The sequence below is a fragment of the Sorghum bicolor genome, chromosome 8 (assembly GCF_000003195.3).
Source record: "Sorghum bicolor cultivar BTx623 chromosome 8, Sorghum_bicolor_NCBIv3, whole genome shotgun sequence".
NCBI classification, from domain to species: domain Eukaryota; kingdom Viridiplantae; phylum Streptophyta; class Magnoliopsida; order Poales; family Poaceae; genus Sorghum; species Sorghum bicolor.
In genome coordinates, this window is record NC_012877.2 from 45,056,244 (window position 1) to 45,128,332 (window position 72,089).

At 40.1% G+C, this 72,089-nt stretch overlaps 1 long non-coding RNA gene across 1 annotated transcript; it reads left to right on the forward strand.

Moving 5' to 3' along the window:
* LOC110429567 lies at nt 37,318-41,493 on the forward strand. The gene is made up of 2 exons (XR_002446653.1): nt 37,318-37,547; nt 39,566-41,493. It is a non-coding gene; the product is annotated as an uncharacterized LOC110429567 (long non-coding RNA).

The window sequence follows — 72,089 nt, forward strand, 5'->3', positions numbered from 1 at the left end:
TAGAGCTGTTCCGGAGCTGAAGCACCAAAAAACAGTTTACTAATGAAGTGGAGCCGTGCCAAACGGGGCCTTAAGTTGTGGACTGCTTATGCAAAAATTTGTAGGCCAGAAACTGATTTCAAAATTAAGTCTATTGGTATATTGGTATTTTCTCATGAAGCTGACTTACCACCTGGCCGTCGCCTCTTATTCAACACTGCCCCGCCAGCCTTCTCTTGGCCATTGGTGAGCAACCCCGCACGATCTCTGACTTCTCTCTCTTTCCTCCACGCCTTCATCTCAACCATTTTGTGCCAAATCGCAACATCTGCCTCTGCTCTCTCACGCTATAGAAATGTGCCTAACTAGTGGCCTACCGACAACTAGTAAACTAGTGCTCTCAATTGGAGATGCTTAAGGTAGGGTCCACAAGATGGTGTCGAGAACAACATGAAACATTTGTGGAGATGCTGATGATGTAGGAGTGAGATCGGTGACTATAGGGCAAGGAAACACAACTTTGGTTTATGGCCACTTTTGATATTTCTTATGATTATTAGAGTTTTTTTTTTCAGGTGCATAGAAAATATTGATGTAGCATTTTTAATGGAACTATTTCGAGCGGGGTCATTATTTGTGATAATAACAACGAACTTACTCTAATTAGAAGTTGAATACTGAGCAAGCTCCAGGGCTAGTTAAGGCTGGATAACGAGCAGGGCTGGCTTGGCTCGGCTCGACTCATTCTGGCTCGTTAGGATAACAAGACAGCTTGACTCGGCTAATTATATTAATGACCCAGAAAGCTAGCTCGGCTCGACTCGTTAAGCTTGCGAGCCAGGTATAAAAAGTATACAAAATATATTATTTTTACTTATCTAAAGCTTAAATATACTAATAATACAAAATAATATATCTAATAGTCTTAAGTCGAGCAAAATATTCATATGAGCTAACATATCAATCATTTGTAAACTGTAAGACATAAAGTAATACAAAACTAATATAAATTATAATGACTTTTTTTCTGAAATTATAGCTCGTTTGGCTCGCGAGCGGCTCCTGAGCTAGCTCGAGTTGGCTCATTATAGCTAACGAGCTAAAATCTTGTGGCTAGCTAGACGAAAAATAGTGAGCCGAGCTGAGCCGAGCCAGTCACGAGCAAAGCGAGCTAACGAGCTTCAAGTTTTTTTGTCTAGCCTTAGGTATAGTGGAACTTGATCCCATAGGTACAAGCCGAAGAGGAGCCACTGGCAGGCTGGAGCTTCCCCAAACTCTTCCCCAACACTCTATCTCTCTATTTCTAAATTAGACTAGTCCTAATCTCTTGTGGACTACAAAACTAATCTTTTCTCAATGCTTCTCTTGATTCTCTCTAGGAACTCTTAATGTAGAAGCGGAATTAGGGTTTCAACCTAGAGGAGAATGCTCTGATCTGAGGGGGCCTCGATAGTTATAGCCCTATGGAATAAACGTGGACACTTGGATCAAACCGACTTTAACAATGGTGGAGATTAAGCCTTGAGGTTTGGGGGAACAATGTGAGAGGAGGCTGCTACCAGGTGGGGCCACGCTAGGATGGTCGCCCTAGCCCCTAGGTCAGTCGACCTGTCTCAACGCTAGGTGGGCCCCACCTTGCACGGTCTCGCTTTTGGTGTTCTCTAGAATCTTTTTCTTTTATAGTTGCGTTGGAATATGTTTTTTACACCAACATCCACCATGTCTTCTCCTATGTTCCTGTTTAATCCCTAAAATCATAGATATACCAAAACTCCTGGAGCTCTATCAGTTTAGCCCCTATCCTATGCATATATTTCATTATGAGCATCTATTTATGTTCAGTTGACGGTTAAAAGTGACACTTAGCAACTGTCAACACGCTCCCTAAAGCTTAAACTTTGTTAGTCCCTTAGCAAAGCTAATCTTAGCAATGGATCAGGAGTTGCTACAATGCTTTCACACCTCAAAAGTACACATGTGTTCAAACAAAAAATCTTCTCCACATTAGAATAGACTATTCTGACTTTCAAACTTACCCATATTACCTTCAACCATGGGGCTTGTAGCTGCCACTTGGGTCTTGAGCAATTGAAAGACAGAACAATCAAGTCAAACACTATGCCTTAAGCTCTTAGCTCAACCATATTCTGGAGTTTTTGTAAGTTTTCTAAATAAAACTTAGACATTCCTTTGTATGACTCTCTAAAGTCTCTCAATATATGGTATTTATGGATCCTTACCAATGCAATAATGATGTTATGCCTTCTCTCTCGCTCATCCTACAACTAATAAAGCTTATGTAGAGTTCATAGGAGGGGAGACAGCACATACATACTTGCAAAGCATATTTTATGAAGTCAAACAATGGATCTAGAGAAACAAGTCATACAATGAAGTCAAGATATGCATGTGTGTGGAATATATGTGGAGTGGTGTATGTGGTGGATAAGGCTATGAATGGTGTAAATGGTGGCAAGAGTGAAAGCATGGTGCGAACCTAATTCTACTTTGCTCCTTGAAAACATATCTATCTCTTTTGGAATTTGAAAACACTTGCTAGAGAATAGGGCTATCTTATTTATTTTTCTTTGTCTCTTGGACATTTGTCCATTCTCCAATACTACTTTTTAAACAACTTTTGCATAGCCTATGCCTCTTTTGCAACAAAACTTTGAGAGATAGCAACAAGAACATGGAGCATTTATTTGGTGGCTTTGGGGTGATTGGGTGGATGGAAATCTATCAAGCATATTTTTTGTGTTCACTCCTAGTGTAGGAGTAGAACATTTTTAGGTGGATCTAAATGGATGGCTTGTTGTTGCATACTTCCAGTGTAGAAACAACATATTTGGGTGGAGTGTACGTGGTCTTGAAAAAGCATGACAAGTTTTTAAGGGTCAACAAAGCTTGACAATACTCAATGCAAAACAAGCATTAAAATATGTAAGTGGTTTTCTTAACCTAGCATGTAGTGTTTGTGGTAGGGATTCAAGATCTATCATACAAGGAACTCATCATGTATCATTTTTATGTTTTCAAAAAGTAAATCTCTAGAACTGTAGTGTTACTTAGAATAAGATAAATAGCAGCTCAAACCTTCTCATATCATATCCATCAATTACCTAGACTTAGATCAAGCATTCGCTACCCACAAGTTTCAAGTTTAGTGTAAATTCCTATATCAAAACAATCTTATCCAAAACTCGAGAGAATTCAAGACTACAAACTAGGTACTTGAAAGGATTATGACAAAACAACTATTCATCATTTCCATTAAAAGATTAGTCTGAATCATTTTTATTGACAACTTCTTAATGACAAAGTCAAGCAAACTAAATACTCGTTATTTCATTATTTAGGATCACACCACCACTACAAGAAATCTAGGCTTCTATGATGACTGCCAGATGACAGAGCACATATCTGTCATAAACAGTGGTTGTTTGTGACGATTGTCCACAAAATGACAATTGTTTATGACCAAGCTATGTCTTTGTCATAACATCGTCATAGTATACTCTATATGGGATTTGTGATGATAAATCAATGACAATAGTTGCTCATCATAAAGTATAGAACTATTATAATTTTTAAACCCATAAGCTTGTATGTTAGGTGACCATGAACATTTGTGAAAAATAAAATGAAAAAAGAACTAAGAAGACAACTCGTCTATGTCTTACCATAGCGTGCTGCAGCTTGGGCTTTGATATCACACCATGGCCCAACATAGACAAACATCCATTGGAGGATAGGGACAAGGTCACGCGGCCAACACACAACGTTTGAATTTGTCCCACCCCATGAAGCTAAAGCAAGCGCACTTACATCAAGCTTTATATAAAGGAAGGCTACACCGAGAAGACTGTCCACTTCTAATCCATCTGCTCGCTCCTCGCATATCTAAGGTTAGTAGAAATGAAAAAAAAAATTAGCAAACTAAATTTTTGAAGTTAGCTAAATAATGAAAGATAATGAATATTTATAATTAATTTTAATTAGTGTAACTAAATGTAATTTAAATATATTTCATAATTTCATATTCACATTTATACACTCTAGGTTTGCGTATATTGGTATTAGACATGTTCAAATTATGTTATATTTGATTAAACATATTCAATTATTAATTGAGAGTGTCCTAAAAAAGGAAAAGGAGTGGAGTCCAAGGATGAGCAATTGAACCCAAGACCCACCGTCCAACAATTAAGTTTATAATAAACCACTAGGAAACATGTCTATATAGGCAATAACAATGTTCTATCTTCTTTGTAATTTTCGAGAGAACAATGTTTTATTTTTTTTCAAATAACACACTTAGATACTCATATCGCGCGTACACCTGCCCTGAAGAATGCACGCACATAAACCCTACATCTATGAGTGCCTCTGAAGGACTGACTCGACATATCTCAAAATTCATAAAGTCACCACAGGCGTCTCAGTGTCAATGGATACGTCGTCTGCCACTAAAAGCATAATGCCATTAAATCTTATAATAAATGTAGAAAAATACTAGCACCCGTACCAAGTCGAGGACTTGAGTCTAGTGAGCATGTTCTACCATAAGCAACCCAACCAATTGTTCTATGATCAGTTCGCATAATGTTTTATAACTACTCCTTCCATATTCATAAAAAAGTCATTTTGGACAAGGTTTGAGTCAAACATTATGAATATAAATCATAAATAACTTTTAAGTTGTTGAATTTAGAAATGTGAAAACCATATAAATAGATTTGTCTTAAAAAAAACTTTCATAAAAGTATACATATACCACTTTTTGAAATAAGGAGTCAAAGTTAGGCTTTGGAGACTGTGCCGTTATCCTAAAAGATTTTCTTGTTCATTTGCAACAGCTCTATGCAGAGAGAATTATAACTTGGATTACATTTTGTTGACAGATGATAGTGTTTTGTTCTGCCTCTAAAATAATCTTATGTTTGTTGCCTTGCTGCTTCAGATGTGTGGTCGGGTTGTCTAGGATGAGAAGTTGCAGATGTTAACATTCATATGCACATATTGGACGTTGCAGATGTACATGGGACGTATTAGCTCTCAGCTGAGATAATTATAACTTGTATTTCCCTGAGTTATAATTGTTGAATGATATATATTGGCTGTTGTAACCCGTGAATTCTTTGCCTGCTGTAATCAATGTTTCAACTACTTGTGGGCCAATTAAAAAACACATGAACCAAATAAAAAAATGGATGAAATAAAAAATAGTACGTCAAATAAAAAAAATGACAACGTATACTAACCTGAAAATGAAATGTGGACCAATCAAAATGAGCCACGTATACCAACCCTAGAACGACACGTGGAGTGGACCAATCAGAAAATGTTTGCTATGTGGCATTGTTGTGTCATCTGCCATGTCATCATACATGTATTATTTTGTTTAATTTGTTATGACGATTTAGTCTTGTCATTGCATCAATGATAGGAGAACTATTGTCACAAAATCAATGACGAAGCCCTCTGGTGGTCACATAAGCTATTTAGTGACCCACCTTCTGTGACGATAGTCACTTTGTCATAGTAGGCGAGCAATGACAGGAAACAAGTTGTTATCGTCATAATCTAATCGTCACAGAAGCCTTGAATTCTTGTATGTAACACCCTAAAATTTTCAAGTATTTAAAATAGGAGAATTTAATTTAATTTTGTATTTTTGTGCTCATGAAACATAGAAAAATAATATTTTTCATTAAGATAAAAATTTATCATAGGATTAGTAATATGGTTGTGCATTCATGCTGGCAAATTCATTTTATTGTGATGAGTTATTTGACCAAAGATCAAAAACATTTCAAACATATTTTAAAACGGATTTGAAATAGGTTTTGAAATAAAAGAAGAAGAAAAAAAAAGGAAAGAAGACCTCACCTCCCTCCTGAATCTCGGCCCAAGCTAGGCCGGTCCTCTCCCCTCGCCGCGGCCCAGCTTCCCCCTTCTTCATCTATGTGCAGCACCAGCCCGCCAACTCGATGCCCACCTTGCTGGGCCGAGTCAACTCGCGGCCCGCAGACGCATAGGCCAGTTGGGCAGCCGGCCCGCGCCCTCCCCCTTTCCCTTTCCCTACCTCTCATTGACATCCCTGGCCCGCACGTCGGTGGCAAGTACTCTTCTTCTACCTTGAGACGTGAACGAGCCGGCTCAGGACGACGCCGCCATCAAGATTTCCCGAGATTTCCTTCTCGGCACGTCAATCGAGCCCCTATAAAGCCCCAGGCCCTCTTCACGCCCTCGTTTTTCCCATCTTCGTGCCTTCGCTTGAGCCCTAGCCCCTTGTCTACAGCGTCTCGGATCTCGCCGACATGCCTCAATAGCCGCCGCCGAGGTTTTCGCTCTGGGTGCCCGATTCTCGCCCGCAACCGCGTGCCAACCTTCGCAACGTGGTGCCGAAGCTGCAGAGCCCTTCTCCTTGCTTTCTAGCGGCCTCTTCGGAGTTCCAGTCACCGCCGAAGTGGAACAGGAGTTCCATCGCCGTGGTTCTTGCTGTTGGGTCGTCCGCGAGCTTTCCCCGACCCTAAAAACCCCCTAGGTAAAATCCCCTTGAGCTCCTCTTTCTTCCCATTTTTTTATTTTTCGATTTGTGCACTAAATCGCGGGAACCGCCAACTCCGGCGAGCCTTCTCTTTTTCCGGCCATGGAGCCGCCGTGGATTCCCACTGCTCCGGCCGGCGCCCACTCTCTTCCCTTCCCGATCTAATCTACGCCATCCGTTTTGAAGGATCGAGATGGCCGACTAGAGGGGGGGTGAATAGTGGTTTCTAAAAAATTAAGAGCAAGCGCAAAAACAATTTAAATACGGAAGAGAATAAGCGTTCTAGCTACAACTTCACCCCTCTATCTAGAAAGCAAGCAACCTTAATATGAAGAGCTAAAGCAAGAACAAGATACTTTTCACAAAAAGAATTACTGAAAACACAAAGTATCAACTAAGCATACTAGTGATTATGAAGTAGACAAAGAGCTCAAGCATAAACAACACAAGCACAAAGTATACATATCAAGAAGATAAGCTTGTGTTGAGATAGGCAAACCACAATGAAGAGGATGACACACGATGTTTTTCCGTGGTTCGGTGACTTGCCGGTCACTTAGTCCACGTTGAGGCGAGTTATAGGATTGCCGCTCCTCTTGTTAGTTCCAAGCCCGCAAGCTTCGGACTACCTCACTAGGTAGGCTCCATGTGAGCTCTAAACTTGAGTCGGACGAATCAACTAGACACCCACACAAGCCTCGATTTTACTAGAGATGCTCTTCGCCTTCCTCTGGCGGGGATGAGCTCGATAGCCCCTCACAAAGCCAACTTCGGAGCACCGCACAAAGCTTCTTGCGTGCTTCACAAAGACAATCACCAAGCCGTCTAGGAGCCGGCAAACTCCAAGAGTAATAAGCAACCACACTTGCATGACGACCACCTAGTGCCACGAGTAATCTCTCACGCAAAGATCCGCACTAGTGAGCACACTCAACTCTCCAAATGTTGCACTAAGCAAAGGGTGTGAGAGGAGGTGCTAGAGAGGAGCTCTCCCAATGAGTATGCTGTAAAAATGGCCAAGAGAGCCCTCACCAACCGGGCATCCAACTATATATAGAGGAGCCCCTCAAAACTAGCCGTTATGCTCTGATTCGCGACACGCGGACAGTCCGCAGTAGAAACCACGGACAGTCCGCAGTTAACTTCAACTAGCCGTTGGATTCAAACTGCTGAACCACAGACAGTCCGCCCTACAGGGCGCGGACAGTCCGCCGCTGAAAACAAACCCCTGGACAGGAAGTCCAGCAACTCTGCTCGCCGAGGAAAATGACCCGCGGACTGTCCGCCCGCGCGGACTGTCCGCGGTCACGCAGTCAGCCCCGAGCAGATTGAAAACAATCTGTTTGGTTCCACGAAAAAATACCTGCGGACTGTCTGCCCTTACAGGCGCGGACAGTCCGCCGTCTACGCGAAAGTCAGCTGCAGAACCACCAAAAACTTTCTGGTTTCCTGGGATTGGCCCGCGGACAGTCCGCGCCCATAACAGCCAGACAGTCCGCCCTTGCCCAGAAACCACTTCCACAAGCGCATCTTCTCCAATACTTTGAGCAAGCACCCCATACCAATGGAGTGTGTCAAAGCATAAAACGGTTAGATAAAAGCGCTTCTCAAAAGAACCTTTTATCACGGAAAGCCAACACCAATAAACGATTTCTCAAAAGAGAAAACCGTTCAACTCGCCACCGGTTAGCTTTTAGACAAATCATTTTTCATAAAGGTTTTGTAAAACCGCCACTTCAACACTGATCGTAACTCAACGTTAGAACTCACAAGTGGCACTAGATAACCGCAATGCAAAGCATATTTGCCCCTCTTAATAGTACAACTATCTATCCTAAATTCGGCCATTTGAAACTTCTCTAAAACACCTTATGGTCAGTGAAATGAAACAACCTATGTTTCATACCTTTGCCTTGCACAAGCCGACATGTTGACAAAGCCACTTGATATGATCAATTTGTCTTTGGCTTGGTCCTCAAATATGATGTGGATCACTCAAACCATCACAAAGCATCCAAGTCCATCAACCTTAGTCTTACTTGCTCTTCACCGTTGCTTCGGTCCTTCGGAGCCAAGCTCACTAGCTTGCCCTTCACCTTCGCCTAAGTCCATCGGCGCCAAGCCCATTAGCTTGCCCTTCACCATTGCGTCACAACCGGTCCATCGAAGCCAAGTCTTGCTTTGGTCTTCACTTGTTTGCCATGTTGATTTGAGCATTCCAACATGCTATCAATCAAATGATGTCGATGTCCATCTTCCCTTGTGAACTAAACCAACTTTTCCTTCACACACTTAAGTTGAAAGGTTAGTCCACAAGAGTTGTCATTAATTACCAAAACCCAAATACGGGCCTAGATATTTCACGTTTCGCGATCAACGGCCCAGATTCAACCATACCCCTTCGGCCGACATCTTTCTAAAGAGCCCCTGGCAGTTTTAAATATAGAACCCGCAGTCCTTAGGCATAACCCGGGAATACGTTTTCACCATCTGAAAAAGTAAAGGCTGCCGGTTTAGTTCAATAATACGTTTTCATTATTTACAAAATTGCCATTGATTTTTTTTGCTTATAAAATATTTATTTTAACTCCGATTTGACCCATTCACATTGCGTTGGATTCGTATTAATGAGCTCTACATGTTAGTAAAATTATGTACTCAGTTTGAAACTTTTTAATTTCGTGACTCTATTTAAATAATTATTTATCTATAGAAAATCTTAGAAAATCCATATCTTCTTTGTTTTAACTCCGATTTTCATGATCTTTACGTTCGTGTGATCGTAGTGATGCGTAGAATCATTTTATAAACTTTTCATACTATTTTATATGATTGGTGTACTGTTCTAATTGTAGCCTTGTTTGCTTCGTGTATGTTTTCTTCGATTGTTTGTGTTGATGATCCATGATCGAGTTTAGACGGAGAGCAGTTTTTGGTGATCAAGATCAGAGCTTGGACAACAAGTAAAGACTAGCAGAACCAGCAGGATAAGCAAGAGCAATTGGATTAAGGCAAGTATAGCATTTGGGTTTTAATTCTGTGACCATGATCCTGTGACTAGATTAATGTTAAGTAATAAATAATAAAAATGACTTTTTAGCAACTTGATGATTTGTCTGTACGTGATCACCCGGAACAACAGTGCAACCATGAGGGCTATAATGGCTCTGGCTTTAGCTCAGTATGAAGACCTTTTCTAGCTTGTTAGAGGTTACCCGAAAGGGCGATAGAGGGGCTGAACCGATACGGGTATAGTGCGAGCCCCTGTCCTTATGTGTATAGGTTGCGCGTCATTGTGCCATTTGGAAGGGGCGTATCTATATCTGCTCGCCAATGAAACCTTGTGGCCCTAACATGTTAGACGAACTTTTGAAAGGCTTCATAGTGATCCCTGCCAACCTTTCTTGGAAGTGGGTTAAGAGGCTGATCACCTCGGGCGAAAGGGTAAATCATGACTCATGGGTAAAGATGTACAACCTCTGCAGAGTGTTAAAAACTAGTATACTAGCCGAGCTCACGGTCAGGGGCGGCCTTGGGGACATCTACATTAAGGGTGATGATTCTTGTGTGTTAAATATACTCATTGTTTATTGTTTAATGCTCTACATTATTATGTCACATTGATCATGAGATTGTGGGATTCATACAATCTAGTTGCTATACTTGTGGAGTTCGACATGGACTCACTCTTGCTATTTCCCCCACACTTCAGGAGGAGTGTTAGGCTTGTGATCCACCAGTCAGTTGGATCCTGTAGAGTGGAGTTAATAACCGAAGTTTGGAGTTGTCTATCCGCTGTTTGCTATCAAAGGTTATCCCTTTTATACTAAGTATGTTATATATTTATGCATTGTTTGTTGATATTACCCTTTATTTGTAGTTATATGTGAGATTTGATCCCTAAAACTCACATATGGTGCATATCTGGTTTTGTCCTTAAAATCGGGTATTACAAAGTGGTATCAGAGCAATGTTGGCTGTAGGACGCAAACCTAATTAGAAATTGGTCGTCTTAAGGTTTTGGAATTGTCATAAAAACCTTGCTCTATAAACCTTGATATTTTCATACATACTATATCCCTATCCTTGTTGTTTGTCTTTACCTTGTTGCTTATTTTAAAAGTACTTGTTCTCACCTTCACTCCTTGATTTGGTATGCTATTAGAACCTTTTCTTACCACCTTCTTGCCCTTTCTATGAAGAAAACGATAATATCACAAGCGGAGTGAATCTTGGATGCTTAGTTGGTTTGTTATTATGTTTATGCTTGATTTGGATCTTTGTAATGAGTGCAATGATTTTGTGGGATTTCTCCACAATATCATTTAGTTTATAGGCCTAAGGCATAAGGAGTAGTGAAATAAGTAGTTGGGTTTGGTTATATCCTGTTTCTATCCTTTGCTGATTTCTGGGGCAGTCTACAATAATTCTAGTGTATCTCAAGATCTGATCATGCAAAGTTTATCAAATTTGTCTGGGAACAACTAGACTTCAAGATCTTTCTGTGGACGCAAGAATCACCCTCATAGCTATTATGTTTTGGAAGTTACAAAAATCACAAGATGATACATATGTGCTGTCAGGAATCTAGACCAGTTTTGGTTGCCTACTGTTTTAGTCAAATATAGCTATAGAATTTGGAAAAGTGTTCAATAGAAAAGTTGTAGAAAATTTTCTAAGATTTCCAACAGTATAAGCTGGAACTCATTTGGATAAGTATAACCTGAGATATGACATTTACACTTGGATATTTCTGTTCGGTTTCAAAATCTGGACAGATCTGGCATTTCCTATTTTCAGCCAAGTTAAAGACAGAATCTGGGAAAATGTGGTATACAAAAGTTGTAGAGGATTTCCTAAGCTTTTCAAAAATGTAAGGATCATCTCCATATGAGTTAAGTAGCTCTAGATATAATTTCTGGAATTTACTGCACCTTTGCTGAGACATTATCAGGAAGGATATTATGTTTGGTTGTTTTACCTAAGCTTAAATACAGAATCTAAGGAGGTCTTCTACAGGAAAGTTGTGGTGAATTTCATATGATTTCTAACGGCATAAGCTAATGCTCTTTTGGTTTAACAGAATACGAGTTATGTCTAATTTACTATGCTGGTGTTTTCATATCATGAGAAAATTTCAGGATACCTGTTTGTTCTCTTGCACATAAGTTATGTGGGATGTTAGAAGTTCTCAATGTTAGCTAACTTGTCTGGAAAACATACAAGCTACCTTTTTTGTGTCCCCTAGTTGACTTTTCTTAAGGGGGGTAGCCTAGTTAAAGGAGTTACAACGAGAAGGATTGGCTAGTGTTGGATCATATGTGAGGATCACAAGCGCTTGGTAAATTGGTTTTGATTCGAGATATCATCCCATTTAGAGAATATTAATGGAGATATATGTCACTGCTGATACTCATGGATTGAGAGTTATGTTATGAGGATCAGGTGACACCAAAGTCTACAAAGCTATATGTACAAAGTGAGAGTGAAGCAACTTAACCGTGATAAAGGTACCGATAATTGGAACTTAGTGATGAAACTAACCTTGGATCAAGAGGCTCGGTACAAGCAAATTTAAAAGACTATGATGTGTAGCGTCCACAAAGGATAGGAGAACCAGTCCCTACTGTCCCCCAATCAACCTCGTCTTAAGGGGGGTAGTACCTTGATATCACTGGGTGATGCATATTTAATCTATCTTGCTGTGATAATTATCTCCAGAGATATCTTAAGATTTTGATCATCTTGCCTTTGAAGAAAGATGCTATGAGTATGATAAAGCTGAGTGTTATCTAAATAATAATACAGAAGAGCAAGTCGACCTTGAATCAAATCAGAATCCACAACGACGGAAGCGTAAAAGGAAAGCCCGTAAGAAGCCCACTCTCGGAAGTAAAGTGCAGCAAAATTATATCAATGGAAGACTGAGCAATGTGGATATGAATAACATTCAAGGAGCCACCAAAGTGGTGGGAGGCTGTATTCAAGTGGACTCAGTGCTAGTTTTTGCTCTGTTTGACCGAAGTGTTTCACATTCTTTCATATCTGCTAACGTGGTAAAGACAATCGAGCGAGTGAAGTGTCCAACGAGGAAGCCTTTGTTAGTTCAAACCCCAATGGGAGAAATACAGGCAGATCAAGATTGCTCAAATATCAATCTTGTCATAAAAAAAGAAAACTTCACTATAAACCTCATTGTGCTAGAGTCACTTGACATCTTTTGGTTCTTGGCAATGGATGGTTATGTGCACACAAAGGAGTGATCTATACTACCCAGTGGAAATTTTTTTAACCGCACTATCAGGGAAAAGAATCGAGTATCAAGGTGGACCACTCCTACCTGAGGAGGCATATCCATGCTAAGTTACCATGTCTTCGAGTTGTATAAGTCAAAAAGTTGATAGTCAAGATGGACCTTGAACAATTACAAATAATAGACATTTTATAGAAGTTTTGTTCACAAGTTGTGATCCCGAGACATGAGTGTTTGCTTTTGGAATACAAGTGGTGAAGTTGAAATAGTTATCGAGATCTTTTTCCTGTTTCTCTTTTGGAATCTGTAGCTCTTTCCAATCTCGAGGACGAGATTCATTTTAAGGGGGTTAGATTTGTAACACCTTAAAATTTTCAAGTATTTAAAATAGGAGGATTTAATTTAATTTTGTATTTTTGTGCTCATGAAACATAGGAAAATAATATTTTTCATTAAGATAAAAATTATCATAGGATTAGTAATATGGTTGTGCATTCATGCTAAAAAATTCATTTTATTGTGATGAGTGATTTGACCAAAGATCAAAAACATTTCAAACATATTTTAAAATGGATTTGAAATAGGTTTTGAAATAAAAGAAGAAGAAAAAAAAGGAAATAAGACCTCACATCCCTCCTGAATCTCGGCCCAAGCTAGCCGGCCCTCTCCCCCTCGCCGCGGCCCAGCTTCCCCCTTCTCCATCTGTGTGCAGCACCAGCCCGCCAACTCGATGCCCACCTTGCTGGGCCAAGTCAACTCGCGGCCCGCAGACGCATAGGCTAGTTGGGCAGCCTGCCCACGCCCTCCCCCTTTCCCTTTCCCTACCTCTCACTGACATCCCTAGCCCGCCCGTCGGTGGCACGTACTCTTCTTCTACCTTGAGACGTGAACGAGCCGGACTCAGGACGACGCCGCCATCAAGATTTCCTGGGATTTCCTTCTCGGCACGTCAATCGAGCCCCTATAAAGCCCCAGGCCCTCTTCACGCCCTCGTTTTTCCCATCTTCGTGCCTTCGCTTGAGCCCTAGCCCCTTGTCTACCGCGTCTCGGATCTCGCCGACGTGCCTCAATAGCCGCCGCCGAGGTTTTCGCTCTGGGGTGCCCGATTCTCGCCTGCAACCGCGTGCCAACCTTCGCAACCGCGTGCCGAAGCTGCAGAGCCCTTCTCCTTGCTTTCTAGCGGCCTCTTCGGAGTTCCAGTCACCGCCGAAGTGGAACAGGAGTTCCATCGCCGTGGTTCTTGCTGTCGGGTCGTCCGCGAGCTTTCCCCGACCCTAAAAATCCCCTAGGTAAGATCCCCTTGAGCTCCTCTTTATTCCCATTTTTTTTATTTTTCGATTTGTGCACTAAATCGCGGGAACCGCCAACTCTGGCGAGCCTTCTCTTTTTCCGGCCATGGAGCCGCCGTGGATTCCCTCTGCTCCGGCCGGCACCCACTCTCTTCCCTTCCCGATCTAATGTGCGCCATCTGTTTCGCGATCAACGGCCCAGATTCAACCATACTCCTTCGGCCGACATCTTTCTAAAGAGCCCCTGGCAGTTTTAAATATAGAACCTGCAGTCCTTAGGCGTAACCCGGGAATACGTTTTCACCGTCTAAAAACGTAAAGGCTACCGATTTAGTTCAATAATACGTTTTCAGTATTTACAAAATTGCCATTGATTTTCTTTTGCTTATAAAATATTCATTTTAACTCTGATTTGACCCATTCAAATTGCGTTGGATTCGTATTAATGAGCTCTACATGTTAGTAAAATTATTTACTCAGTTTGAAACTTTTTAATTTCGTGACTCTATTTAAATAATTATTTCTCTATAGAAAATCTTAGAAAGTCCATATCTTCTTCGTTTTAACTCCGATTTTCATGATCTTTATGTTCGTGTGATTGTAGCGATGCGTAGAATTATTTTATAAAATTTTCATACTATTTTATATGTTTGGTGTGCTGTTCTAATTGTAGCCTTGTTTGCTTCGTGTATGTTTTCTTCGATTGTTTGTGTTGATGATCGATGATCGAGTTTAGACGGAGAGCAGTTTTTGGTGATCAAGATCAGAGCTTGTACAACAAGTAAAGACCAGCAGAACCAGTAGGATAAGCAAGAGCAATTGGATTAAGGCAAGTATAGCATTTGGATTTTAATTCTGTGACCATGATCCTGTGACTAGATTAATGTTAAGTAATAAATAATAAAAATGACTTTTTAGCAACTTGATGATTTGTCTGTACGTGATCACCTGGGACAACAGTGCAACCATGAGGGCTATAATGGCTCTGGCTTTAGCTCAGTATGAAGACCTTTTCTAGCTTGTTAGAGGTTACCTAAAAGGGCGCTAGAGGGGCTGAACTGACACGGGTATAGTGCGAGCCCCTGTCCCTTTGTGTATAGGCTGCACGTCATTGTGCCATTCAGAAGGGCGTATCTATATCTGCTCGCCAAGGAAACCTTGCGGCCCTAACATGTTAGACGAACTTTTGAAAGGCTTTATAGTGATCCCTGCGTACCTTTCTTGGAAGTGGGTTAAGAGCCTGATCACCTCGAGCGAAAGGGTAAATCATGACTCATGAGTAAAGATGTACAACCTCTGCAGAGTGTTAAAAACTAGTATACTAGCCGAGCTCACGGTCAGGAGCGGCCTTGGAGACATCTACATTAAGGGTGATGATTCTTGTGTGTTAAATATACTCATTGTTATTGTTTAATGCTCTACATTATTATGTCACATTGATCATGAGATTGTGGGATTCATACAATCACTACACCACAACACCAAAATTAGCGATGGATGATCTGATAGCAAAAGCGGTTATAGGAGCAGATGATCTGACGCTAAAAACCTATACCGACAGACTTCTACTGCCGGTGTAAGTCCTGCCGGTAAAAATCTTTAGCGTCAGACAACACCTTTAGCGATAGATCATCTGACGCTCTAAAAATATATAGCGATAGAAAGTCTGTTACCAAGTTTCAGCGACAGATGGTCCATTACCAGTCATATACCGACAGATCATCCAACAATCCATGTATTTATAGCGTCAGATCGTTCAACAGGACAATATAAATATTAAAAAACAATGAGAAAACATGCAACCCATATTCAAGTTTATGGTCCATCACATACATCACATGAAGGCCAATACAAATAAACATACAATCTTGTCTTGCATAATACATCCTCTAACATGGTTAGCTACCAAAATATCACATGAATGCATACACAAGTAATACTACTAGTTTGTGTTTGACATACTAAGGCTTGTGCACACAATGATTTCTAGGAACTTAAAAACCAAAAGTAATGGCTTGTGAACACTAAAGCCTCCACCAGGTTATGTGCAGAACCATTTTTCAGAAACTCAAGCCAAAGACTGTCCAATACTTCCTGATAAGGATAACAGCCATGTAATTAGTCAAGTGGAGGAAATATGTGAAGGTGTTGTGCATAATCAGCAAGTGTAGACATCCATTTTCTAGAAACTCAAGCCAAATTACAAGAATTTTCTCCTAATGCAGTTAAATAGTCATCTACTACAAATAACAGTAAGTTGTGAACTTTAATTACATATTTCAGTATAGTTTATAGTGGGTGAAGTTCTATCTTGCGTCTGAGTTATGTAGGATTATCTTTTTTTAGATAATGGATAAACAAATATCATGTAGGATTAGCTTAAATAAATCAGCACACATAAATAAGTGATAGTGGCTCAGTTGGTTGAGTCTTCGATCACTTTGTGACATTGTCAGACCATGAGCAGTAGTACTAACTAGTACTTGCATATGTAATTAAGATGTTATTTTCTGTTCAGCCACTAATTTCTGGACATACCTGTAGTGCCTTTGAGAGGTATAGATGTCTTCTTGCATTCCTTCTTCCTGCGTTCCCTTACCTATCATAGATAGGTTTAATTAGTAATGTTGGTCATGCATCACAGATCAAACCAAAGTGTAAATTATGTCAAGTCTAGTTTATTACTTTATTGAATGGCCATGTAATGTTCATGTTGAGAGCAGTAGCCATAGTCTGCATCTCGCCATAACCCCGAGGCAGCATAGCATCCCTTTTTATCACAACATTAACTACTACTTCACAGAATTCATTACCAAGAGGCTGGCCTCCCATAAATTCTTCAGATGTTCTGAGAATTAACTCCAAGTGATGACTATCAAAGAAAATGGGAATATGGTGGTACTGAAATTCCCAGATAGAGTGCATTATATTTCTTCTCTGTCTTGCTCCTGATTTTTAACATTTCTCTTGAAAAGTTGCATGTTCTATGTATTCCTGGCTTCCTCCAATATATGTTTGAGATTGAGGAACCATAAATCAGGGCTGAGCCTTGCAGCAGGGTCCTGTGGCTAGTAGAGTCATGTTTTAACTAGCTAGGTTGTACTGTAAGTGTGCATTTGAGTCGAAATAACAAATAGGGAACCTCTACTGTACTAATGTTTTGACACTCATTTGCATTTCAAGAAACTATTACCTGAAAGAATCTTTGCAGAAGAACAAGTTTAATTTCAATGTGATAAGCGCAAGTATTCTAAAGCACTTGAATTACAATAACTTTTGCTGCAACTCATGGTATCTACATTTCAGCAGGTCTAAATCACATCTATTATCATTAGTATCTATTGAAAATGTTTTGCAGAAAATTGACTATATGGTTACTCATTTTTTAATATACAAACTGACATTATTATACATAGCAGCCTCCACTTAGTTATACCCCAAACTATATGTTGGTATATAAATAGATTGTTATTAATAAAGTGACGCTGGACATGCGCTACGAGAAATGAACCGGCCAGATCCAGTATGGCGTGGCTGTGTTTCTAGTCTAGTACTGTATACTTAGAACTGACTAATTAGCTCGTCAAGGAACGAGAAATTACATTCCTTTCATACCGTGTGAGCACGTGCTGCCCTCCTAGTTCTTTTAATAAAGAAAAGCTGAAAAATAAGACATCGCACAGCATAAAGATCCTGATGTTATCCATCGGTTCATCACAGTCAACAGTCAACAGTAGAATTAGCACTAGTACTAAGCTGGAGTCCCAGCTCACAAGTGAATCTACCAATATCATAAACTAACCGAGTAGTATCAGAGATACCCTCTCTCTCAAAAAAAAGAAAGGAGCAATAAGCCTTGCCTCAGTAGAAAAAGAGAAGTCATCAATTAGAGGAGCAACCTATCCACCATCCATGCCACATATACTATCCACCATCCACTCCATTCCTTACACTTGCACATCTTGATCTGGGAGTATGACACTTCTCTACGGGGATCCGAGTTTTGACTGTGCAACATATGCAAAGTAAGTATGCCATCTCTTTCATCCATACCTTAAGCTCCACATAAGCCTGATGAAAATTTGAAGGCAACTTATTATATGCCTTGGTGAGAAATCATAAACCATTGAGCGACATGAGAGAACCATTTGAGGAACACTTTAGAATTCTTTTGAAAACATCACAAAACCTCCGGTATGAAACTTGCTAAAGATCAAGAAAAATAGTGCTCCGGTCTAACTGTTTTGTCCTTCAACCACTCAAGACAAAGGAAAATGCCATAAGCCCCATAGAGTACTAGGGTAATATGGGTGAGTTTTACTTAGCTAAATTTTTCATTGAAGGAGAAGAACTTTGTTGTGCACCTGGTACTCTTGAAATGTTAGCATAGTAACTTTTCCTGATCCACCGAGGCCAAGTCCTAATTATTTTCTTGAGACAAGCAAAGGTTAAGCTTGGGGGAACTTGTTGACGTTAATTATAGCATCAAAATGCACATCGAAAACACCGTCAACAGGCCTCGGTTTCAAGGAAGATTAGACATTCATGAACACATTTTATCAATAACTAGTTCTACTTGTACTCTTCGCTTGTGGCTTGTGATTTGTAGGTAGCATGAAATGGCACAAAAAGCAACCAAGATGGGCCCACATGGGGGATCGACCGATCCCCCTGTGCCACCTCCTCAAGGTGCCACGTAGGCATGATCCAAGGCAACCTTCTAGAAGCAATTCTCAGCCTTTGGATCAGAGTGTGCTTTCTCTCAACGACTGAAATCAAGAGCACACGGATTCATGGGTCCACATGTTAGAAGAACCGGTGTTGACGGTCCTTAAGTATCAAATTTAATTATCAAATAAACAAAGAAAAGGGTCCAAATGAAATCAACATCTAGACTTAGGGTTTTATCTGACAGAATTCCACGAGTTTTGGTGTTTGTCTATTTCTGCAGGGGGTTATCAGGAAATACGGAAGAAAGGCCCACACGTCGGGATTACATAGAGATATTAACGTGCCGCGCAATTATCTTACATCTAGAAGACTCCAGAAGCCACGAGACCGAAGCGGAGGCGAAACGGGGCCAGAGGCAGGGCGCCCGCCCTGTTCCCCTGGGCGCCCGCCCCCTCTGAGAGTCCAATCAGGACTCTGCTTCGTGGGAGATCTCCACCGACCTAAAGGATCAAGGATAACCGTTCAATCTAAGTCGGTTTGATCCAACGGCCCATATTCACTTGAAGGGACTATAAAACCAGACCCCCTGGCCCCTGGAGGAGGGAGCCTCTCAACCCTAATTCATTATTCCTCAAGGGAGAAGAAGCCCCTGATCAAGATTAGAGCCACCACATCAATTAGACATCTAGATAGCATAGCTACATAGGATTAGAACTAGAAGGAGTCAATCTTCGATTGGTTTCCGGATCTGTCAAGAGGATTCTTGGTAATTCTCTAATTATGTTTCTAATTACTTTCTAATTATCTTTGTTCTTTAATATTATGAATATGACTTTGTTCTACTTCAATATATTGCTTATGACTTTGCTCTACTTGCTTATATTCAAGATTATATTATTCTTAGTTTATTATAGTTATGTACTTGGCTTAGTTAGATTGGATCTATATACATGCTTAGGATCGTATAGCGTTTATCCATCAGATCCATGGGTAAATGATAGATATTGTGTAGGCGTGGTGCTTATACCGTATTTATCTGCGATTGTACCCAATATGCCAGATCGTGGGGTAGTTCGTGATAGTGACAGCTTCATTGATTCTTATATAGTTCCCCTCTCGTGTATTGGGCTGGCAGAGCAACATTATTACAGGGGAGTGATTGCTATGTTTCTTATTTACCTTGCTAATATCACTGTGCATGGGTGTAGTCTTGTCTCGCAATGATTGCTAAGTATGCTTGCACTGACTATGATAATGCTAAACTATATAGTTAAGAATAACTTAGGAAATATTCTTGTAGTTCGTTCTAATTCCATGCTAATAACTTTCTAGAGTATCTAATTGAGGTGCTTATCATATTTATTATGTGGCTAGTTATGATCAGATTAATTATCTTTGTCACTATTATTATTTTATATATCCTTTATGTGACACTTATCCCTGTATGAAAGAGTTAGATAAATGTTCTCAATTATACATGCAATGATAGATACTCAATCTCATATTCTATTCTGTAATCAATATTGATGATTGCTAATCCCTTCCCAGTGGTAAAAATATAAATAACGATACCTGGAATACTTCCCGGTTAAAATGCTACATCGGTATTGATCTGTGCGCTTGCAGATCCCATTCATTATTTATTTAGAAGAGCAATTGCATATTTCAATACCGCGTCTAACTTGGCTTAAGTGGTGTGACGGATAGGTTTGGTATTTTTGGCACCGTTACTAGATTTAGAGAACTTAGTCTACTTTTGGTAATGATGTTAAGAATACCCAACAAGCATTTTTGGCGCCGTTGCCGGGGAATGTTGATTACTAATCAGGAATGGAATAAAAGAATTTGAGTTATCATTCGCATCACTAATATGATTGAGCTTATCTATTCTCTCATACAGTTTTATCCCGATATTTTTTTATTTTATCTTATGCAGGGGAATGTATGAATAGAAGACATCTTCTAGGAAATTTTGTTGACAATCCCGAAGCATTATTCAAGAAGACGAGAGCCAAGCTAAAGAAGAGATCATCAACACTTCAGCAAGAAGCTTCATCCAATCAAGAAGATCACCGGAACTTGTCTTCAGAGTTCGAAGCCATGGCGAACAAATCAATCCGTGAGTTCTCAGCTCCCACTACGGACAACATCTGCACTGGACCTGCTGCAGAGATCGATGGCAACTTTGAGCTCAAGCCTGGACTTATCAACATGGTGCAATCCAACCAGTTCTGTGGGAAGGCACACGAAGATGCTAGTGCTCATCTCCAACACTTCCTAGAGATTTGCAACACATTCACCATATCAGGAGTTTCCAAAGATGCTATACTACTTCGCCTCTTCCCATTCTCACTGTTAGGAAGAGCGAAGCAGTGGTTCTACGCTACAAAGGAGAAGAATACTACGTGGGCACTCTGCTCAACAAACTTCCTGGCTAAGTTCTTTCCCATGGGCAAGACCAATGCTCTCCGTGGGAAGATTACAAGTTTTCAGCAACAAAATGATGAATCTGTTCCAGAAGCATGGGAGCGCTTCCAAGACTACATTCTAGAATATCCCCATCATGGAATGGAGAGTTGGCTATTGATGCAGACGTTTTATCATGGGCTCGGCAACAGTGCCCGAGAGACCATGGATGCTGCAGCTGGAGGAGCATTCTTATCACTTACCATATCACAAGCCACAGCTCTTGTGGAGAAGATGGTGTCCAACCAAAGCTGGAATGAAGAGAGGACCCAGACACGCAAGAGAGGTGGAGGTATGCATCAGCTCAAGGAGGTAGACATGCTGTCTGCAAAGCTAGACCTGCTCATGAAGAAGCTCGACAATAGAGCCGGAGATAAGAAAGAAGTTATGCACATCTACGACACTCACATGACTTGTGAGGAGTGTGGAGATACTGGACACTCAGGCAATCACTGCCCTGAGATGCTTGAGGATGTGAACTACATCAACAACAACAACAACTACTACTACAACCGTCCTCAACAAAATCAAGGTTGGAATCAACAGAGGCCTAACTACTCAGGTAATTATCAAGGTAATAATTCTTACAACAATACTAATAATTTTCCACCCCTGAGAGAGTTAGTGTCTAATCAAGGAAAGCTAATGGATAATCTATCTAAGAAATTGGCATCTAATGATAAAATGCTAGAAAATATAAATAATAGAATGGATAATTTCTCTACTGCCATCAAGAATCAAATTAGCTTTAATAAAACGATTGAATCTCAGTTAAATCAAATAGCTGCTGTTGTTCCTACTACTAACCCCGGTATACCATCGCAACCAGAAGGATTAGAATCTGCAAATCTTGTAGACATGTTTGATGCAGGTAATTGGAGTAACTCCGTCACTGAATTCACTACTGACCTTCTGCCGGTCAAGAGAGGCGATCCAGGACGCCCCATCATCCCAATCTCCATCGACATGGTGGACGTCCCAGAAGCACTCTGCGACTTTGGCTCCAGCGTCAACATTATACCTAGGGTACTCTATGAAAAATTCTTTACATATCCTTTATTAGAAACAACCATGTGTTTGCAGTTTGCAGATCAGACGATGACTTGCCCCAAGGGAATATTGAAGAACCTTTGTGTCCGAGTTGGTACCTTGTACGCCCCAGCAGACTTCGTAGTGGTAGAGACCGGAAATGATGAGAGGGCACCCATCATCTTAGGGAGGCCATTCTTGAACACCACGGGAGCTATCATCTACGCTAGCGCTGTCAAGATCAGTTTCTACATCAAAGGGAAGAAGGAGACATTTTTCTTCAAGAACAAGACTACCCAAATCCTAGATCAATCTAGACGTGAATCAAGGAAGAGGACCAACAGGAGGAACAGGAACAAGCAAGTGTGGACCGAATCAGCTAAGATGGTCACTGCAGTTCATGGAAGCCAAGATCATCAACTTAAGTCACCGTTTTTGACCAAGAAGGACGACCCAGGAATGCCAAGCATCTACTGCTCCATAAATGGATACAGCTTCTACAAGACGACTTGCGACACCGGATCGGGCGTCAACATAATGGCCGTAGTCACCTATCGGCTCTTGTTCGGGACCATGCCCCTAAGACCAACATACACTCAGCTCCAGATGGCAGATCAGACGTTTCGAGAAGTTAAAGGAAAAGTAACTGATGTCCCAGTCAAAATAGACGATCACTTTGTCTACACAGACTTTCTTGACATGGGAGAAGACGAATACGATCCACCCATCATCCTTGGAAGACCGTTCCTCAACACTGTTAAAGCAATTATCTACATTGGAACCGGAGAAGTCCATATGCACTTCCCCTCAGAAAAGGTACGCCGCTATTTTACTGACCCTAACTATATCGTTGAAGAATCTAAGCAGGTAAGAAAGTGACGCAACCACAACCAGAGGAGGCAGATCATCAAGGATGGATGGGCAGACTATGAAGGAGAAGTGATAAGATCAGAAGACGTAGAGTTTAAACAGAATTATCCAGAGGAGACCGAAGCACCAAATCAGGTATGGAAAAAGAAGATAACTATACATGAAGAGGAGGTGCCGCCGGAAGTACCGACTCCGCCACCCAACGAACCTCAGGACAATTGAGAAAGAGGAGTGTCCCGTTCGGAGGACTTAAAAACACCGAACGCCTTGCCAAGAGGTAAACTTGGTAGTTATCATTTCCCTTTCAATTATTTAAAATAGTTTGCTTAGTTAATCATGTTCACGCTATCCTAAAAAGAAAATAAAAATGTAAAAAACAGTAAGCCCCATGTGAGGATACGAGTGGCATAAAACCCATAAGTACATTCACTGTGGTGGCATAAAAATAAAATAAATATTCTTTTCTGCTTTATAAAATTAAAATATAAAAATAAAGAGTAATAATTATTAAGGAGTCTCAACATGATAAAGGCTAGATATTTATGCTAACACTTAATCAGTTCCACAAGCTTTGTTGTCTATTTGAGCTCCACTGAATTTAAGAATCAAGAAGACTAGCAGACGGAGGACATTCTAATTGCTGTCAGAATACTGCTGACTTTCAAATACACTTCTGCCACCTGCTAGCTACATCAAGGGAAATTACGTCAAAATTCAGCTTGGGGGAGAGCACCCCCATTTATCCCGATAAGTATTTCTATCTATCTATCTATCTTTATACTTATACTATTTTAGAATATAAATATACATAAACTATGAAAAACCAAATAAAGATTTTATAATTATATACATCTTTTGCTTAGTGTGTTTAATAAATAAATAAATAAAGTGGCTATGCTAATCTGTATCTAAATAAAACTCAAGCATGGATATAATGAATAGTTGCTCTGCCTAATTTGCACATTTTAAGTTCTCTCTCAAGTTTAGACATAACTGTTATAATTTAAAGCTTGCTCTAGACCTAAACTTGTGGGATGAAAACTTGATCTGAAGTCTAAGTTGTTAATGGATACGATATAGGAAGGTTGAGTTGTTGTTTATCTATTCCTAGAGATGCTAGAATTCTGGAGAATTTTATCTTTGAAAATCTTTAAAATGTTGCATGATGAGTTCCTGTATGATGAGAGTTTAAATTCCTACCACAGCCATATATACATGCTTGCTAGACTTTGAGCCACACATTTACTATTTACTGCTTATGAGCATTGAGTGCGGTCAAGCTGTGTAGACCCTTAGGAGCTTGTCATGTGGTTAAATCAAGATTTCACTTGCACGTTCACTCATATATGCTACTTCTACTCCGGAAGTACCATCCACATATATCCATCCATTTCCATCTCCAGAATCACCCAAAAATATTCTACTCCTAATCCGGGAGAGAATAGCCAAAAATATTTTTGTTTTTCCTTGTGAAATAAATGCTCAAGTTATCTTGTTACTACCACTTGCTATATTATCTCAAGAGATGAGTGCTCTAAAAAAAGAGAGATACGAGGAAATAAAAAAGGGGCAAGTGCCCGGAACCTCGAAAGAAAAGGAAAAGTGAGATGAGAGGTAAAAATGGACAAGTGTCCGACAGTAGAATTAGGGGTACAAGATACCCACCTGAGAGAAAAGAAAAAGAAGAGCATCTCATTCTCCTCACAAAGTTTCAAAAAGCAAGGAAGGTATGTATCCCCTCAAAAGAGCAAATGTAGAATTAGACTTTCACCATTGTTATCACCATCATCACCATACACCATTCATTCGCCACACATGCACATCTTGATTTGGTTTGACTATACAATAAATGTCTTGTAAGTATGCATATTTTATCTCCCACCTAAGAGCTCCAGATATTAAAGCCTTATTAGAGTAGGGTGAGAGAGAAAGCAACGTCACTATGCTTTATACCATAAATACCACATATCTTGAGAGAAGGCATATACCATCACTGCCTTGGTAAGGATCCAGAAATACCACAAAAGAGAGATTTGAGAGAATCATACAAGGAATCTCTGAGTTCTATTTGAAAATTTGCAAAAACTTCAGAGCTATAGCTGATCAAGAATAAGAGACATGGCACTTGACTAGACTGTTCTATCTTTTAACTACTCAAGACAGAAGTGACGGTTACAAGTCCCATGGTAAAAGGTAAAGTAAGTAAGTTTTAAGTCTTGACAGTTTACTCTAACTCAGAGATGAGATCTTATTTAAAAAGCATGTGTACCGTCAATTTTTAAAGATATTGCAACAACTTCTAATCCATCGCTGAGTCTATCCTTGCTCAGGGACGAGCAAGAGGTAAGCTTGGGGGAGTTTGTTGACGGTCCTTAAGTATCAAATTTAATTATCAAATAAACAAAGAAAAGGGTCCAAATGAAATCAACATCTAGACTTAGGGTTTTATCTGACAGAATTCCACGAGTTTTGGTGTTTGTCTATTTCTGCAGGGGGTTATCAGGAAATACGGAAGAAAGGCCCCCACGTCGGGATTACATAGAGATATTAACGTGCCGCGCAATTATCTTACATCTAGAAGACTCCAGAAGCCACGAGACCGAAGCGACGGCGAAACGGGGCCAGAGGCAGGGCGCCCGCCCCCTCTGAGAGTCCAATCAGGACTCTGCTTCGTGGGAGATCTCCACCGACCTAAAGGATCAAGGATAACCGTTCAATCTAAGTTGGTTTGATCCAACGGCCCATATTCACTTGAAGGGACTATAAAACCAGACCTCCTGGCCCATGGAGGAGGGAGCCTCTCAACCCTAATTCATTATTCCTCAAGGGAGAAGAAGCCCCTGATCAAGATTAGAGCCACCACATCAATTAGACATCTAGATTAGCATAGCTACATAGGATTAGAACTAGAAGGAGTCAATCTTCGATTGGTTTCCGGATCTGTTAAGAGGATTCTTGGTAATTCTCTAATTGTGTTTCTAATTGCTTTCTAATTATCTTTGTTCTTCAATATTATGAATATGACTTTGTTCTACTTCAATATATTGCTTATGACTTTGCTCTACTTGCTTATATTCAAGATTATATTGTTCTTAGTTTATCATAGTTATGTACTTGGCTTAGTTAGATTGGATCTATATACATGCTTAGGATCGTATAGCGTTTATCCATCGGATCCATGGGTAAATAATAGATATTGTGTAGGCGTGGTGCTTATACCGTATTTATCTGCGATTGTACCCAATATGCCAGATCGTGGGGTAGTTCGTGATAGTGACAGCTTCATTGATTCTTATATAGTCCCCATCTCGTGTATTGGGCTAGCAGAGCAACATTATTACAGGGGAGTGATTGCTATGTTTCTCATTTACCTTGCTAATATCACTATGCATGGGTGTAGTCTTGTCTCGCAATGATTGCTAAGTATGCTTGCACTGACTATGATAATGCTAGACTATATAGTTAAGAATAACTTAGGAAATATTATTGTAGTTCATTCTAATTCCATGCTAATAACTTTCTAGAGTATCTAATTGAGGTGCTTATCATATTTATTATGTGGCTAGTTATGATCAGATTAATTATCTTTGTCACTATTCATTATTTCATATATCCTTTATGTGACACTTATCCCTGTATGAAAGAGTTAGATAAATGTTCTCAATTATACATGCAATGATAGATACTCAATCTCATATTCTATTCTGTAATCAATATTGATGATTGCTAATCCCTTCCCAGTGGTAAAAATATAAATAACGATACCTGGAATACTTCCTAGTTAAAATGCTACATCGGTATTAATCTGTGCGCTTGCAGATCCCATTCATTATTTATTTAGAAGAGCAATTGCATATTTCAATACCGCGTCTCTCATCTCATGCTGGGGATGACAACTTGGCTTAAGTGGTGTGAGGGATAGGTTTGGTATTTTTGGCACCATTACTAGATTTAGAGAACTTAGTCTACTTTTGGTAATGATGTTAAGAATACCCAACAACCGGCATGACAAAGTACAACAAGTTGGAGAACCAGACTCTATGAAAAGTGGGGACACCAGCCAACCGACCTAGGCTAGCCCCACCTATCATAGGGGGATCGGTCGATCCCCCTGTTGGCCAGTCGTGGTCGGTTGGCTCCCACCGACTTCCCCACATTTCACACATGCTGAAATGATGCTAGCCATTGGATTTGAGGCGGTTCCAAGGTCAGTTGCATCCAAGGGCTATCAAGCAACATCACGCGAATCACTGACGTGGCGCTAGAGTAGCTCGTACTCCACCTCCCTCTATAAATAGCTGTTGGATCCTCACTTGTAAATCATCTCTTCTTGCATCTTCATACTCATAAGCTTGAGAGATCAAGGAGTTGTTAGTCTAGTAGTGGGAGTTAGAGTTGAGTCGAGCAAGCTCGGGGTCTCCGGAGTCACCTTCTAGAGAGTCTGGTATTGTTCTTGTATCTTCCCTTTACTACTTTACTTTAATATATTAGTCTTTCTTTACTTTGCTTAGTATTACTTTCGTACTACTTTGTGCAAGTCTCTTTATAGTCTTGTAGTGTGCTAAGTCTTAGTAGCATAGTTGTTATAGTGGATTGGTCCTTGGAACCACTCCTTGTGTGTAGATCAGCGTCCTAAGTTAATCTAGGAGCTCGAGCTAATTTGATCGTTAGTGAGAGTTGTAAGAGTAAGTGTGAACATGGTGTTCATACTTTGTCTTATCGTTGGTAGCCACTAGTCTTTATGGAAGGTCTATGGGCGCACTGGCCTGAAGTGACAGTTCGGGCTCGGCATTAGGATTCCCACCACGTTGAGGCTAGTTTCTATGTGCAGGGCGTACATAAGTTTGGTCTCGCTTGGGCAGGGTTTTGTCTCCTTCTCTTTCGTTTCCTCCCCTCACACAAGTAGTAACGGTCAGTTTATCTATCTAATCTATCTATTAGGATCGAGTCCACCAGAGTTAAGTTAGCATCATAGGAGTCCTATACTCACTCGTTGTCCTCCCACCTAGCTATCACTACTAGTTACCTTAGATTAGGATTTAAGCTTTACTTTGATTATCATTTATCCTATCTATCATTTACCCCGTAGTCCACTAGTTCGTCCTAGGCCATAGTAAACAAGAGGATATCTCCTCTTATTACACATCCTAGTTTGCTTTCCCTTGAGAAAATATAAATTATGATACCTTGGAATACTCCCGGGTAAAGTGCTACATCGATACATTCTATGCGCTTGCGGAATTATCCACTAGTCTAGAATTACCACACAATTGGCATCTCTAGTGACATCGCTATTCTAGCGGTGCTGCTAAGATTTGACAACAGTCACATCACTCATTTCGACACTACTAATTACCCTACTAAGCTAGATTATGTAGAAAATTAAATTTACTTAATGAAAACAAAGTGAAATTAGGGGTAAGAATACGTACCTTTGCTTACTTACCTTGTTTAGGAGCTTTGGATTCCTCTCCATGGTGATCATGGTTGGTGTAGTGGCTACCCGTGATTATTGTCAGCATGCTTTTCCATTGTGGATGATCCCTGTTCATGTCGGGGATGGAAACGAAATATTTCTTCCTTCCCATTAATGATGAGTTGGATAACTCTAGCTCCAACATTAATTGTGGCATTAGCAGTACTCAAAAATGGTCATCCTGAAATTATCGGTGTCATGAAGTCGGGATTAACATCTAGGAAAACAAAATCTACCGGGACGAAGAGATCTCTAATTTTCACAGGGATGTCTTCGGCTATCCCGGCCGGATACCGGACTGATTGATCTGCCAACTACAAAACCATAGAGGTTGGGGATATGAATAATGACTAAGTTTGTCATACACTACCTTGGGCATGACACTGACGCTAGCTCCCAAATCACAAAGCACTTGATCAAATTGTTGGGTCCCAATTGAGGAAGAAATGGTTGGATTCCCGGGGTTCTTCTTCTTTTCTAGTAATTGATTGAGTCTGGCAGCACTACATTGCTCAGTCAATTTTACCATTTCTGCGCTCAGTATAGGCTTCTTTTTATTAAGCATATCCTTCAAATATTTGGCGTACGTCGGGACTTGCATAGCATCAACTAGAGGCACATGGATATATAGTTTTTGAATTACCTCTATGAATTTCTTGAATTGCTCATCCTTTGTTGCCTTCATGTTTCACTTTGGAAATTGCAAAACATGCCTATCATAAAATTCATGAGGGTTAGTTCTTACCTTTGCCTTGGGTGTAGCCGGAGTTTCTTCTTCTTCGACTTCCACCACTTCGATTGATTTCTTTTTCAATACAGGCTTAGGATATGATGGATCACGAGTGGTTTTACCACCTCACGTGGTCACAACATTAACTTTCTCATGATAGGCAACTTGGGATTTTAAAGTCAGCTACTTGATTTTCTAGTGTTTTATTAAAACTAAGTTGTTCTTTTAAAGACATGGTAAAATTATTATGTTTAACATGAATTTCTCCTAACATTTTATCATGTTGCAGAAGCATAGCATGTAATATCTCATTAATTCTATCCTGATTAAAAACAAGATATTCAAGCGAAGAATTAACAAGTAAATGGCTAGGAGAGTTACCTTTATTGTCATGCAGATTCCATTTCAAATATGTTGCTGGTGATGGTGGGCCATATCCACCATCATTAAGAAGAGATTTAATGTCCCTCCTTCGACAATATTCAGCATCGTGACAATATTCATATGGTGTTGCCACTCGTAGCTTGGAATAATGCTCAATAGCAGCTCGATCTCTTTTCCAATTTGCTCTTTCATCTAACATGTTCAACAAAGAATCTAGAGATATAGAGTTAACCAATTGAATATTGTTCGTACCTTGCAGATGATTGTCGATCCATCCTTGATTTTCCACCATCTTTTCAATCAACTCCTTGGCTTGCTTCACATTAAGAGAGAAGAAAGCTCCTCCGGTAGCAGCATCAAGATGATGACGGGACTCAATAAAGAGTCCATGGTAGAAGCTCTAGATTAGTAACCAATCTTGCATCCCATGGTGTGGACATGCTTGAACATATTATTGCATGTGCTCCCATGCTTCAGGGATAGATTCTTGGTTTTTCTGCTGAAAGTTAGAAATTTTGCTGCAAAAAAGATTAGTCTTACCAACCGGGAAGAATTTGGCGAGGAAGTTGCTTAGCTCTTTCTTGTAATGAGAATGGAAAGAGACAGAGCTGAATGATGTCTTGCCGAATTCCCTTGATAGAAATTAAGCCACATATCTCCAGAAAATTCTGAAGATGAGCATTGGCATCCTCGAAAGGATTACCATTAAAAGCAATAGCTCGCACCATGTTGATTAGTGAAGGCTTAAGCTCGAAGTCTACCTTGACATCACCAGCACACAGTAAAGTTGCTAAATCAGAATTAAAAGGAGTAGAATGCTCATGAAGAGATTTGGTTGATGTCGGTGAATTGGTTGAGCTACCCGAGCGATTAGTTGGATCTAACAGATGTTCATCAAGAGGTGGATCCCTTGGATGAGCTCTAGAAGTTCTTCTTGGAGGAGTAAGATTAGCTCTTGCTCTTCTAAGAATAGTATTAGGATCGTCTTGATAATCATCCAGAAGATTAAATCCAGCCATCCTAGCTTAAACAATCACAACACAAACAAAAATCTAATACGCAACCGCTAAAGACAGGGATTAGCAAATATCAAAGAGACAAATCTATTTAGGCTGATTGCTTCCCTGGCAACGACGCCAGAAATGCTTGTTGGCAATTCTTAACGCAATCACTAAAGGTAGTCACAAAGCCTAACCTTCGACAACGACACTAGAATTGTGTTTTGATTATTCTTATGTCTATTGGAAATTTTGCAAGCGCACAGTAAATATCAGTTGTAGCACTTCACTTGGGAGTACCAAGTATCATATTTATTTCCACAGGAAAGCTATATGTGGCTAAGAGATGACTCTAATGAACTTACTAAGAATAACCTAATCTAGCAGGGGTGATCTAAATAACTGATAATTTGGATATGGGTTATAGACTAAGTAATAACCTAGCTACTACCACTTGGAGACAACCTAGACGTAAATAGGAGAGGTCCTAGAGTGTATAATCAATATTTCTATCTAGCTCAAGAATATCTAATTTAGCAATCGAGCGTCCTACCTAGTACTTCGGACCGTACGCGTCCCAAGTTAATCGGGCACGATGCACAACGAGGTCTATGTTTTAAGAATTAGGCCCAACATGGTGGAATACATAGGCTAATAGGGCTGTCACCACCTGGCACTACCACAGCTATCCGGAGGCCTAGCCACAATCCAAGGTAACGTATAGTCTAGGCACCACGCCTACACTACAAGAGACTACTCTAATCCTGCGCAAGAACTAGAGCACCGACTAGCGGCGAAGAACCCGTACTAGAAGTAAATAAGACAACTAAACTATTTATAACTGAACTACTAGCACTCAAACGATAAGTATATCACTTAATGCAATAAGTAAAGGCACTCAATGCAATAAGTACTCAAAGTAAATGTTGAAAGTAGAAATAGATAATGCAAGAGTACTTACAAAGAGGGAATTACCAGAGCTATGCCAGAGGCTCTAGAAGACTCCTCTCTTACACCTCCAGACTTCACTCTTCCCTCTCACTCTCACTACTAGTCTCACTAGAGAGTGGACTACACAAGCACAAATGACTCAACTAGCTTTCTCTCTACATTGGCTCTCCAAATACAGTCAAACTAGGGGGGTATTTATAGGACAGAGGTGACTGAGAAGCTCTGGCGCGAAGTGGAGTGGCGGGCGCTAGGATCCTGTGGCGAGCGCTGCCTCCCCTGAACCGACATGGAATTCGATGGCTCCAGATCATCCTTAGAGGCAGTTTGCTTCACAGGTAAGTCGGTTGGCACATGTAGGAAGCATTTGTGCACATGGTGGAAAACCACAATCCATGTGACACTTGCTCCCTCCCTTCGGATGAAACCGACTTTGCTTTGACGTTCCAGATGATGCCAGAGGTGAAATCACGCGGATCGGTGATGTGGCAACGGAGGTGGGGTGGTGCCCGCCAGGTGGGCCCAAGTGGCCGCCACCTGGACCTGGCGCCCGCCACCCTCCTAGGCCCCAGTGGGCCCACAAGTGTTGGACTGCCTCTTGGTGATCAAATTCTTGTACATTTTCGACATTTTCCCTGCATACAAATAAAACTCATGTACAAGTGGAATTCCATTAATTTCAACCAAATTCACTATCGCCTATGTCTCTTTTATCTATGAATTGATGTCTTGTTGATGGTTAAAATATACATTTAGTGAGCATGAACACCCATCACACTTCACACTATCTAGGTGCTCAGTAGGATCACACTCAAGGGCTTTACAAAGCTCCCTCCAAGTCTATTACACTTACCTCTAAGGTTTCTCTCCTGTGCATAAGTCAATGACCCCAGAGCACCCTCATGAGCGGGGGCTGCTACAGTTCGATCATTCGGACCGAAAACTTGGTCCAATGATTCCCGCGCTTCGTTTCCCGCCCACCTGGACCACATGCGTATAGAGTCTGCGTGTCAGAGAAGATTTCCGCTCTTCCTGTGTTTATCCTATATTGCATACAGAGAAGTCCAAAATAGATGACATCAGCACATGCAAGAAGGTTTTTAAAGTAAAAAAAGTCGTAGCTGCTAAATAAAATGTCGAAATTAAAATCTGATTACATCATCGTATTCCTTGCAATAAACTCTTCAAAACAAGACCCCACATGAATATATTTAAAAAAATATTTTATGTACGGATATTTATCTCGTGGTCCAGACACATCTTATGAGAACATCGCAAAAAACATAACTGAACATTACATATATACTACGTGAACATCATAAAATACAACATAGAACATCATTGTATACTGTAAGAACGTACATATATACTACGCGAACATCACAGAATACACCATAGAACATTTCTAAAATATTACAGAATACCACATATATATTATGTCAACATCACTAAATATATGATACTAAAAATATTATAGAACATCGTATATATATTACATGACGATCACATATATACTAATGGAACATCACTAAATACAACATAGAACATCATTAAATACATTATAGAACATCACTAAATAAATCGTATAACATCGTATATGTACTATGTGAACATCACAAAAAACACTATAGAACATCACATATATATTACAATAACATGATATGTATGTTAGCGAACATAAAAAAACATCATAAAACACTACATATATCATGTAAACATAAAAAAAATAAAACATCATACATAATCATAAAAAAACAACATAAAATATCTTTAAAAAGGAAATAAAAATAGAAGATGCTTGAAAAGAAGAAAAATCCCAAAAAAACAAAAAAACAAAAGAAAAAATAAAAAAGGTTAAACAATAAAAAAGATTAAAAAATAAAAAACATGAATAAAACAAAACCTAATTAGAGAAGAAACAAAAAATAAAAAATAAAAAATTAATCAAATAAAATAATTATGTAAGAAAAAAAAGAAAAATAGAAAATAATGAATCTATAGAAAACATAAAGATAAAAGAGAAAAGAAAAATAAATAAATACAAAAAAGAATAAAATATAAAAATAAATAAAATAAAACAAATATAATAGTTAATTGTAGTAAAAACAAAAAAAAGAAATAATAAGATAAAAAACTAAAAGAATAATGTAAATCACATGAAAAAAAGTAAAACAAAAAATAAGATAAACAAAAAAAGTAAAAGTAAAATTAAATTGTAGCTATAAAAAGAAAATAAGAAAAAAAAGGAAAGAAACAAAAAAATAAAGAAAATAAAAATACCAAGAAAAAAAGGAAAAGAAACATAAAGAAAAAGAAAACTAGACAACAGCGAATGAGAGGGAAAAAATAATAAAGAAAAAGAAAAGAAGATAAAATAAGGAAAAAAGAAAAAAAAATAGGAAACAAAAGGGAAATCAAACGCACTTACCTGGAATAAAAACCGTCGTCTGTGCTAGCGGCTGCTCGCGTCCACGCGCGGGAGGACGGCCATGGCGCAGGAACATCGCGAGGCAATCATCGGACCGAGGCTCCCGTCCGAACGTTCGGACGGAAAGAATCCCGCTCATGAGCCACACAAACCATCTTGATGTAGCATAACTTGGAGAAAACTAATTACTTGGCCAAGACATACTATATTGACCTCATGGCTGTGCCAATATGCCGGGTTACATGCTTCAAGAACCACTCCTTACAATCCAAGCAGGAACAAGCACAAACCATTCCACCAATTCCAACAACCACCAAAAAATTTTTTACCAAATTCTGACAACATACCACCACCATTCCCAGCCATTCTGCCAGATTCCTAATCACCATGTCACTAAAACATTACCACTCCTGCATTGCATAGATAATTAATCGAGATTAAATTATAACCTTCCCAAACCCAAGAATTCAAGGATAAGCATGTCAACATCCAACCCAGGTTTCAAGGTTGATATTACAAGTTCTAGTAAACCCTATCACAGGATTCAAAATTTAGACTCATCATCCAAACTAATGGTTTATCTAAGCTAACTCAAAATAAAAATAAAATAGATGCAAGTATGATTAAGGACACTTGTCTTCCAACTAAGTTTGTTCTAGGATATCAAACTCCTGATCTTGGAAGTTCTGGAACTCACCACTTTCTGCAGACATATACAGACATGGCCCGCATAATAAATAAGAACACTACACCAAGCATTGGAAAAACATACTATATTGTTTACTATATTGCTTAAAACGGATCTACGATTAAGTAGTTATGGGCTTTTGAAGTTTTTAGTGTTCAAATGCAAAAGAGACCTTTTCTTTGGAATTGCTTTTACACTAAAAAATAGGACCATGTCGCCACTGGATAGATGAAAACAGACAACATATTGTATATTGTTGAATAAACTGATAATTATTGGATAATATTTCTGGAGTGGGAAAAACACATGCGTATGTGACATTATAAATGAAGGGATGAAGGCAACACCATGGTGTATATACGTACTGTACTACTCTAAGCTTCCACTGACAGAGAGCAGAAGCACACGCCATCAGATTCAGATGCATGCTACTGTGTGCAACCTTTTGATATTGGATTATCAAGATATACTGGTACACAGAGACGGTTCCAATTTTTTCTTAAAGGAACACTTGCTAGCAGCAGCATGTGTTGACACGAGTGGAGCAGAGCACAGCCGTGATATAGAGAGTGACTTGCATGAACAAACTAATTGTCAAGAATTTCTGATCTGGAAAACACAAGTGCATGCTTTTATAAGAGCAACTCCAGTAGTAGCCTAAAAAACAGGGCTCTTATTTTTTATTTTGGTGCTTCTCCTACTTTTGGGTGTCTAAATTTTTTTGCTTCCACTCCAACAGCACCCCCAAATGAAAGCCTCTAAATCCAAATTGGCAGACAATGAAATGTGGGACCCACACATTATTGAGTCAAACCTTTCTTACTCACATCCTCGGCACAAAAGGCCAGGAGGCAAATGAGATGAGAGCTCTCGGCGCATAGGGCAGTGCCCGCGTGGCGAGAAAGAGGCCACGTCGGAGTTGCGCATCGGCGAATTTGCCCAGCGGTGGAGATCGAGGATGGAGGGAGGAAGCGCGGTAGTGGAGATCGATACTGGAGAAAGGTGGGCGAGGCTGCGTCTGTATGGTGTGGAGAGGTAATGGTCACACCAAGAAAGATGGGGGCTGGGCTGTTGGACCAACAAGAATAGGATATGCAGAGAAGATTTGGTTGCCCACCGCAAATTGGAGGCTCTAGTAGAGACCCTTATAGAGTGTTGTTCTAGTAGAGACCCTTATAGAGTGTTGTTTTTAGAGTGCACACTCATATTTAACTATAAGGGTTTAAATAGAAGCCCTGTTGGAGTTGCTCTAAATGACTTGTAGTATATACTGCCTAAGATGTCAAAAATAATACACAGAGCAGCTAGGCGAAATATTTCTCACCTGCTGCGCACCATGATCTTTGGTGCACGAGACAGCGTGACAGAGGATCGAATGATAGCGATGGAAGATGTCCGATGCCTGCTCGATCAGTAGCAGCCGAGGTAGAGATGCCATCACATTCGGGTGATGAACAACGGTGCACCGGAGAAGAAGTAATGATGATTTTGATCTATTATTTTTTTATAAAATCTATTGTATAAAGTTTATACTAAAGTATATCATATTATATATTAACGGTATAGATTTACTTATGTAGAATCTCATAAAATTATTTTTTCTATTTTATAATTTACTATAATTTTTTAAAGATTCAATTGAAATAAATAATAATAAAAAAAGATGAAACCACGGTTATTGTAGAAAACTATGGTTACTGTAACCAAATCGCTGCAGCAAAACCATGGTTACTATATAGTAAACCAGTGTCAAAAACCATCTGGGTTATTTGAATGGTTTTGAAAAGTTCATAAAGTATAATGTTCGGTTTTAAAGTTCGGGGTGGGTTGAAGTAGAATTTTTTTATAATTATTTTGTTGAGTTGTGGAATCCGAAAGACGAGACAGTGCTTCGTTTTATTTTGAGGCTTTTATATATATGTCATTATAAAAGTTGATAATTATCTAAAAGTCATTAAAAAAAGTTATGCTCTCACAGGTGCCACTACTCTAAACTCTTTTATCCTTTGTTCCATTTCCATCAGATTTAGCTTTGACGGTGTCAAACCGTGAGTGTGATAAGTCCAAAATACCCTAAGGCTGAATATGTAATTATTTTTTTAACATTTTAATGACCTCAAATGAATAAACTCAGAACTACAAAGTTATAGATCTCGATAATATCTATATGTTTTGTATATAAATTATTTTCATTAAATTCCATACAAAAAATATATAATTTGATATGATTAATGTCTTATAAAAATATTTTTATACAAAATCAAATAAAAATATTTTTATATAAATATTGTAGATCTCGATGAGATCTACGACTTCTATTTTTGAGTTTTTTTCATTTAAAATTGTTAAGATGCTCAAAAAAATTAATTTGGATATTTAGACATGAAGATATTTTTGACTTTTCATACCTGACCGAAGTGGCGTAGAGAGTAAAAGAGTTCGGAGCAGTGATACATATGAGAGTTCAACTTTTTTAATAGGTTTGTAGATAATTACCTGACTTTTATAATGTCATACCTATAAAAGTCTTTTTTATTTTCATCCATAATATTGTCCGGCTGTCCGCTTCTGCTCCCCAAAAGCTATCCGACCACCGACACGCATCAGGTCTAGCGCGGTAGCGCCACCTGACTGGAAGCCGGCGGCGGGCGGTGCAATCCCCGCCCATTCCCCTCCCAACTGCCCTCTAGCCCCTTCGAGCTCTGGAGCTCCATGATCGCCGGCCTCCATTTCAGAATTTTTGGAGCCGTTCTGAGCGCCGGAGTCGGCGGTTCTGCCTGTGCAGGTGAAGTGTTCCGATCTTCCTTTGTTAAGAAATTTTATTTAATTTGCCTCGTGATGTAAAGTAGATAGTGTATTGTGCGGTGATTAGAAATTGGGAATCAAAGCTACCTGATCGGTACAACAAAGTGCCAAACTCGCTCTTTTTTTTATTATTAAGCTAAAGAAAAGGGGCCAGATTCTATCCCATGATTTTGTCAGAGCCGTTGGAATGGCTCTTTATCCCGATTCGTCGAAATAAAAGAGCTATTATATCCTAGAAAAATCTAGAGTAATGATTAGTATCGCATCTTGTCTTCAATCATTGTTTCACATGCTGAGGAATTTATAATAAGCCCTGCACCTAGATTGGGTATCTCTACAGGCAGATTGCACTTGCACGTGGTGTATGTCCCTGAGTCTCTCCTGTGGCCAGCTAATGCATATCAGCGGCTTACCGGAGCCCTCTTTGCTCCTGATGTCAACTGTCAACGAGCGAGTGCGAGTGGAAACTGGGTAGGCAATTGTCAACCATAACTAGTGCATGCCATGGGGGAGTCCATTGCGCACAAGACAGTAAAGATAAAGATGCAATTGCCTGCCAATTTGGCTCTAGAGCTGAGTTCTGCACACTCTTGGTGCGGCAGGCTGATGGCCAGCTAATTCAGGATGAAACACATATTTCAATTTCTTAGCATTTTGCCAATTTGGGAATCATACTCTTTGGTGTATTTTGTGTGTTTTTAGCTTTGTACCTTTGCGAAGTTGGAAATATTTGTATCATTTATCCATGGGGTGATCTGAAACTCGAAATGAAAGTTCCAGATTTTCACTTGATAGTAATGGTAACATTATTTTAGCCCATGCTACTAATTTAGTTGCATGGCCATTCAGCTTTCAGAAAATGAATTTCTGATTATATTACTCAGACTTCAGTTTTTCAATTGTTTCTGCCGTAATTATTGCTAAGGACCTCAGTTTTTCAATTGCTTCTGCCGAAGAGATGGCGGGTTTTGTAAGGCTTTGGGACCTGGTTCACAGACCACTTTAACTGTCCGCCCAGATGAGGTTCGATGGAAGTGGACTCTTGTAATCGTCTACATAGCCAAGTCGGCATACAGTATGCTGCTCACTGGTTCTTACAGCCGCTTTGACAGCAGAGGTGTTCATCCCAAGGCAAGCACAAGTTTTTTGCCTGGCTGCTGGTACAGAGTAAGATATTAACTGCTGATAAACTCACTGCTAGGAATTAATCCAATCTGCCCTCTGAGTGACCAAGAACAGGAAATCACTGCACACTTGTGGCTATGCTGCAACTTGGAAAGGAAGTTTGGGAGAGGGTCAGGATTTCAACAGGGACTGTACTGCAGCCACCTATTGATACTTACAGTGTCAAAGAATGGTGGTCAGCCTCCCTCAGGAATCTGCCCAAGCAACTGAGAAGAACAACTGTGGCCCTACACATTTACACTGATTAGAACATCTGCAAAGAGCGTAATCCACAGGTTTTCAATGGTGGTCTCAAGGTGACTAGGTGTGTAGCACAAGTGTTTTAGTGCATTAGAGAGATCTCTTTGCAGCAAGGCCTGCAGATGCAGCGTATATCTCTCTGTGAGACTGCGACGGCCAGCTTCCAGGGGCCCTGTGGTGGAAGCTATATGTTAATGGTTCAGGAGTCTTTAGGTTCCTTATATAGTCAAAACCTTGTATTACTGGCTTGCTTCCTTAAATGATATAGCAGAGGCTCCTTCTATCTTTCTATAAAAGACAGAAAACAAGATTCTGTTTCTTGTAGTTAAAGTAACCGTGTCTTCCTGATCATTTAGTCCAAAAGTCTCTCTGGACCAAACCTTTTCTTTGTTTCTTTGGGTCACTCGATGCTTGGGTTATTCTTTCAAACATATCTTTTGGTGATGTCAATGTTATCTTGGCTTTTCTGACTGATTTTGTCTTATTGTGTTCTACTATCAGGAAGCGCTAAAATATTTTAAACCTTGAAACTTTGCTGACTTTTCTCATTGCTGGCCCTGTTTTTTTGCGCAGCTGCATCACGTTTCAGCCAAAATCACAAGAAAAGCCTGCCGAATGCCTCATGTCGAATGCGCATTCGACGACCGCCCACCACAGGATACACTGAAAAATGTACTGCACGATCGGAAATTGCGAATGCAGCATCCGAGCCCCGTTCGCTTAGCACAGTCACGTGTTGGCCAGTCACAGAAACAAACTGCCAATGACAATGACAAGTACATGATGGTTGCTTTATGACTTCTGTATTCTGTCTGTTCAGACTAAACACTTTGTTACCTCTACAGTTATTTACTTCTTTACCCTTCTGGGCCTTCTAGGCTGCAAATGCATTTCATTTAATGGCATATTGACCTAGCTATGTACTGGAGTAAGTCATTAGTGGGCTGTTTATATGGCACATAATTCATAAAATATCCTTTCCAGTGCTTTCAGTTGGATGACAGAGACTCACTTTCTGTAGATGGTGCTCTTTTGATGCCTGCTTGGTCCTTTTGGTAGCCCTTTGCATGGTTTATTGTTCCCAGTCTCTTTCTTTATAGTTTCTGCTAGACTGTGAATCAAGCAATGAGATACATTGAACACTAAGTCTTGTTTTTGGTGTTGATAATGTATAAAACTTTTGGTGACAGATAACCATGAAAACATTTCGGTTTCTCAGGTAGGATTGCAAAACTGTTTTTGTCTCCTTTACCTTATTAAATGAAATGAGGACAAGATGATGCTTTGTTCATCCACTATGAACAGTGTGACAGGTTGTTGTACCTGAAAAATTGAAAGGAAGAGAAGTACGTTAGCAATGGTAAAATTTATTTCCTTTCAGCATAATGGCACTATTTATTTTTTCTAATCGTGCATGCAAGACTGAGTCTTGTCAATGTTGTCTATTCTTTTACATATATGGACGCTAATGTGCAATCTGGATCCTCTACATCAGATTACATCTCACCATAGAGTGTACATTCTCTAACTTAAAAAGCTTGTACTTGCAATATTAAAATAAGCTATTTCTCATTTTATGAAAAAAATCTGAAAGGTCGGGAGTTTGACTTCCGGTTTTTAAAAAAGCCCACCTGCTGTGCTATTTTTCAGGGAAAAACATGTTCTTATGTGGTTGCAGCAAGGAAAATAATTTTCTATCTTTTGGTCAGTGCTTATGATAACATATTTCATAATAAATCTAATAGTACTTATTTCATATAATGAATATTAGTACATGTTTTGTAAAAGTTGGTAAAATCTAAGAATGTTTGAGTTAGCACTGTAGCTAGAAGTGTACTCTTGTTGGGACGAGGGAGTAATTAATTTGTGATAGGATTTTAGAAAAGTATATCTGAACAACTGGATATGATTTGGGTAACTAGGTTGATTGACTAAAACTAGTATGAAACTCTTGCGTACGAGGCTATTGTCCTATATATAGTTCTTCAATCCTAGTAGTGATTTTAGTTTTGGGAAGCCTGTATAGAAGAGTCTTCATTTGGTTCCATGATGCACCCCAGTTACATCTGTCTTTTTTCCTTCCGTTTCTGTTGCATGTCCATTTCCTTCCATACGCCTTTTTTTTAAGAGAAAACTGAAACTAGAGGGGAGGCCCAGTGCAGTTGCTCTTCGCAAAGGTAGCAGTTAGCACAGTAGTCCCTGCAGAAGAAAAGATTCTCAAGGCCGTACCATGAACTGATTTTCACTTTTTACCATCTTAGATGAACTGCCTCTGATGGTTAGCACATACTATTTATAACTTATTAGTATATTAGTATAATCCTCTCTCATACATGTAGATATGATACCTCTCGCCAGCATTACAGACAACCTATCAGGTGTATGCAGTGATTTATAACCACTGCAATTCTCAACCAATGTTATCAGTTTTGTTTCTGACAAACCAACAATGGTGTATATTCTTTCATGAATGTAAGGTGAGGAAACTGCAATTGGCCACACGTTTCATGTCCTTGCCATTTTAAATTGCAGAATCAGAATGTTTTCTGCCTTAATAATATAATAACACCCAACCACAGGGTACATCTGTCGGTGCGAGATCCACGGTGCAAATGCAAATGCACCTTGATGCTCTTTGATGGCGGCCTAAGTACCGATATTGTTGGGTTTCAGTGGTGGTTGGAAGAGCTTAAATTAAAGGCACCTCCAAGTGTGTCACTTGTTCATCTCGCTTTCAGGCCTTATTCTGCTTGATGCCCTAGCCTGCCTTCCCCACTCTGACGTGGTGTCACTGTTGCAGATACCCTGCACTCTTTTTGGTTACGCCTGCATCTGCATGCCTCCGGCTGCTTTGCTGCCTTGACTTGTTAGCAATAGCAATAGCTTGCACCTCCCTTTCCGGTGACGACGACCTCCTACTGCCCCTCTGCACTCCCTTTCCATGACGCTGACCTGCTACTGGAACACCATCAGTATCGGATGCTGCTTCAAGGCACTTCCTGTGTGCCACATTGCAACATCATTGGGTCAGCTCGCGCATAATTTTATCGTGCACTTGCTGCGGTTTCCAACTGATCTTCTTGTTTTTTTGTGTCTCAAGTTTTGATACGTACAGGCCGGCCTTGTTCCTCTGTTTTCTCCTGGTCAGTTAGTTACTTTACATGAGGCCAGATGCTGAGACAAAAAGCTAAGCTCCTGTGATAATAAGCTATGGGATAGGAGTTGTTGCTTCCCCAGACAATATGTTAGGGCCTGGTGGTGGATAGGTGGGGACTGAATCCAATTCCTTGGGATTGGTGAAAAATAATGTACTAATTTCACTGCCAGTTGGAGGGGATTGGGTCATTGGTCTGACACCAAACAAAGCTTTCAGAGTCAGCTATCCTCAAGTATCATGCGGAACTGTAGCACTTTCGTTTGTTTGTGGTAAATATTGTCCAATCATAGACTAACTAGGCTCAAAAGATTCGTCTCGTGATTTACAGTCAAACTGTGTGATTAGTTTTTATTTTCGTCTATATTTAATGCTTCATGCATGAGCCGCAAGATTCGATGTGACAGGGAATCTTGAAAACTTTTTGGATTTCGGGGTGAACTAAACAAGCCCTAGACGAGATTCAAGAATTTTGTCTTTTCATCTGACCATGCTGGGAACGATAAGATGCTCCATCACGGTTGTGTCGCTTTCAATTTCATGTTCCTGTTGGTTTGCCTGTCTAGTGTCAACTAAAGACAACCAATCTGAGAGGCCGGCTTAGTCTTGTCCTTGGAGACATCGTCTACAAGTTTCTTTTGCTCAGCTATTTTTATTGCCTTGATTTAACCAGAGATTGTAATTTATGTGGAACAATTTCAGAAGATTCGCAAACTTAGCTTTAGAGCCAATTCGTCAATCTTCCAAGATTCATGTGTCTAGATAGACAAAAAATATATACAAAATGCAAGGATGTCTTGGAAAAAGCTTTAGTGTTTCCACAACACTAGTTCTCTCTATTTGACACCTCGCGCTTTGAATATCAGCTTAGTCATCAGTAGTACAAACGGTACATTATTGGTAAACATGTCTGGAGTATCTAAAAGTGTTCTTTAGCATTCATGTCATAGATCAAAGTACTTTAAGGATAAAATAGCTTCATGTCATGAATCAAAATACTTCTACATATATACTTTCAATCACTCTACAGATAACTTGGGATGAGATGGATATCCTCTACATTGTCGTTCTAGAATCCTTACATGTTTTGAAACTTCTTTAGTAATTAGTTAAATGTATATATAGCAATCTATGATTTGGGAGAATTTGGGATGGGATGATCCTTGTCTATGATTTTTGGATGCGATGGTACCACTCCTTATTTGATTGGATGGATGAGATGAGTGCTATTTTTCGTTTGGTTAAAGGGATAAATAAAATGGGACAGTCCTATATCTATCCCCATACTTTGGATTGAGAAATGGCATTAGGATAGATCATGTAACATCTAGCCTAGTTTCAAGGTGACGTATTTATCAACAGCGAGGTGCCTGTGGTGACTTCGTTAATTTCGAGATATGCTGGTCCAACTCGGTTCTTCAGTGATGCTTATAGGGGTAGGGGTTCATGCATGCGTTTATAGGGGTGAGTGTGCGTTTGTGTATGTGAGTGTCTGTGTCTATAATTGGGTCTCGCAAAAAAACAAAATTAGGCTTTGGTGACCTGCATGTGTGTTGATGTACAATTGTGAGAGGTTTAGTCCCACCTTGATTGTTGTCAGTGGGTTATGCTAACATATAATGCTTTTAGAGTTCATATCGTTAACCCTAGATTAATTATTTTACGTGAAGCGATGAAAGAGTAAGTGGGTAGTTGTGTGTGAATATGAAAGTCCATCAGCGTGCATAGTGAGTATGAATGTTGAGTATCAAATATATAGGTAGATTAAATCTTTGGATGTCATGATAGTCGAGTTAACCACCTGACTAATTAACCTAATCAACTAGGGGCTCGAAGGCTACACCCATCAGATGCGCTCGTGCAAACCCTTAGGCCCATTAATGAATGGCTTAGTGGGCCTCAGAAGGCCCACCTCAAGATAAGGCCTTAGCATCTAAGAAATGAGCCTATCCAATATGCTCACACCTGGGGCTCAACTAGGTGAAAGTCGTTCCCAACTGAAGGGACATGTGATGCCTAAGAAGGGGGACATGTGAATTAGGCAACTTAAAACTCTGTTTCTAAACTATGACCTCTAATTTTTGCCTAGTCAAAATGTATGCAACAAAGAATCTATCTAGATGTGCTAGGTGTGTTGCTATCTCTACCACAAAAGAGTTATGCAACATAAGTTACAATCCTATCAACTAGCCTATCAAATAAGTTAGGAAGGTAAAGCACACAACCAAGGTACACAATGTAAATGCAGAAGGTAAAGGGCGATAGAGATGCAAACTCCCATTCGAGGATGTCAATATTTTTACTGAGGTATCAAGAAGCGCGCAAGCTTCCCTTTAGTCCTCATTGGAGCCCCTTGCAAGGGCCACGCTATTGATTAGGTAACTCCATGGATAGCATTGGGTCTTCCTCATACGCAAGTGGGTCTCTGAAATGCCTCTCTAAGGCTGCTCCCTGCCGTCTTCACTATCAGGCTTCTGACCAAATCACCACGGGCCTTGTTCCCTCCGATATGCGGTGGCGATCACACCACAAATGCAGTTGATGAAGTCCCACAAGACTACAAGCTCCTCCGGTGTACAATAATGGTGCACACAAGCAGAGCTTTTTGCGGTATACAAAGCTCACAAAACACTAGGGAAAACCTAGAGCAAGCATGATTAAGCGAGTCTAACTAGCCTAAGCACTTCGGAAAGCTCCTACACTAATCATCTAATCTTCTCCTAAGAAATTATGGTGGTTAGAGCACTTGGTGAAGTGTCTCAACACTTCTATATCTTTGGCACACACCAACACCCTCAAACTGGCTAGGCATGGGGGTATAAATAGCCTTCCCAAACAATAGAGCCATTGGGAACTAGTGCACTCAGATAGTCTGATGTTGACCATTGAACTAGTTGTGCTAGGGTTTAATGCCTTCCTCAGATGACCACTGAAAAACTAGCCATTGCTAACCATTGAGCACACCAATCGGACAGTTCGACATTGTGCCCAAAACTCCTCTCTAGAACCTCTCTATTGACCGTTGGACGTTGGCATTGATTGTCCAATGCTATACTATTCAAAGGGTCCGATGCCTCTATGTTGTTGAACAGTCAGGCCTTGTTTAGTTAAGTTTTTTTGCTAAAAAGCCAAAACCCAAATAGAATTAGCAGCACACCAAAATGGTGACACCAAATTTTTTTGGGTTTGTGTGTTTACTTCCATTTTTTGCAAAATAGGACTTAGGACAACAACTATTTAATGCTTCATAGGCAATATTGAATGTGTGCCATGCAAGCTGCATGCACATGCATACCATGAATGCTGCTATTGTTTTGCATGTAGCGTAAAACATTTTTCATTCACATCAATATTTCCATGTACATTCACTTCACCAAAAAAGTTTATTCACCATGTATTCAAGCATTTGAATCCACTTTGTATCATCAAATATTCACTACAATTACTTATGCCTATTACAACCACAGATTGGGCTCAACAGTGTTATAATAACATTACAGCTCATACATGTCCTCAAACATTCATAGAATCCACATCAAATAAAAAAATAAACTTGTCTTGAACCACACAAAACTATTAAGAATGATTTGCCAAAGCATAAGCAAGCGAATCACATAATGCACTCATCATGTTTGATGCATCATCCACTACCTCGGGTGTTGGCTGATTCTCATATGCTTGTCGTGGCACATAGTTCTCATTAATGTCACACCTATGAAAGGGCTTATCTGGTATGCCACTGCTCCTCATAAAATGATGCAGGGCCATACATGCAACTATGATTCTGGATTGCTTCTTAGGTGCATAAGGAGGGATCTTTTGCAATATCTGCCACTTCATTTTCAGAACTCCAAATGATCTCTCAATAAATTTTTTAAGAGAAGAGTGAGTGTAATTGAAGATTTTCTCTTTACCTTCTAGCTCGGGGGTGTCTCAAAACTCCTACAGATGGTACTTGGTTCCCTTGTAAGGAGCAAGGTAACCCTACTGGTTAGCATACCTGGAGTCCACTAGATAGTATTTCCCTACATCAGCAAACACTAAGTTAGGCCCAGGTACATAAGCAACAAGGATTAGTTGCACTAATGTCTAAGTTAGTACCTTGTGGTGGATGTGGAAAGGCAGCACTGTATGTTGTTGTTGAATCATTGAACACTCTCATGTCATAAACAGACCTAGGCCAACCAACATTAACAAATGTAAACCTCATGTCGAAGTCACAACAAGCCATCACATTTTGCATAGTGATGCCCTTGCGGCACATGTGCTCAACAAACATGTCATTTGGCACCACACATTGCACATGAGTCCCATCTATAGCCCCTATGCAGTCCTTGAAGTAGAGATAAAACCTAGGATTTCTTAGCCTTGGATGCAATGTTTTAAACTCTAGGTCCACTAGCTTAATGAGTCTACAGCTACTTTGACCAGATAGTTCAAGACTTTGTTGAATATTTTTGAGATAGTCGCTAATGACCTCTCAAATCTGTCCTCAGCTTGCCTAATAGACTGTGGTGCTCCCACCATCCAAAGGAACATTCCTAGAGCCTCAATAGAAGAGGACTTAGTAGTAAATTTCAGACCATATTTCTCCACCAAAAGATCATGCAAGCTAATGAACATTGTAGGGTCATTCGAAACATGTTGTAACTAGATTTTTTATTTGATAGCTTGGCATGAACCCATTCAAAACTAGTAACTTTAGGAACCCTATACTCAGCCCTACTTAGATATTTGTCAATGTGCAAAGCATACTGGTACATACCAAGGATGAACTCATCCTCCTCATCATCAGCCATCAACTCTGAAAGCAACTCGTCTTCTTTCTTCTTTAACTATGCCAGCAACTCCTCGTTGAAGCATAGACATAATTCTGACCCTGTCATGAACACAACACAATGAAGTCAATAAAGGCATAATACTCTAAACTGACATGAACATAATTATGTTTATCATAATGCCAAAATACTCCAAACTGACATACTCTAAACTAAAATGGTTGTTCAAACCCATTAATATAACCTAGTTCTTCAAATCATACAAATAACAACACATAGTTTTATCTCAGATTCTACAACCACTACTACATAGCAACATCCAAATAACACAACAAAAGCCTCTCATCCCTCCAAGGTGGTCCTACAATTGCACTACTAGTAGTGCACCGTTTCTACATGCAAAAGAGTCCAAGTCTGCTTTTGCACCCTTTGAACTATTTCCAAAGACACGAGCAAATAATGTTAGTCCAAATGGTCATGTTGATCATCAAACACCAAAATCCAAACTAAATGGGCCTAGGGTCCATTTTCCTTATTCTGACATTGGGAGGTGGTGACCGACCAAGGACCACCACGTGCCTTAGCCTTGCTCGGGCTAGGCTTCCCATCCCGACCGACGCCGAGAATAGTCCCCTAGAATGTGTTAGGCACCAAGAGCTTGATAGGTGGGTAGAGCTACATGACACCAGGCCCTATCAGGGTTCTGTTCCCTTGCTCTCGTGAGGCCAGTCACTCCCAACATAGGGTCACACCTAGGGCGTGACGCAATATGACAAGGATCATTATGCGTGGACCCATATGGCAGCCTTACTCTGCATCTGGCTAGACCCTTGGTGTGCCACGGATGCTAGGAGAAGACGAACCCATGAAAGGTTCAATAGCGCCACGAATGCTACGAATGCTAGAAGGCTTCCTAAGGAAGGTTGAACAGTGATAGGCAGTGTCTGACGGCTAGTTGCATGGTCCACTAGAATGAGTCAAAGGTGGTTGAAGACCGTGCTGAATTGAAACTTGGTTAAGTAGGATGTGGGCATATTGAACTTAGCTTAGCTGGTTGGGTTTTTTGTAGTTGTAATCTATCCAGTTGGGTTATCCTTGACTTGTTAACGCGGGTGCTTTTACTTTTCTATTTTTCTTTTCTGAATTTAACAGCATTATCTTTTCAGTAGTAGGCGACTTTATCAACCAAGAAATCTAGGGCAAGTCTCAATCGTCTAGGTCTTTCCGAGGAGATCCTAGGGATATAGTGAATTTGCATATATGTATAATCTGTTTTTGGACCGTAATTCAAGGGAGAGAAAAAAGATGGGCAACACATATGTGTACCACGATTCTGAGCTGCGTGTGCAACGATAACAATTGAAAATGTGTGTATCAAGATCCAGCTAGATATTGCGTCGTCGTAAGTGGTGGATCGACCAAACGCCACTAGGAGGAGAGCATCATCGTCGTGTTCACCTAACGGGGATGCAACAGCTACACATTGTATGAGGATTAGTAGTAAGTAGTGGATAGGCAGCAGTCATCTAATAGCTGCTGCACAGAATTGGTGCAAATATATATAGCTCCGACCAAACCGACAATTGATAGAGAAGAATCAGTAGGAAGAGACAGGTGTAGGGTACTAGGGTGGTCCACGGATATACTCTACTTTTCTGTAGCTCGAGAATAATACACCTTTCTCAAAACGTGATGCCTGACGTTCTAGATGACGCCTAATTCTGAGGCGTCATGTTTGCGTGATGGCAAGGCTGCTATGCAAGTACAATACAATACAATATATATGGAATGCACATTAGGCCGGCAGGAGAAAGTGATGTTTGCGATTGGGATGTCTGTGGAAATCTCCATAAACATGATTACAGTATATTTCTCTAACCATCCATTAATCATTTGCCTTAAATTTGTTCACACTTCAGCATTAAGGTCACGTGTTATTATTAGTGGCACATATACTTTGCTCAAAAGTGGCGTAAGCTGTCTCTGGACATCTCCATAAACACGATTATATTTCTTTAACCATCCATTAATCATTTTCCTTAAATTTGTTCACACTTAAGCCTTATGGTCACGTCTTATTATTAGTGGCACAAATACTTTGCTCAAAAGTGGCATAAGCTAGCTAAGATGTTGCTGTAACGAAGGGTGCTAAGATGAAGAGGCAGACATATTATTATAGAAGCTCTATTCTTGTGTTGAGCAACTCCAAGAGACTTTATATATTTCCTAATTGCTAGAAAAAAAAGATTTGGAAAAAAGACCCTCCAACAGCTTATTTATTTTGTTTTCCAAATAATCCTAATTTTCTCGCTAGCCAAAAATAAAAAAACGAAAACTCTCTATTGTGCAAACAAGATACTCCCTCCGGGCAGCTTTGTAACGCAAACACAAAAAACAAGATTTAATTAAACTTCACAATCTTGACCAATAATTTGGTGAATATTTTTTAACTAGCGTAATACAAACTTGATAAGATTAGATTCATGATCAAATATACTATCCAATTATCATAATTATATAATCATAAAAATATAATATAAAATAAATGAATGATTAATTTGTAATTTGGGTGACCATGCTATGTTTAACTACGGTTATAAACCAGACCGGTGGGAGTATATAAAAATTGTTGGAGAACTGGAAGATACAGAAAGTGAATTTTATGTGAATAATTTTCCAAATGATAATTTATAAAGTTTTAGAAAGGCTCTTAGAGATTCTCTTATGTGAACTCTATTAACGAATTTGCTAGGCACTATTTGGATGGCAGTTTGGAATTCTCTGGATTTACCAATGACAACTTTTTATACGTTAGACATTTTCCAGAAAAGGCATATGTGCATACATGAAGTCAATTGATGAAGTTGAATAATGCAAAATGTAGTGGAGACATTTTTATTTTCAAGAATAGTGGAGCCTAAAATGTAAGCCCGGAAGTCACCATTTGTTTCTCGCTCACTATATTAATTAATGTACATGTAGCCTAACTAATAAGAAGAATAATTAGCCAAACATGTAAGCAAACACCCTGAGTATTGAAGACTCAGAATCTGCGGGTGTCAGATCCCACCAAATTGTAATTTGCATAAAGTGACTCAATCACACGTTTACAAGGTTAATCTTTGCACAGAAGGATGCAAGAATGAGTGTCCCAGTTTGCCAATGGAACTTGGGAGTTGTATGACAGATGCAACAGTTGTATGTCACTCTTGCTTTTATTGTATTCATTTTTGTGTATTTTTGGTTGGTATGGTACCATGCTAATAAAGTAAACACAAACTCGAGTCGATGACAAGGGTACATAGCTGTAGCTTGTAGATACAGAATTTCGATGGGCCAGGGCCTTCTTGTATAGATATATTGTAGAGAAAAATGGATCAAAAAAATTTATATGTGAATGTGAATGCCATCCAACGACAATAGCATAAGCGATATCTATAGCTGGCTACAAAATAACTTATTTTGTAGCCACTTTAAGTTATGACAATTACTATAGTAACTTCTTACTAAATGGTTTACTATAATATAACTCAACTATTATAAATATGTATACATATTATCGTAAATTAGTAGCAATGGGTAACTAACCGTTAGATGTATAATGATACTACCACTCTCATGGTAAAATGGTGAAAGGAAAATGATGACCGTAGCGATATCTATAGCTGGCTACAAAATAACTTATTTTGTAGCCACTTTAAGTTACGACAATTACTATAGTAACTCCTTACTAAGTGGTTTACTATAACATAACTCAACTATTATAAATATGTATACATATTATCGTAAATTAGTAGCATGGGTAACCGACCGTTAGATGTATAATGATACTACCACTCTCATGGTAAAATGGTGAAAGGAAAATGATGACCGTCTATTGCTGTAGATGGTAGTCAGGTGACAGACGCTCACATCAGGTTTGCACGATGTCCTTTTTGCATAAGTGTAGACTACGGGAATCGTGTGCTTAGTGGTGGTGCGATATGGTTTAAGTCTGCCTTGGGCTGTTTTGCGCGTGGGCCACGCTCGTGGCTGGCCACATTGGCCAGATAGCCTTTCTCTTTTTCTGACGGAATTAGAAAGGGCTCTGTAAATTAGTTTCTTGAGCTAGTCTTTGAAACTTAATATCAATTTATATGTGTGTCAAAAAATTATAAAACTAATTTTGTTAGGTTCCTAAAATTATGCTCTATCTGTTAGTATGGTTGTTTCATACATATCTGTGTTGGTGCTAGGAATCATTAAATCATTCGGAAATGCTTAATATTAATAATGTGAAATTTGTAAGAATTTTTGTGGCAAATCTGTGATAGTTTTGACCATCAAACTTTACAGTAGTTTCATTGTATTATTATGTGCTTGCTGTAATTTTTGTAGCTTCGAAATGAACTATTTACTAGGGTAGCTAAATATCCACTAAGAATAAAAATGAATAAGAGGGTAATATTGATTAGGAAAAATCAAACACTTGTTACAATAAGGTGATATCTGGTTTGATGAGTATGATAGTTAGTCTAGTATCTTAGTCATTAGAGCTAGCTTAGTAGTTGGCATGTGTGTTCATGTTTTAAGAATTGTTGTTGCTTAAATGCTAACTTGTTGTATCATCATCATTGCATACATATAGAGAACGGGTTGGTGGAGTAAATGACCCGCGACAACCAGGAGTTCGAGGAGGTTGTGGAGGAGTACGAGGAGAAGATACTCGTACCAGAGGAATTCCTGAAGCCACCCATGACTGACAACTCTAACACTGCGCTAGCCTTTGGGGAACACTACGTGAAAAAAGCACTAAGAGAACGCCACCCCCCTCTACTGTAGGGGCGGCTGGCTTTGGAGCTGCCCTTACAGTGGCTCGGGTGGGCCCCAACTGGTTACCCGCCCTTACAGTGGCCACTGTAAGGGCGGCTAGTGTTACCAGCCGCCCTTACAGTGGTAGGTCACAGTAAGGGCGGCTGGATCACTGGCCGCCCTTATAGTGGACTACTGTAGGGGCGCCTCAATCACCAGCCATCCCTACAGTGGTTTTATGACAAAATTGGTCAAATGAGATACTAAATGACTTCAAATGAAAAACTTTTGAACATTACGATTGTATAACTCATCAAGATCTACATTTATTATATAGTTTATTTTTCTATTTGAGAAAGTGTTAGTAAACACTAGTCATAGGGTGGCTCAATCACCAACCGTCCCTACACTGGTTTTGGACAAACTTGGTCAAATGAGGCACTAAATAACCTCAAATGAAAAAAAATAAATACAAAGGTATTAGAACTCATCAAGATCTACATTTGATACATAATTCATTTTACCATTTGGAAAATTTTTAGTAAACTCTAGTCACATGTTGATCAAATGAGGCACTAAATGACCTCAAATAAAAAAAATTTGAATACAAAGATGTTAGAACTCATCAAAATATAAATTTGATACATAGAATATTTTGTATTTGAGAAAGTGTTAGTAAACACAAGTTACAAAGTTTTGAATCTCACATACATTTTATGGAACTATATGTGAGACTTGTGGATTCAGAACTACACTTTCCTAACAATTTGTCAAATGCAAAAATGTCCTATATGTATCAAATGTAGATCTTGATAAGTGGACCAATCTTGGTATGAATGACTTTTCGAGTTGAGATCCTATAGGGTTTTGAAAACTGGTCTGTAGCTGTGAAAATTTCAAAATTCAAAATTTGAGTGGTTCAAACTTTGCCAAATGAAAACTTGACCATTATATAACAAATGTATATCTTGATGAGTTTTGCATGTATTCATGACTTTTGTATTCGAGACAATCTCGGGTTCAGTCAAAGTGTCTTTTTAAAAAAAATCTAATATTTGATTTGTTCAAACTTGGTCAAATGACGCACTAAATGAACTCAAATAAAAATATTTTGAATACAAAAGTGTTAGAACTAATCAATATCTATATTTGTTAAATGGGTCATTTTACCATTTGGAAAAATTTTACTAAAGTCTAGTCACATGTTTTAAAAATCTAAGATGTGACTTGGTCAAATGAGGTATTAAATGACCTTGAATGAAAACCTTTTGAATACAAGGGTGTTAGAATATATCAAGATCTACATTTTATACATAGCTCATTTTTGCATTTGAGAAAGTATTAGTAAACACTAGTCCTATAGTCTTGAATCTCGCAAAGACTTTATGAAACTATATGTGAGACTTGTGCATTTAGAACTACACTTTCCTAACATTTTATCAAATGTAAAAATGACATATGTATCAAATGTAGATCTTGATGAGTGGAACAAACTTTCTATACATGAATTTTCGAGTTGGGGCCGTCTAGGGTTTCGAAAACATGCGTGTAGGTGTGAAAATTTGAAATTTCAAAATTTGAGTGGTCCAAACTCTCTCAGATGAAAAGTTGATCATTACACCAAATGTGTATCTTGATGAGTAAAGCAAACTTTGTATTCATGACTTTTGTAGCTGAGACAATCTAGGGTCCGGTCAAAGTGTATTTTCTAAAAAATTCAAGATTTGACTTGGTCAAACTAGGTCAAACGAGGTGGTATACCTCAAATTAAAACCTTTTGACTACAAAGGAGTTAGAGCTCACCGAGATCTACCTTTGATACATAGTTCATTTTTGCATTTGGAAATATTTCAGTAAACTCTAGTCACATGTTTAAAAATCCAAGACGTGACTTGGTATGGTCAAACGAGACAGTAAATCACCTCAAATGAAAAACTTTTTAATACAAGGGTGTTAGAGCTCATCAAGATCTACATTTCATACCTAGGACATTTTTGCATTGGAGAAAGTGTTGGTAAACTCTAGTCACAAAGTCTTAAATGTCACACAGACTGTGTGACCTGTGCATTTACAACTACGCTTCGTAAAGCTTTTTCAAATGCAAAAGTGTCTTATGTATTAAATGTAGATCTTGATGAGTGGAACAAACTTTCTATACATGAATTTTCGAGTTAGGGTCGTCTAGGGTTTCAAAAACGTGCGTGTAGCTGTGAAAATTTGAAATTTCAAAATTTGAGTGGTCCAAACTATCTCAGATGAAAAGTTGATCATTACACCAAATGTGTATCTTGATGAGCCAGACAAACTTCGTATTCATGACTTTTATAGCTGAGACAATCTAGGGTCCGGTCAAAGTGTCTTTTCTAAAAAATTCAAGATTTAACTTGGTCAAACTAGGTCAAACGAGATGGTAAATTACCTCAAATTAAAAAATTTTGACTACAAAAGAGTTAGAGCTCACCAAGATCTACTTTTAATACATAGTTCATTTTTGCATTTGGAAATGTTTCAGTAAACTCTAGTCACATGTTTTAGAAAATCCAGCTATGACTTGGTCAAACCTGGTTAAACAAGACACTAAATTACCTCAAATAAAAAATATTTGAATACAAGGGTGTTAGAGCTCGTCAAGCTCTGATGCATAACCCTTATATATATATATATAAGCATAGGATCGAGTAGCTGCTATGCATAGGTTTATCGGTGGCATGGGTAATCTACCGTTACTCAGAACTTGGTGATACATGATACTACTACTCTCATGATAAAATAGTGAAAGGAAAATGGTTGCTTGGCAGGGATATGGATTGGGTCTTAGTCGGTGTAAGAAGTTATGTCCTACGGCCATAGGGCTTAGCTTGGTTAAACTATTTTCCCTGTCCATTTTGATTGAGGATAGTCAGGACATAGACTTATTATCCTGAGCACATACTGCTTATGGAAGCGGGAAGCCTCGTTATGCTCTTATCGTGGGTTCTAGCTCTTTTTGGACCGATTGATTAGAGGCAGGGACAGGTGGAGGTCTAAGCACCACATTAAGACCGAGCCTTACATGTGGGGGCTTAGGGTTGTAACACCGTAAATTTTGCTTCTTTGAAAATAAAGCTAAAATAATTTATTTTGTATTTCTGTGCTCATAAAAATATAGGAAAAATAATATTTTTGATTAATTTAAAATTTATCATATAGTTTATCAACATTGTTGTGCAGACATGCTAGTGCATTCGATTTGATGTAATGTTTGCTTGTTGCTCCTTTGTGTGTTGTTAGTGAGTGAAGTCTTTAAAATACGTTTGGTAGATCGATCTTCCTTTTTCGGTTCGTATTTATCTTTTTCTATAATCAAATTCCTTGTCTCTCGGATCAAGATTTCATTCAGAGTCTCTCAGAATCTTTTCTTTCAAAACTAAGTCACTCCTTTCAGTTCTTGTCCATCAAACAATCTCTTCAAACCTCAGAAATTTTTCTAGCTTTTTCTAGAAATTGTTCCTACTTGATTGTGAGCATAATCTAATTTTTAGATGCTCCAAATTATCTTATTATGAGCTCTAAATACTCTATTTAGGTTCTTCATGTTCCAAAATATCTCTGAGAATTTTTCCCAAATTTTTAGAGCTTTCGGAGTATTTTTCCCAGCGAAAATAATAATTCTGGATTTTTCTAGAATTATTTTATTCATAAAATTAATTAATTCCGAAAATAATAATCGTTTTACTCTAAGCCAACGTAATCATGATTCAAAGGCCAAATGTTTTTTTACTAATGGGCTTTAATAATTAATTAGCCCTATTAGTAAAGATGAAGGTTGCAAATCAATTAGTACCATATCGCTAGTTGACGTGGAGGTGGGGAGTTTCTCTCCCTATATATGTACCAACCCCTTAGGTAAAGCACACAAAAGACTACCATATGGAAGTCTCTAATTTGAGAATTCCTAAGGTAGTAAAATAAAATTATATTTTCTTCTCTACAACGTGATCGCCATCGTCTCGCCTATACACGACATCTACGAGCGGTCACCTCCTCCGGCGTTGCTGTAGCCCCAAGAAAGCGTCGCTGCCGGTGAACCTGCTTCCTGTCCACCAACGTAAGCCCCAATCACTTTACCTTTCAGCTTGGAAAACACAAAGAGCTCGGTTTTAGATTAAAAATACGTTTTCACTATTTACAGAATTGCCACTGACTTTTTTTTGCCATAAAATATTCGTTTTAACTCCGATTTGATCCGTTCAAATTGCGTTGGATCCGTAATCACAAGACCTACATGTTAGTAATATTATTTAGTCAGTTTGAAACCTTTTATTTTCGTGACCCTAATTAATTAATTTCTTTTCTAAAGCCAATCTTAGAAAATTCATAGCTTCTACGTTTTAACTCCGTTTTTCGTGATCTTTACGTCTCTGTGATCGTAGCACTGTGTAGAATTATTTTATAAACTTTTCATACTATTTTTATGTGATTGGTATACTGTTCTAATTATAGTCTTGTTTGCTTCGTGTATGTTGTCTCGGATTGTTTATGTGTTGATGATCGATGACTGAAATTAGATGGTTTTCAGTTGGTGGTGAACAAGAGTACTTCAGTGATCAAGATCAGAGCTTTGACAACTAGTAAGACCAGCAGGATCAGCAAGAGCAATTGGATCAAGGCAAGTATAGCATTTGGATTTTAATTCTGTGATCATGATCTTGTGACTTGATTAATGTTAATTAGCGAACGATAAAAATGACTTTTTAGCAACTTGATGATTTATCTGTAAGTGATAACCGGGACAACAGTGCAACCATGAGGGCTATAATGGCTCTAGCTTTAGCTCAGTATGGAGACCTTTTCTAGTTTGTTAGCGGTTACCCGAAAGAGCGCTAGAGGGGCCTAACCGTTTTGGGTATAGTGTGAGCCCCTGTCCTTATGTATATAGGCTGCGTGTCATTGTACCATTTGGAAGGAGGGCATCTATATCTGCGCGCCCGGGAAACCTTGCGGCCCTAACATGTTAGACGAACTTTTGAAAGGCTTCATAGTGATCCCTGCCGACCTTCCTTGGTAGTGGGTTAAGAGGCTGATCACCTCGAGCGAAAGGGTAAATCATGACTCATGGGTAAAGATGTACAACCTCTTTAGAGTGTTAAAACTGGTATACTAGCCGTACTCACGGTCAAGAGCGGCTTTGGGGATTCTTGCATTAAGGGTGATGATTCTTGTTGTGTTAAAATACTCATTATTTATTGTTTAATGCTCTACATTATTTATGTCACATTGATCATGAGTTTGTGGCATCTACTATCTTGTTGCTATACTTGTGGAGTTCGACATGGACTCACTCTTGCTATTTTCCCCCAAACCTCAGGAGAAGTTTAGGCTTGTGATAAACCAGACAGTTGGATCCTGTAGAGAGAAGTTAATACCCAAAGTTCAGAGTTGTTTATCCGCTGTTGCTATCAAAGGTTATCTCTTTTATACTAAGTACGTTATATATTTATGCATTGTCTTTTGATATTACCCTTTATTTGTAGCTATATGTGGGATTTGACTTCTAAAACTCACATATGGTGCGTATCTGATTTTGTCCTTAAAATCGGGTATTACAAGGGTACAAGTTTGGATGGGGACCTAATGGAATGGGTTGGCCTTGCTTGTACCTAGGGTGTAAATAAGACGTGTGTTTTAGGGTACCTATCTGGACTACATTGATTCGCGAATCGCCGTTGTATCATGGTACAACTTGGCTATGGTCTAGCACCATAATAGAACTAGAATATGGAAGATGATAAAATGGTTCTGCTTGCTCAACTCTTGCTTGAAAGTAGAACATGTGCTTACGTAGAATGGTTAGCTAATGAAGTAATCATGATAGCTAATTAAAATGAATCTTAAGGATGAACTACTAGTAATGGTTTCTACAAAATAAAAGTAGCACACCAGCCATATTGTGTGACATATCCTTGAGAGTTGGGAATATTATCCTTGTATGGATAAGTCATGCGAGTAAATTGTGTACTAAGGATTTATTTTACCCTATTACAGGTGCAGCTTGAGGATTTAGCTCTTGTGTGGAGGATTCTACTGCTGGGCACAGTTGGATCCTTGCACTCTTGTTGATGCAAAAGCTAGATCTGCAAACACAAAGGGCTAATACCCGATTTAAACGTTAAGGCGTGCCAGCCGATTTGATCTTACTATCGGCAAAGGAGGTAACTCGAATACTTTGGTCCCGACAACAGCGATGCGCCCAGATGCCACGGCCAAGAGGTATTCACGCGGAACTTGAGAACACGCCGAGCTTAAGTCGACGAATTCCTAAGAACTCGTAGTGAAAAGGAAAAAGTATGACAAAGTCGTCGAAATAGTAGATGCTGGAATATGAGTAAAAACTGGTGTTTGATTGATTGATCGATTCCCAGATTACAAAGCCCTAGGGTCTACATTTATACCCTGCTCAAAGAGCTACAATCAGACACGACTAGGACTCGAATTCTAAATTAAACAGAATCCGTATACAAAACGAATTTAAATAACTAAGGAAAACATAAAACCACCCCCTTGTAACCGACCAGGACACCGCCACAGATCAATCGGCAACCTCCACGCTTTCCTTCAGAGTCATCGGCAGTCTTCCTGTTATGGCCATCGGCAAACACCAATATTGATCATCGGCAAGAACACGTCACCACCTTTGGATCTAGTCATATTCAATCTTCTCTTCATCGGCATCCATCCTCATCGGCAACTCTTCTGCAAGCAAGTTACTCTTGCTCCACCTGCCGATCTATACTCTGCTGGTCTCTGGGTACGTGCCCAAAAACGGTGTCAACACATGCCCCCCAATTTTGGAGTATGAAATCATTAATGCTCCGAAATTCTCTACAGTAATGATGTCTTTTCGCAATCAATGCTCCCAATCTGGCAACCGACAGCCTTAATCTGAACAACTCTGATCCTATTCCTCTGCAGATTCCTCGAAATCCTCAACCTCCCAAACGAACATTTCCACTTTAGTCGCGCATCGGCAATATTACCGTTACAGGGACTTGCCGATGGACTGACCAGGACGTCCATATCTTATCCTCCCAAACGGCTATCTTCACTTTATTCGCCCATCGGCAATATGACCGTTACGAGGCGCTGCCGATGGACCGACCAGGAGATCTCGCACAGTAAAATATCTCTAGATAATGACCGCTTCCTGTCAAATCGCCTGCACAATCCCTTGATTATCGTGCGAACAGTTACCATATCTACCTGAGTACCCTCGGATTTCACGGATACGGCGAGGAGATAAGTCAGATTTGCCCTTGCCCGTTTTGTCCTATAAATAGTTCCTTCTCGGGTACTCCTTCTCCATCATATCATTCCACAGCACCAACTCCACTTCCCCGGCGGTGGCACTGTTCGAGAGCTCCAAGATCTCCGACAAAGTCCTTCTTCACCAACTCTGAAGCCCTCGATCATCCTCTTCGTGGCGAGATGGCCATCAACTTCACCGTTCCTGAGGTTGGTTCTTTACTCCACCTTTTGTACTTTTTCTCGCATCCCCGTTCATCCGCAATCTATTTTACTGAACATCTTCTTTTTCTTTCTTTGTTTTTCCTTTTACCCTCAAAAACCATTAGAATCTGTCCAACAAAATCGTCATTCCCACCGATCAACCACACCTCCAATGTCTTGGTCCGTTGGGGAATCCAGATCCAACCGACCTTATTAACGCAGAAACCAACAGGATCTCTTTTAGAGCCGAGAATTTCTCTTTGGATCTATGGAAGGATACCTTCCGTTCCTGGCCCAGTCCTACCGTGGGATGGAAGGATTGGTTCTTGAGGGTCAGCCACTCACATGAAGTCCAATGGGGCGAGAGAAAACTAGACCAATGCATCAGGTTGTCTATTGCCGATATGCATAGGAATGAATCATTGTTGATAGCTGCATCATACTTCTGGTCGGACACGCTCAATGCCTTCGTCTTTGGCCACGGCCCTGCTTCTCCTACTCTTGCCGATGCGGTTATGCTTACCGGCCTAGACGTATCTTCTACAGATAGCACCCACTTCTTTGACACTACGCCTAGTGCCAAGGTAGAAACCCGCTCCATCGGCGGCTGGTCCGGGTACATCCAGAAGTATCGCAAAACAGGGTCCGTCGAAATAAAGGAACAAACCACCTTTCTGAATATGTGGCTGGACAAGTTCGTATTCTGTGGCCGATCGGCAAGTCCGACCTCTGTCTATCTATCGGCAGCAGAGAGACTGGCTAACGGTGGCCGATTTCCCCTCGGCCGATACCTGCTCGGTGCAGCCTATCACCTTCTTCACCAAGTGACCAGAAAACTCCTACTCGGCCAGCCCATCGGCAACTTGGGAGGTCCCTGGTGGTTCATCGACATGTGGCTCAGCCTCCACATGCACAAGCGTCTTGAGTTTGATCTTTTTACACAGCGTTTCCCAAGGGACATAGCTGAGAACCATGAACTGGGTGAAGAAGAATCGGCAACACGTCTTCCTCTAAACTTCGGTGAGGCTGTCATAGCTCTGCCTGGCACAGGAGGTAATCCAGATCAGGTCAGCCGATTCTTCCAAACTTTGTACGAAGGCTTGACCAGAGAGCAGCGAGCATGGTTGCCTTATGATGATCCAGACACCATGTTTCCTCTGGTTTTCAATCCGTTCAATGACGCTCTCAACAAAGATCATGAAGTGATGATGGCACTGATCACTCCCAGAGCTATACCAGTGAATTTCTTTGGCAGTGGGAAAACCTCCGTCCAGACTTATGAGTTTTACAATCCATCGGCACTAGCTCGTCAATTAGCTTTCGGCCAGCTGCCGATCGCACTCTGTTATGCCGATGTGATAAAACCCAGGGAAACCATCACCACCCTCCTTGAATGGACCCGAGTAGCCCAACTGCCACCAAGTGCCGATACAGATGCAAACTTGTCAGAGTGGGTTCCAGCCGCCTTCATCACTCAGGCGTACAAGCAATGGTGGGCAGAATGGAAGGAGCATCTATTTTGCAAATCAGCTCTTACGTACCGCGGCATGATCGATCCCGAGTACGAAGTTCCCGATAATACTGTAAGTATCTTCAAACCGATGTTTTAATTTTCTCAATTTTATTTCCATCGGTGATTCACCTTTATATCATCTTGCAGGTTGACAACACCCCTCCATCGGTTAGCAGGAGTGGCAAGCCGATTGACCTGTTTCCATCAGGCCCAATCTCTTCAATCGGCAACAACGCTCCCACCCTTGCCGCCATCATGCATCGAGGTGTTCGCCTCAAGAAAGTTACCACCAAGAGGCCTCAGATATCCTCATCGGTAGCTGCCTCTACCTTGGCACAGGCGTTCAAAGTATACCTTCAATTTTTATACCGATCTTATTCTTATATTTGTCAGACTTGTACTTACGAGTCTTTCTTTCTGTATCAGCACTCCAGCGCATCGGCAAGGACCAAAAGTAAAGGTGCCAATGCCCCCCAGTCCAGCCAGCAGAAGAGAAAAGGTGCCAAGAGTATCAGAGCACAAACAAAGCACCAGAGAGTGGCAACTCCTCCTCCTCCGGTATCTCCAATCCCGGTGGAATCCTCTCCTTCTCCAGAAACACAGACACAACAAGTACCATCTCCCTCTCCAATGCAAGAAGCACCACAAGTGGAAGAACCCCAACTAGAAGAACCTCAACCAGAAGTACCTCAGCCAGAAGATACATCGGCTGATGTGCATGAACAAATTACCGATCCAGCGGGTTCCATTATAGCATCGGTGGTTTCTTCCATCCCCACAAGTACTGCTCCTCCTTAAGGTGACACACTTTTATAAAATTACTGCCGATGAACTTGTCTTTCCTGCCTCATAACCACTTCTGTTAATTTTTCAGCTGACATAGTTTCATCGGCAATTCTGGCCGATCAACCCGTGGCCCCATCGGCATCTTCAAGTCAGACGCGGGAGATTGCCCTGAAACAAGTAAGTTATCCAACCTCTGTTTGCATCATTTATCAATACCTGATCATAGAATAACTCATTTTATTTCCTTTTCAGGAGCAGGACTCTCCCGACAGCTTGTTCTCTTTCGCCATCGACATCTCCGAAGACGAGGGTGAAGAAGCAAGCTCTTCTCGGGCAGTTGGGATCACATCGGCAGAAGTCAGGGCAAAGCTGGAAGAATCATCAGCTCTCCTCCACCAAGACACAGCCCAGCTAGTCGACGATTCCGATCTGGCCAAGGCTTTATTCAAGACCCTGAGAGGCCAAATCCCCGCCGATGCCGAAGAAGTTCTCTTTCAGGCAGCACACCTGGAGAACCGTCAACTGCAGTACCAGAGAGCTGCCCAGCGCCTTGCCGACAGAGCCGCTCAGACTCGTCTTTCCGAGGAGATGATGAAAGAAAAGCTCCTGACCGATGAGAAACATAAGAACATCGGCACCTCGAAGTCCTCAGGAGACGCACTGAAGTAGAAGATCTCTGATCTATCGGCAAAAAGAGAAGCCCTATTGGCAGAACTCAAGCAAGTGGAGGATGCCCTATCCCAAGCCCAACAGGAAGAGAGTCAACTGCCAGAGACCATCAAGCTCCTTGAGCAAGAGCGAAATGCTCATGGTCGCAAAGCACTGCAGTTGAAGAAGAAGTTGAAGCCGATTGAAGATTCTGCCGATGAAGATGTCAAAGAGATAGAAGCAGCCAACCAAATCCGCCTACGTGCCATATCGGCTATCCAAGCGCTGCTAAACACGTGAGCTCTTCATCGGCAACATACCCGCTTCTTCCTACTTTCCAGCCTTCTTGATGTTTAGTCTAGCCGATAGGACTGTTATCGGCATCTTTTGAAACATTAAGTCCGGCCACACTTTAATTCAGCCGATAGGAGTGTTATCGGCATTTAAACTTTTATGCATCGACCCATATGCTGGGGTAGTACTTCTTTAGATATTTGCCATATAATGCTCTAGGAAATTCAACTCCTTCGAGAGTCTCTAAAATGTAGGCATTACCAGGAGCCGATCGACTTATCCGATAAGGACCCTCCCAATTGGGAGACCACTTCCCAAACTTTGAACTTTTAGTCCCGATTGGTAAAATTAATTTCCATACTAAGTCTCCATCGGCAAACTCCTTAGCCTTTACCTTCTTATCATACCATCTGGCAACTATTTTCTTATTCTCTTCTATACTCATCAAAGCCCTCAGCCGATGCCCTGCTAGATCATCCAACTCGTCTGTCATCAAAGTAGCATAATCATTGGCAGCCAACTGATCTTGAAAAGATAATCGCCTAGATCTAGCCTTAATCTCCCAAGGTAACACTGCATCATGCCCATACACCAACTGATAGGGTGAAACCTTGGTCGATCCATGACAAGCCATCCGATATGACCATAAAGCTTCATTTAACAACGTGTGCCACCTTCTAGGATTTTCTTGAATCTTCCGTTTAATAAGCTTAATAATTCCTTTGTTAGATGCCTCGGCCTGCCCATTAGCTTGAGCATAATAAGGAGAAGAGTTCAACACTTTAATTCCCATACCGATTGCGAATTCATCAAACTCCCCCGATGTGAACATAGTACCCTGATCGGTAGTAATTGTCTGAGGAATCCCAAATCGGTAAATGATGTGCTCTTTCACAAAATCAATCATATTGGCCGATGTAACTCTCTTCAAAGGAATAGCTTCAACCCACTTGGTGAAATAATCGGTGGCAACTAGAATAAACTTATGCCCTTTGCTAGATGGTGGATAAATCTGGCCGATCAAATCAATAGCCCATCCTCAGAACGGCCAAGGCTTTATGATAGGATTCATAGCCGATGCAGGTGCCCTTTGAATATTACCAAACGTTTGACATTCCTGACACCCTTTGAAATACTTAAAGCAATCCTCAAGTATAGTCGGCCAATAATATCCATTCCTTCTAATCATCCATTTCATCTTGAAAGCCGACTGATGTGCTCCACATGCCCCTTCATGGATTTCTCCCATCAAACCCTTAGCTTCATCATCACTTAAGCATCGGAGAAGAATCCCATCAATAGTTCGATAATACAATTCATCTTCGAGGAGCACATACTTGGTGGCCTGAAACCGAATCCGTCTTTCAACTTTCTTAGATGGATCCTTCAAATAATCAATGATTTCCTTTCTCCAATCATCGGCACCGATTGCCGATATTGCATTAATCATAGGCTGATATCCCGAGGCATGCTGAGCCAACCGATTGGCCCCTTCATTATGCAGTCGAGGAATATACTCTAATCGGAAATCTTTGAATTCCTTCAACAGTTGCATACTCCTTTCGTAATAAGTTATGAGCACTTCACTTCGGCATTCATAGCTTCCAACTAATTGATTTATAACTAGCATAGAATCCCCGAAGACCTCCACAGCATCAGCATGAACTTCTCTTAATAACTCCAATCCTTTTATTAAAGCTTGATACTCAGCCTGATTATTCGTTGACGTGGTGACAATCGGCAAAGAAAACTCATACTTCCTTCCCCGAGGGGAAATTAACACTATGCCGATTCCTGCCCCCCGGTCACACGTGGATCCATCAAAGAAGAGCGTCCAAGGTACAATTTCCAAAGCCTCCACTTCACCGCAATGTTGAGTTACAAAATCGGCCATAATCTGTCCCTTAACTGCTTTAGCCGATTCGTAACGCAGATCAAATTCCGACAGCGCCAAAATCCATTTACCGATCCTGCCACTCATAATCGGCATAGATAGCATGTACCGGACCACATCATCTTTGCAAATAAGAGTGCATTCGGCCGATAGCAAGTAGTGTCTTAACTTGATACAAGAGAAATACAGGCACAAGCATAGCTTCTCCATAGCCGAATACCTGGTCTCAGCATCAATCAACCTCCTGCTTAAGTAATAAATTACACACTCTTTCCCTTCAAATTCTTGAATTAAAGCCGAACCGATGACCATCCTATCGGTAGACAAATACAATCTGAAGGGTTTCCCTTGCTGAGGTGGAATTAGAACCGGAGGATTCACTAAATAATTCTTGATTTCATCCAGAGCTAACTGCTGCTCTTTCCCCCAAACAAATTCTTGATCGGCCTTCAACTTAAGCAGAGGACTGAAAGCACGAATTTTACCACACAAATTAGATGTAAACCTTCTGATAAAATTTACCTTGCCGATCAAGGACTGGAGCTCGGTCTTATTGGTAGGGGCAACTATTTTGTTGATAGCATCAATAGATCTTCAACTAATTTCAATCCCCCTTTGATGCACCATGAAACCGAGAAACTGCCCTGCCGATACACCAAATGCACACTTATTGGGATTCATTTTCAAACCATGCTTCCTTGTGCACTCCAACACCTTTCGTAGATCGGCAAGATGCTTTGTGAAGTCTCCAGACTTAACTACCACATCATCAATATAAATCTCCACCAGCTTACCGATGAACTCATGAAATATAAAATTCATGGCCCTTTGATAAGTAGCACCAGCATTCTTTAAGCCAAAGGTCATGACTATCCATTCGAACAACCCGACATGACCAGGACACCTGAATGCGGTCTTTGGAATATCTTCTTCAGCCATGAATATTTGATTATATCCTGCATTGCCGTCCATAAAGCTAATAATCTGATGCCCAGCCGCAGCATCAACTAGCAGATCGGCAACTGGCATCGGGTAGCCATCCATCGGTGTAGCTTTGTTAAGATTCCTGAAATCAATGCAGACCTGAAGTTTCCCGTTCTTCTTATAAACCGGAACAACATTGGAGATCCACTCGGCATATCGACATTGCCAAATAAATTTGGCTTCAATTAGTTTAGTTATTTCGGTCTTGATATCAGGAAGAATATTAGGATTACATCGGCGAGCTGGCTGCTGATGTGGCCGGAATCCAGACTTGATAGGTAACCGATGTTCAACAATCGATCGGTCCAAACCAGGCATCTTAGTATAATCCCAAGCAAAGCAATCTTTATATTCTTTCAACAAATCAGTTAACTGTTGCTTACACTCAGGATTCAACTTAGCACTAATAAAAGTAGGTCTAGGCTTATCACCACTACCTATATCTACTTCTACCAAATCATCGGCCGATGCGAACCCCTGGCCTAACTTTCCATCATCAGTGAACCTATCCATTAAAAACTTTCATCAGAACCGACTGCTTGGATCGGTGGAATTTCATAATCAGCCACTTTGAGAAAATCCTTTTCCCAAACTTCTCCTGAAATACACCTAGTCCTTTCGTAGGTATCTGCCTCTGCCGATGCAATAACATAGGAAGAATCTCCCGGAACAATCTCAATCTTGTCACCTACCCACTGGACCAAGCACTCGTGCATTGTAGACGGGATGCAACAATTGGCATGAATCCAATCTCTCCCTAGCAACAGATTGTAGGCACCTTTCCCACTGATTACGAAGAAGGTCGTCGGCAAGGTTTTGCTACCGATGGTCAATTCTACGCAGATAGCTCCTTTAACTGGAGACACATTGCCTTCAAAGTCTTTGAGCATCATATCGGTCTTGGTCAAATCCTGATCTCCTTTCCCAAGCTTCCGATACACTGTATAAGGCATGATGTTGATAGCAGCCCCACCGTCAATTAAAATCTTAGTCATCGGCTGACCATCAACCCTTCCTTTGACAAACAGAGCCTTAAGGTATTGCCTTTCATCATCGGCAGGCTTCTCAAAGATGGCTGTCATCGGATCTAGATCCAACTGAGCTATCTGGTCGGAAAACTCCAACTCATCATCACTGGATGGCGCAAGGAACTCCATTGGAAACATAAAGACCATGTTGACATCTGCCGATTGTTGACGGTCCTTAAGTATCAAATTTAATTATCAAATAAATAAAGAAAAGGATCCAAATGAAATCAACATCTAGACTTAGGGATTTATCTGACAGAATTCCACGAGTTTTGGTGTTTGTCTATTTCTATAGGGGGTTATCAGGAAATACGGAAGAAAGGCCCACACGTCGGGATTACGTAAAGATATTAACGTGCCGCACAATTATCTTACATCTAGAAGACTCCAGAAGCCACGAGACCGAAGCGGAGGCGAAACGGGGCCAGAGGCAGGGCGCCCGCCCTGATCCCCTGGGCGCCCGCCCTGATCCCCTGGGCGCCCGCCCCCTCTAGGAGTCCAATCAGGACTCTGCTTCGTGGGAGATCTCCACCGACCTAAAGGATGAATCTAAACCATACAATCTATGACGGTTTGATCCAATGGCCCATATTCACTTGAAGGGACTATAAAACCAGACCCCCTAGCCCCTAGAGGAGAGAGCCTCTCAACCCTAATTCATTGTTCTTCAAGGGAGAAGAAGCCTCTGATCAAGATTAGAGCCACCACATTAATTAGATATCTAGATTAGCATAGCTACATAGAATTAGAACTAGAAGGAGTCAATCTTCGATTGGTTTCCGGATCTGTCAAGAGGATTCTTGGTAATTCTCTAATTGTGCTTCTAATTGCTTTCTAATTATCTTTGTTCTTCAATATTATGAATATGACTTTGTTCTACTTCAATATATTGCTTATGACTTTGCTCTACTTGCTTATATTCAAGATTATATTGTTCTTAGTTTATCATAGTTATGTACTTGGCTTAGTTAGATTCGATCTATATACATGCTTAGGATCGTATAGCGTTTATCCATCGGATCCATGGGTAAATGATAGATATTGTGTAGGCGTGGTGCTTATACCGTATTTATCTGCGATTGTGCCCAATATGCCAGATCGTGGGGTAGTTCGTGATAGTGACAGCTTCATTGATTCTTATATAGTCCCCCTCTCGTGTATTGGGCTGGCAGAGCAACATTATTACAGGGGAGTGATTGCTACATTTCTCATATTCCTTGCTAATATCACTATGCATGGGCGTAGTCTTGTCTCGCAATTATTGCTAAGTATGCTTGCACTAACTATGATAATGCTAGACTATATAGTTAAGAATAACTTAGGGAATATTCTTGTAGTTTGTTCTAATACCATGCTAATGACTTTCTAGAGTATCTAATTGAGGTGCTTATCATATTTATTATGTGGCTAGATCAGATTAATTATCCTTGTCACTATTCATTATTTCATATATCTTTTATGTGACACTTATCCCTGTATGATGAGTTAGATATAATGTTCTCAATTATACATGCAATGATAGATGCTCAATCTCATATTCTATTCTGTAATCAATATTGATGATTGCTAATCCCTTCCCAGTGGTAAAAATATAAATAACGATACCTGGAATACTTCCCGGTTAAAATGCTGCATCGGTATTAATCTGTGCGCTTGCAGATCCCATTCATTATTTATTTAGAAGAGCAATTGCATATTTCAATACCGCGTCTCTTATATCATGCTGGGGATGACAACTTGGCTTAAGTGGTGTGAGTGATAGGTTTGGCATTTTTGGCACCGTTACTAGATTTAGAGAACTTAGTCTACTTTTGGTAATGATGTTAAGAATACCCAACAAGCATTTTTGGCGCCGTTGCCGGGGAAGGTTGATTACTAATCAGGAATGGAATAAAAGATTTTGAGTTATCATTCGCATCACTACTATGATTGAGCTTATCTATTCTCTCATACAGTTTTACCCCGATATTTTCCTATTTCATCTTATGTAGTGGAATGTATGAATAGAAGACATCTTCCAGGAAATTTTGTTGACAATCCTGAAGCATTATTCAAGAAGACGAGAGCCAAGCTAAAGAAATCATCAACACTTCAGCAAGAAGCTTCATCCAATCAAGAAGATCACCGGAACTTGTCTTCAGAGTTCGAAGCCATGGCGAACAAATCAATCCGCGAGTTCTCAGCTCCCACTACGGACAACATCCGCACTGGACCTGCTGCAGAGATCGACGGCAACTTTGAGCTCAAGCCTGGACTTATCAACATGGTGCAATCCAACCAGTTCTGTGGAAAGGCACACGAAGATGCTAGTGCTCATCTACAACACTTCCTGGAGATTTGCAACACATTCACCATATCAGGAGTTTCCAAAGATGCTATACTACTTCGCCTCTTCCCATTCTCACTGTTAGGAAGAGCGAAGCAGTGGTTCTACGCTACAAAGGAGAAGAATACTACGTGGGCACTCTGCTCAACAAACTTTCTGGCTAAGTTCTTTCCCATGGGCAAGACCAATGCTCTCCGTGGGAAGATTATAAGTTTTCAGCAACAAAATGATGAATCTGTTCCAGAAGCATGGGAGCGCTTTCAAGACTACATCCTAGAATGTCTCCATCATGGAATGGAGAGTTGGCTATTAATGCAGACATTTTATCATGGGCTCGGCAACAGTGCCCGAGAGACCATGGATGCTGCAGCTGGAGGAGCATTCTTATCACTTACAATACCACAAGCCACAGCTCTTGTGGAGAAGATGGCGTCCAACCAAAGCTGGAATGAAGAGAGGACCCAGACACGCAAGAGAGGTGGAGGTATGCATCAGTTGAAAGAGGTAGACATGCTGTCTGCAAAGCTAGACCTGCTCATGAAGAAGCTCGATGATAGAGCTGGAGACAAGAATGAAGTTATGCACATCTACGACTCTCACATGACTTGTGAGGAGTGTGGAGACACTGGACACTCAGGCAACCACTGCCCTGAGATGCTTGAGGATGTGAACTACATCAACAACAACAACTATTACAACCGTCCTCAACAAAATCAAGGTTGGAATCAACAGAGGCCTAACTACTCAGGTAATTATCAAGGTAACAATTCTTACAACAATAATGCTAATAATTTTCCACCTTTGAGAGAGTTAGTGTCTAATCAAGGAAAGCTAATGGATAATCTATCTAAGAAAGTGGCATCTAATGATAAAATGCTAGAAAATATAAATAATAGAATGGATAATTTCTCTACTGCCATCAAGAATCAAATTAGCTTTAATAAAATGATTGAATCTCAGTTAAATCAAATAGCTGCTGCTGTTCCTACTACTAACCCCGGTATACCATCACAACCGGAAGGATTAGAATCTGCAAATCTTGTAGACATATTTGATGCAGGTAATTGGAGTAACCCCGTCACTGAATTCTCTACTGACCTTCTGCCGGTCAAGAGAGGCGATCCAGGACGCCCCGTCATCCCGATCTCTATCGGCATGGTGGACGTTCCAGAAGCACTCTGCGACTTTGGCTCCAGTGTCAACATTATACCCAGGGTACTCTATGAAAAATTCTTTACATATCCTTTATTAGAAACAACCATGTGTTTGCAGTTTGCAGATCAGACGATAACCGTTCCAAAAGGAATAGTGAAGAACCTTTGTGTCCGAGTTGGTACCTTATATGCCCCAGCAGACTTCGTAGTGGTAGAGACCGGAAATGATGAGAGAGCACCTATCATCTTAGGGAGGCCATTCTTGAACACCACGGGAGCTATCATCTACGCTAGTGCTGCTAAGATCAGTTTCTACGTCAAAGGGAGGAAGGAGACATTTTTCTTCAAGAACAAGACTACACAAATTCCAGATCAATCCAGACGTGAATCAAGGAAGAGGACCAACAGGAGGAACAGGAACAAGCAAGTGTGGACCGAGTCAGCGAAAATGGTCACTGTAGTTCATGGAGGCCAAGATCACCAACTTAAGTCACCGCTTTTGACCAAGAAGGACGACCCAGGAATGCCAAGCATCTACTGCTCCATAAATGGATACAACTTCTACAAGGCAACTTGTGACACCGGATCGGGCGTCAACATAATGGCCGCAGTCACCTATCAGCTCTTGTTTGGAACCATGCCCCTAAGACCAACATACATTCAACTCCAGATGGCAGATCAGACATTTCGAGAAGTTAAAGGAATAGTAACTGATGTCCCAGTCAAAATAGACGATCACTGTGTCTACACATACTTTCAAGTTATTGACATGGGAGAAGATGAGTACGATCCACCCATCATCCTTGAAAGACCGTTCCTCAGCACCGTTAAAGCAATTATCTACATTGGAACCGGAGAAGTCCATATGCACTTCCCCTCAGAGAAGGTACGCCGTTATTTTACTGATCCTAACTATATCGTTGAAGAATCTAAGCAGGTAAGGAAACGACGCAACCGCAACCAGAGGAGGCAGATCATCAAGGACGGATGGGCAGACTACGAAGGAGAAGTTATAAGGTCAGAAAACGTAGAGTTTAAACAGAATTATCCAGAGGAGACCGAAGCACCAAGTCAGGTGTGGAAAATGAAGATAACTATATATGAAGAGGAGGCGCCGCCGGAAGTACCGACTACGCCACCCAACGAACCTCAGGACGATTGAAAAAAAATGGAGAGTCCCGTTCGGAGGACTTAAAAAACACCGAACGCCTTGCCAAGAGGTAAATTTGGTAGTTATCCTTTCCCTTTCAATTATTTCAACTAGTTTACTTAGTTAATCATGTTCGTACTATCTTAAAAATAAAAGAAAATAAAAATGCAAAAAAAATAAGCCCCATGTGAGTATACAAGTGGCATAAAACCCATAAGTACATTCACTGTGGTGGCATAAAAATAAAATAAATATTTTTCTGCTTTATAAAATGAAAATATAAAATAAAAATATATAAACAGGGAGTAATAATTATTAAAGAGTCTCAAGATGATAAAGGGTAGATATTTATGCTAACACTTAATCAGTTCCACAAGCTTTGTTGTCTATTTGAGCTCCGCAGAATTTAAGAATCAAGAAGACTAGCAGACGGAGGACATTCTAATCGCTATCAGAATGCTGCTGACTTTCAAATACACCTCTGCCACCTGCTAGCTACATCAAGAGAAATTACGTCAAAATTCAGCTTGGGAGAGAGCACCCCCATTTATCTCGATAAGTATTTCTATCTATCTTTATACTTATATTATATTAGAATATTAAAATACATAAACCATAAAAAAACCAAATAAAGATTTTAAGCTTATATATATATCTTTTGCTTAGTGTGTTGAATAAATAAATAAAGTGGCGATGCTAATCTGTATCTAAATAAAACTTAAGCATGGAAATGATGAATAGTTGCTCTGCCTAATTTGCACATTTTAAGTTCTCTCTCAAGTTTAGACATAACTGTTATAATTTAAAGCTTGCTCTAAACCTAAACTTGTGGATGAAAACTTGTCGGATACGATATGGGAAGGTTGAGCTTCTATTTATCTGTTTCTAGAGATGCTAGAATTCTGGAGAATTTTATCTTTGAAAATCTTTAAAATGTTGCATGATGAGTTCCTGTATGATGAGAGTTTAAATTCCTACCACAGCCATATATACATGCTTGCTAGACTTTGAGCCACACATTTACTATTTACTGCTTATGAGCATTGAGTGTGGTCAAGCTGTGTAGACCCTTAGGAACTTGTCATGTGGTTAAATCAAGATTCACTTGCACG